A 72089-nucleotide genomic window follows, 5' to 3' on the forward strand; every position below is an offset into this window, starting at 1 on the left:
TTCCCTTCCAAGCTCTGCCATGCGCCCAAACAGTGGTTTACCCCAACATATGGGGTATCTGCGTACTCAGGACAAATTGCACAACATTTTTTGGGGACCAATTTCTTCTCTTACCCTTGGGAAAATAAAAAATTGGGGGCGAAAAGATCATTTTTGTGAAAAAATATGATTTTTTGTTTTTACGGCTCTGCATTATAAACTTCTGTGAAGCACTTGGTGGGTCAAAGTGCTCACCACACATCTAGATAAGTTCCTTAGGGGGTCTACTTTCCAAAATGGTGTCACTTGTAGGAGGTTTCAATGTTTAGGCACATCAGGGGCTCTCCAAACGCAACATGGCGTCCCATCTCAATTCCAGTCAATTTTGCATTGAAAAGTCAAATGGCGCTCCTTCACTTCCGAGCTCTGCCATGCGCCCAAACAGTGGTTTACCCCAACATATGGGGTATCTGCGTACTCAGGACAAATTGCACAACATTTTTTGGGGACCAATTTCTTCTCTTACCCTTGGGAAAATAAAAAATTGGGGGCGAAAAGATCATTTTTGTGAAAAAATATGATTTTTTATTTTTACGGCTCTGCATTATAAACTTCTGTGAAGCACTTGGTGGGTCAAAGTGCTCACCACACATCTAGATAAGTTCCTTAGGGGGTCTACTTTCCAAAATGGTGTCACTTGTAGGGGGTTTCAATGTTTAGGCACATCAGGGGCTCTCCAAACGCAACATGGCGTCCCATCTCAATTCCAGTCAATTTTGCATTGAAAAGTCAAATGGCGCTCCTTCCCTTCCAAGCTCTGCCATGCGCCCAAACAGTGGTTTACCCCAACATATGGGGTATCTGCGTACTCAGGACAAATTGCACAACATTTTTTGGGGACCAATTTCTTCTCTTACCCTTGGGAAAATAAAAAATTGGGGGCGAAAAGATCATTTTTGTGAAAAAATATGATTTTTTATTTTTACGGCTCTGCATTATAAACTTCTGTGAAGCACTTGGTGGGTCAAAGTGCTCACCACACATCTAGATAAGTTCCTTAGGGGGTCTACTTTCCAAAATGGTGTCACTTGTAGGGGGTTTCAATCTTTAGGCACATCAGGGGCTCTCCAAACGCAACATGGCGTCCCATCTCAATTCCAGTAAATTTTGCATTGAAAAGTCAAATGGCGCTCCTTCCCTTCCAAGCTCTGCCATGCGCCCAAACAATGGTTTACACCCACATATGGGGTATCAGCGTACTCAGGACAAATTGTACAACAACTTTTGCAGTCTATTTTCTCCTGTTACCCTTGGTAAAATAAAACAAATTGGAGCTGAAATAAATTTTGTGTGAAAAAAAATTAAATGTTCATTTTTATTTAAACATTCCAAAAATTCCTGTGAAACACCTGAAGGGTTAATAAACTTCTTGAATGTGGTTTTGAGCACCTTGAGGGGTGCAGTTTTTAGAATGGTGTCACACTTGGGTATTTTCTATCATACAGACCCCTCAAAATGACTTCAAATGAGATGTGGTCCCTAAAAAAAAATGGTGTTGTAAAAATGAGAAATTTCTGGTCAACTTTTAACCCTTATAACTCCCTAACAAAAAAAAATTTTGGTTCCAAAATTGTGCTGATGTAAAGTAGACATGTGGGAAATGTTACTTATTAAGTATTTTGCGTGACATATGTCTGTGATTTAAGGGCATAAAAATTCAAAGTTGGAAAATTGCAAAATTTTCAAAATTTTCGCCAAATTTCCGTTTTTTTCACAAATAAACGCAAGTTATATCGAAGAAATTTTACCACTATCATGAAGTACAATATGTCACGAGAAAACAATGTCAGAATCGCCAAGATCCGTTGAAGCGTTCCAGAGTTATAACCTCCTAAAGGGACAGTGGTCAGAATTGTAAAAATTGGCCCGGTCATTAACGTGCAAACCACCCTTGGGGGTGAAGGGGTTAAACATTCAGGAAAGGGTTGGGTGCATCAGTGTTGGTTTGCAAGCTGCTGCAGAGCAGAAGGTTTTGTGTATGCATATCTGATGGTGCGGTCACCCACAGCAATGGACTGGTACAGACTGAATCGGAAGTTCCAGCTACAAACCGGACGATAAAGTTTGGATATATTTTGTAAGTTGGCAATTACAGATATTTCAGTTGAACTTTCTTGGGTGACTGCCTCATTACCACATGAACGTGAAAGCCACTGCCTTACATATGGTGGAGAATGCAGGTAGTGTGAACTAAGGCATACCCCCAAAGAAAACTGCATGGCCATGATAAAGCCTGCAACGTTACAACTCAGGTCCACGGATAAGATGAACAACTCCAACAGCAGAAGATCCACTCTATAGCACAGCAGCAGCAGACTAACTGCTTGCTACTGGAGCGCCCCCAGATGCAGGGCCACGGGGGTACTCGATACCGGGCCTCTCTGTCTCAGTTCTGGGGTTGTCACGGTGGCTAGACCCGGTCCGTGACCCTGCTAAGGGGCGTCCAGTGAAAGGTGTAGGTGGTGGTGCGTGGTGCAATTCGCGGTGAATAATGAGGACACAGGGTTGCAGTCTCTTTACCTCTTTACTGAAGGCTTCAAGATCCTCAATCCAGAGTACGGTTAACAGGGCTGGCTGAGACCGGCCGGTCCGATGGCACCTCCAGAGTTCCCTTTGCAGGTGGAAATCTGTGCCTTCCTTCTAGCGCCTGTGTGTTGTAGTACTTCCCTGCTGAGCACCACGGGATAGTCCTCACTAGGGTTGAGCGACTTTCATTTTTTAAAGATCGAGTCGGGTTTTGTGAAACCCGACTTTGTCCAGAGTCGAGTCGAGTGCAGTCGGCCGATTATCGCTAAAAGTCGGGGTTCGACCGAAACACGAAACCCAATGCAAGTCAATGGGGAAGCATAGTCGGTAGTGAGTGGAGGCCAGGAAAACACCTACAGTGCCCATTTTAATGCCAAAAACATCCATTCTTGTTTCTGAAGCTTGTCAATCTTAATTAACTTTATAATAATAGTTGTTCAATGGAACTTGGGGGTCATTTGGCAAAAGTTGTGGGGGGGTAGGGCTGGTTCAAGGTTTTAGTGGGCCCAGGAATCGTGGACTACGTCACGGCGGTGGAGCAGGGAGAGGTAAGTATTTCAACGTTGCAAGTGCTGTGATCCTGAGCAAGCAGGGGGGCACACTTGTTCGCATTGGCACTGGCACAGGGCCCCTCAAAGTACAGCGGTGTGTTTGCACGGCGGGGCGCCTCCCACCAGCAGCGACACTTTTGCGTACTCTGAGGGGCCCTGTGCCAGTGACGTCGCCAACGAGTATGCCCCCCCCACCTGATGAAGGAACCTGCACTTTCATCTGCACCTTCCTCTTTGTCCCTGTGTAAGGTGGTATAACATGCGGGAAGGTGAACCTTACTTTCAGCAGGGTCAGATTCTGGCTGTGTAGAGTGCAAGGGGAATGGAGTGGTCTAGGTCAATGTACCAGCAGACTCATCTAGCAGTGGCTGGGCAATGGGCAGGATGAGGAGGAAACAGATATAGGGCCAAAGAATAAAGTAGGCTAAATGCAGTTCAAAATTGGTAACAGGACTAAACAGGCGGCATTGCTTTGTTCAGTGGAGTAGCAAACCCAGGAGCAGCAGACACTGTTTTAAGGGCCCAAACACACTAATAGGCAAAATGCAGTTTAATATCTGATACTTTAGGCCAAAAGCCTAAGACTGAAGCTCAGCTTTATTCAGTTGAGGGCAAACACCAGGGAGGGGCAGACACCGTTAGTAGGCCCTAACCACCACCAATTTTTAAAAACACAGCACTTAATGAGAGCCAGAAGGTTGAAGCTCAGCTTTATTCAGTTGAGGACAAACACCAGGGAGGGGCAGACACCGTTAGTAGGCCGTAACCAAAGTTGAAGGCCAAATGCAGTTTAATATCTGATACTATAGGCCGAAAGCCAGAAGGTGGAAGCTCAGCTTTATTCAGTTGAGGACAAACACCAGGGAGGGGCAGACACCGTTAGTAGGCCGTAACCAAAGTTGAAGGCCAAATGCAGTTTAATATCTGATACTATAGGCCGAAAGCCAGAAGGTGGAAGCTCAGCTTTATTCAGTTGAGGGCAAACACCAGGGAGGGGCAGACACCGTTAGTAGGCCCTAACCACCAATTTTTAAAAACACAGCACTTAATGAGAGCCAGAAGGTTGAAGCTCAGCTTTATTCAGTTGAGGACAAACACCAGGGAGGGGCAGACACCGTTAGTAGGCCGTAACCAAAGTTGAAGGCCAAATGCAGTTTAATTTCTGATACTATAGGCCGAAAGCCAGAAGGTGGAAGCTCCGATTTAGACAGTGGAGGACAATTTGAATTAGGGACTGCAGACAGACTTAGTAGGCTGTCCCCTGTGGACCATGCATCCACCACATTAACCCATTGCGCCTTAATGGACACGTAATCTTCCGTGGCCATGCCTACAGGTCCATGCGTCTGTTGTCAGGTGCACCTTTGTACTCACAGATTGCCAGAGTGCATGGACAATGCGGTCTTTTACATGCTGGTGGAGGGTTGGGATGGCTTTTCTCGCAAAAGAAGTGTCGACTGGTTAGCTTGTAGCGTGGTACAGCGTAGTCCATCATGGCCTTATTAATAGTAAATAAAATATATAACTAGGCTCTATGAACTTTTAAATAGGTTCCAGGGGTACACGGGCAGCATTGGTGTGGTCAGTGGAGGAGTATTGCAAGTAGGGGCCGCAGACAGGCTATCAAAGGCCTAAAATAACAAACAATAGGCAGGCATGGCAGTTTTAAATCGGTTACATGGATACACAGGCAGGCAGCATTGTGGTCAGTGGAGGAGTATTGCAAGTAGGGGCCACAGACAGGCTATCAAAGGCCTAAAATAACAAACAATAGGCAGGCATGGCAGTTTAAAATCGGTTACATGGATACACAGGCAGGCACTCCAGGCAGCATTGTGGTCAGTGGAGGAGTATTGCAAGTAGGGGCCGCAGACAGGCTATCAAAGGCCTAAAATAACAAACAATAGGCAGGCATGGCAGTTTAAAATCAGTTACATGGATACACAGGCAGGCACTCCAGGCAGCATTGTGGTCAGTGGAGGAGTATTGCAAGTAGGGGCCGCAGACAGGCTATCAAAGGCCTAAAATAACAAACAATAGGCAGGCATGGCAGTTTAAAATCGGTTACATGGATACACAGGCAGCATTGTGGTCAGTGGAGGAGTATTGCAAGTAGGGGCCGCAGACAGGCTATCAAAGGCCTAAAATAACAAACAATAGGCAGGCATGGCAGTTTAAAATCGGTTACATGGATACACAGGCAGGCACTCCAGGCAGCATTGTGGTCAGAGGAGGAGTATTGCAAGTAGGGGCCGCAGACAGGCTATCAAAGGCCTAAAATAACAAACAATAGGCAGGCATGGCAGTTTTAAATCGGTTACATGGATACACAGGCAGGCACTCCAGGCAGCATTGTGGTCAGTGGAGGAGTATTGCAAGTAGGGGCCGCAGACAGGCTATCAAAGGCCTAAAATAACAAACAATAGGCAGGCATGGCAGTTTAAAATCGGTTACATGGATACACAGGCAGGCACTCCAGGCAGCATTGTGGTCAGTGGAGGAGTATTGCAAGTAGGGGCCGCAGACAGGCTGTCAAAGGCCTAAAATAACAAACAATAGGCAGGCATGGCAGTTTAAAATCGGTTACATGGATACACAGGCAGGCACTCCAGGCAGCATTGTGGTCAGTGGAGGAGTATTGCAAGTAGGGGCCGCAGACAGGCTATCAAAGGCCTAAAATAACAAACAATAGGCAGGCATGGCAGTTTTAAATCGGTTACATGGATACACAGGCAGGCACTCCAGGCAGCATTGTGGTCAGTGGAGGAGTATTGCAAGTAGGGGCCGCAGACAGGCTATCAAAGGCCTAAAATAACAAACAATAGGCAGGCATGGCAGTTTAAAATCGGTTACATGGATACACAGGCAGGCAGCATTGTGGTCAGTGGAGGAGTATTGCAAGAAGTGTCTGACACAGTTAGTACTCCCAAAAAATAAATAGATGTTAATGTCTCGCAAAACAACTATAAATAAAAAAAAGGGTGGCATGCTTAGGTACAGGGGTGGGCTCATCTGCAGAGTTTATGACAAAGTAATTTGGCAGTAAATTAGTATTTACTGGTGTCAATATAGGACACTGACCCAGACTACTTTAACTATCATCATAGATGTCAACAAATTGGTATTGATTGTCAGTGCCAGGCATTGAATGATGTCAGCGCATAGACTAAACATTGGTGGAGCTGTGCGAGATAATTTGGCACGTGGTAGAGCACAGTTTGAGCTGGGGGGGGAACTCTCTTGTGGCCGGCGGTACCGCCCCAGGGCCCCTCATGTTACAACGGTGTGTCTGACGTTGGGTGCGCACCACCACCGCCAGAGACACTACATTGTACTATGAGGGACCCAGTGGCAGTGCCGTCGACCAAAAGCGAGCACACCCACCTCTTCTGACAAACAGCACTGTAACTAACGGGTGCTTGCGCCAAGTGTCGAGAGTGAGACAACGGCCCCGTGGGGGGAGTTTTCCCATTGGGGGATGTGTAAACATGTCGTATGCTGGTCAAACAGCTGCTGCAAATTAAGAGATTTTAACACTCAGTAAGACCAGTCCACAAGCAAGACCTTTTTATAGGAAAGCTAGGTGTCAGCCGGGAAAGGTGGGGCAAAATAATTTGAAATCCAGGAGTGGTTCATTTTAATGAAGGTGAGATCATCCACATTTTGGGTAGCCAGACAAGTCCTTTTTTCGGTTAATATTGAACCAGCAGCACTGAATACTCTTTCTGATAGGACACTTGCTGCTGGGCAAGCAAGCTCCTGCAACGCATATTCTGCCAATTCAGGCCAGGTGTCTAATTTGGATGCCCAGTAATCAAATGGGAATGACGGTTGAGGGAGAACATCAATAAGGGCTGAAAAATAGTTAGTAACCATACTGGACAAATGTTGTCTCCTGTCACTTTGAATAGATGCTGCAGTACCTGTCCTGTCTGCGGTCATTGCGAAATCACTCCACAACCTGGTCAGAAAACCCCTCTGTCCAACGCCACTTCTGATCTGTGCACCTCTAACACCTCTGCCCTGTAGCCCCCTGCAGCTCGTGTGAGAACCATCACCGGCTCTGTGTGCTGGGAATGCCTGAATCAAACGGTCTACAAGAGTAGCTTGTTTGGTTGCTAATATTTGTTCGAGGTTCTCATGTGGCATAATATTTTGCAATTTGCCTTTATAGCGAGGGTCAAGGATGCAGGCCAACCAGTAATCGTCATCGCTCATCATTTTAATAATGCGTGGGTCCTTTTTGAGGATACGTAAAGCATAATCCGCCATGTGGGCCAAAGTTCCAGTTGGCAAATCTGCGGTTGTGCTGGTTTGAGGGGCAGTTACAGGCAAATCTACGTCACTTGTCTCCCTTACAAAAACAGAACCCGGCCTTGCAACGCCACTAATTTCTGTTGGCTCAGGAGAAGCTTCCTCATTAAAAAAGTACTCATCCCCATCATCCTCCTCGTCCTCCTCCTCCTCTTCGCCCGCTACCGCGTCCTCTACACGGCCCTGACCAGACAATGACTGACTGTCATCAAGGCTTTCCTCTTCCTCGGCTTCCGCGGTGTGTCTGTTGTCGCCCAAACACTTCATTGCCAATACAGCCTGCTGACGCTTGTCACTAGCTGTCCCATAATGGCACACCTGGTGTGCAACAGTGGCAGCTGCGGATGGAGTGGATGTGCGACTGCGGTCTGTGGACGAGCTCTCGCTTCTGCAGGAGGAGGAGGAAGAGGAGGAGGGGGGGCGAACGCCTACAGCCAACTCTTTCCTTGACCGTGGGCTAGGCAGAACTGTCCCACTATTGCTGTCCCCTGTGGAGCCTGCATCTACCACATTCACCCAGTGTGCCGTGATGGACACGTAACGTCCCTGGCCATGCCTACTGGTCCATGCATCTGTTGTCAGGTGCACCTTTGTAGTCACAGACTGTCTGAGTGCATGGACGATGCGGTCTTTAACATGCTGTTGGAGGGCTGGGATGGCTTTTCTAGAAAAGAAGTGCCGACTGGGTAGCTCGTAGCGTGGTACAGCATAGTCTATCAGCGCTTTGAAAGCTTCGCTTTCAACTAACCGGTAGGGCATCATCTCTAATGAGATTAGTCTAGCAATGTGGGCGTTCAAACCCTGTGTACGCAGATGCGAGGATGAGTACTTCCTTTTCCTAACAAGAGTCTCATGTAGGGTGAGCTGGACTGGAGAGCTGGAGATCATGGAACTAGCGGTGGTGCCGTTGACATGGGTGAGTGAGAGAGGGTTGGAGATGGTATTCTTGCCGGTGCCCTACATGCAGTGTTTCCTACTACTAACCTGGTGATTCCCTGACTGCTTTGGCCTGGCGACGAAAGCTGCACAGATACTGCAGGTGGTGTGGGAAATGGTCGGCTTACAGGGAGGGAAGGGATGTAGCGTTGCTGACTAGCTTCATTGGCCGAGGGTGCTGCAACCTTTAGGGACGTTTGGTAGTTAGTCCAGGCTTGCAAATGCATGGTGGATAAATGTCTATGCATGCAACTTGTATTTAGACTTTTAAGATTCTGACCTCTGCTTAAGGTAGTTGAACATTTTTGACAGATGACTTTGCGCTGATCATTTGGATGTTGTTTAAAAAAATGCCAGACTACACTCTTTCTACTATCGGATACCTTTTCAGGCTTTGCAGACTGAGCTTCTTTAACCGGATGGCCACGCTGTCCTCCAACTGGTTTTGGTTTTGCCACGCGTTTTTGGCCAGATACGGGCCCGGTAGATGGAACCTGTTGTGATGTTGATGCCTGCTGTGGCTCCTCCTCCTCCGCTTCAGAACTACTGCCGCCTGCACCCTGTTTCCCCAATGGCTGCAAATCGGGGTCCACAACTGGGTCATCTATGACCTCCTCTTCTATGTTGTGTGCAACTTCGTCTGTGTCACCGTGTAAGCCGGTGGTATTGCGTTCGTGACGGAGCACCATAGTCTCCGCTGGTTTTGATTCTGCCTCAGTACACTGCGAGGGCAATGTTCTGGTCTGAGTCAAAGGAACAGCATAGTAATCTGGCTGTGGCTGTGCATCTGTGCACTCCATGTCCGATTCAACTTCTAATGGGCATAGCCTGTTAACTGTTTCACTGTGTAACCCAGGAACGGTATGTGTAAAGAGCTCCATGGAGTAACCTGTTGTGTCGACTGACGCATCCTTCACTGTTGTTTTTATTGAAGGACACAAGGAAGCGACTTGTTCCTGACCGGGAGCATCCACTGACGATGCACTGCTCTGACATTTGGCACTTTCCGAGGAGGAGGCGAAAGAGTTAGAGGCAGAGTCAGCAATGAAAGCCAATACTTGTTCCTCCTGCTCCGGCTTCAAAAGTGGTTTTCCTACTCCCAGAAAAGAGAGCGTTCGAGGCCTTGTGTAGCCAGACAACGAACCTGGCTCAACAACTCGAGACTTAGGTGCTGTACTGCTTTTACCACGACCACCTGATGCTCCACCACCACTACCATCATTACCAGCTGACAATGACCGCCCACGGCCACGACCTCTTCCACTAGACTTCCTCATTGTTTGCAAAACGTAACCAAAGTAACGCTATTTGTTACTGTAAAACAACTTATCAGGTGAACTCAAACTTCTGTAGGATTTATATATACCTTTATAGGTGCCTGACACTGAAAGGAAAATCAGGCCCAATGTTACACACTAGGTTTTCTGTGCCCCAATAATTTGAGACAGATGGCACACACAGGACCAGCACTCAAGCAGAAATGCCAATCTTAATCTCCCACAATTTTTTTTTTTTTCTGGGAGAATTTAAAAAAGGCCAAGTATTACACAGTGTTTTCGGTGCCACACAATGACAGACAGATGCCACACACAGCAATGGCACGGAGGCAGACTTGTCAATATTTATCTCCCACTAATTTTTTTTTTGGAAAAGGGAGAATTTAGCCAAAAAAAAAAAAGGGCCAAGTATTACACAGTGTTTTCAGTGGCACACAGTGAGAGACAGATACCACACACAGCAATGGCACGGAGGCAGACTTGCCAATATTTATCTCCCACTAATTTTTTTTTGGGAAAAGGGAGAATTTAGCAAAAAAAAAAAAAAATGGCCAAGTATTACACAGTGTTTTCGGTGGCACACAATGAGAGACAGATACCACACACAGCAATGGCACGGAGGCAGACTTGCCAATATTGATCTCCCACTAATTTTTTTTGGGGAAAAGGGAGAATTTAGCAAAAAAAAAAAAGGGCCAAGTATTACACAGTGTTTTCGGTGGCACACATTGAGAGACAGATACCACACACAGCAATGGCACGGAGGCAGACTTGCCAATATTTATCTCCCACTAATTTTTTTTGGGAAAAGGGAGAATTTAGCAAAAAAAAAAAAAAATGGCCAAGTATTACACAGTGTTTTCGGTGGCACACAATGAGAGACAGATACCACACACAGCAATGGCACGGAGGCAGACTTGCCAATATTTATCTCCCACTAATTTTTTTTTTGGAAAAGGGAGAATTTAGCAAAAAAAAAAAAAAGGGCCAAGTATTACACAGTGTTTTCGGTGGCACACAATGAGAGACAGATACCACACACAGCAATGGCACGGAGGCAGACTTGCCAATATTTATCTCCCACTAATTTTTTTTTGGGAAAAGGGAGAATTTAGCAAAAAAAAAAAAAAATGGCCAAGTATTACACAGTGTTTTCGGTGGCACACAATGAGAGAGATACCACACACAGCAATGGCACGGAGGCAGACTTGCCAATATTTATCTCCCACTAATTTTTTTTTTGGAAAAGGGAGAATTTAGCAAAAAAAAAAAAGGGCCAAGTATTACACAGTGTTTTCGGTGGCACACAATGAGAGACAGATACCACACACAGCAATGGCACGGAGGCAGACTTGCCAATATTTATCTCCCACTAATTTTTTTTTGGGAAAAGGGAGAATTTAGCAAAAAAAAAAAAAAATGGCCAAGTATTACACAGTGTTTTCGGTGGCACACAATGAGAGACAGATACCACACACAGCAATGGCACGGAGGCAGACTTGCCAATATTTATCTCCCTGCAGTTATCTCTGAAAAGTATGGCAGGCAGCTATAAAAAGGACTGCTGCACACAAAAGTGTGGACAAACACACAAGATAGCTGTGCAGAAAGGAAGGAAAAACAGGATTTGTGCTTTGAAAAAAGCAGTTGGTTTGCACAGCGGCGTACACACAGGCACAGCAACGCAGCTATCAGGGTCAGGGAGCCTTCTAGTGCAGCCCAATGAGCTACAGCGCTGAGGAAAAAAAAATGTAGCTTCCACTGTCCCTGCAATCAAAAGGTGGTGTTGGACAGTGGAAATCGCTACAGCACAAGCGGTTTGTAGCTTTATGTACTCTGCCTATCACTATCCCTGCTTCCGAAGAAGCTGCAGCAACCTCTCCCTACGCTCAGATCAGCAGCAGTAAGATGGCGGTCGGCGGGAACCCCTTTATAGCCCCTGTGACGCCGCAGAAAGCAAGCCAATCACTGCAATGCCCTTCTCTAAGATGGTGGGGACTGAGATCTATGTCATCACGCTGCCCACACTCTGCGTCCACTTTCATTGGCTGAGAAATGGCGCTTTTAGCGTCATTGAAACGCGATTTTGTCGCGAAAGTCGAGTACCGCATGGCAGACCCCACACAGGGATCGGCTCGGTTTCATGAGACGCCGACTTTGCCAAAAGTCGGCAACTTATGAAAATGAACGATCCGTTTCGCTCAACCCTAGTCCTCACAACTGTTGTGTCTGTTTCTGATGTTCTTTCCCTCAACTTATGTCTATTCTGATGTGCTTCTCCGTCCCCCAGATGATATGGATAGGACGCACCCGTATGACGGGTAGGCCTGGAGTTCTTCCGGAACCCTAGTGACGCCCCTCTCCCACAGTTGCCCCTTATGTCTGCTTAGGTGATTTAGGTGAGACAGCCAACCTATAATTAACTGTCCTGCCATTTGTTTGAAGTATTGCTTGGAGCCTAATACTTCCTCGGCGTTTCCGGCCACCGGCTACGCGCCTCAGTAGGATGTTGCCTCGATCTTACAGCACGACTCCTACTGGCTTTTATCTCCTTTTTGCTTTGATCTCGTTTCTCACTCTTCTCAATAAACCTCGCTTCTTGTCCTTTCTTGAGATACCGCCGCAATGTAGTGCAGGCGCGGTTCCTTAACGTTCTTTCCTGTTCGCTAGGCCTCTGTCAGGATCCCACCCCTGACAGGGACCCCCCTGAATCTTCCCCTGCAACACCCTCTGCCACAGGATGTTGCCTGGTTCCAACCCAGTCAGCTTCTGTCTAACTTTCTATCTAACCCCCAGTTTTACCAGATTGTGAGGAGTGGCCTAATACATAGCGCCCTTTGCTCCCCCTGGAGGCCAGACTATGAAGTGTATTGGTGTCTGTGATACCTGGTCAGATGAACTCCTTCAGTGCCATCAGACGTATCATAACTCCCCTTAGCGGCGGAGCATCAGTACTGCAATGACCAAGACTCTGGGGCGCTGCACTACAACAGCAGAATGTGGCTCACGCCCATCAGCAACCCTGGTCTGTATTGAGGCCTGATAGAAAGTCAGGTCAGCACTGAGGAAGATGAGTCCAGAGGATGACATGGAAGCCCTCCTCACAGTGTTTTTTAAAGAATAGTGGAGCTGGAGAGTTTGCTGAAGTCCCAGTGGGCTGAAGTGGTGGCCCTGTTCCTGAAGGGAGATGCCCAGAAAGCCTATTTTGACCTCACTATGGAGTACACCGAGGACTATTGGAAAGTTGAGATCCTTGCCTGGATGGGGATTAATACTTATGTATGGGTGCAGAGAGCATATCAGTGGTAGAGTTGAGTGAATATGTTTGGAATTGGTCTGCTAATCTGAATTTGCCATATTTGTGCCATATTGTTAGCCTATTCTTGCCGAATTTATATTTGATGATAAAATAAGTAAAAAATAAGGTGCTAGCAGTGCCAAGGGCCAGGACATATAGCTGCCAATTCCCCCCTTACTGCTGAACCGAGGGACTGCAGGTTTGCTCACTGGGTGTTGATATATGCTCAGACCATCTACAGTGTTGATGCCATCACTACAATAGTGAGCCCCATCTGTGCCAGGTGCACATCAAAGGATGCTGGGGAGAGGCTCTCTTGGACTCAATGTGGCACTGGCCCATGGGTCCATGATCTCTGGGCTAAAACCCACTTGTGGAAAAATTGGGGTAATTTGTATAAACATAGAACTTTGGGAGTATTTGAGGAGGTTACCCTTACACCCCGTGCAAAGAGGTTAAATATGTGGTGGAAATAGAAAAGACTCTTCCTTATGGGACTATTTTGGGAAGAGACTTGCCCCTGTCCTGGTACCTATGGGAGAGTAAAACTAACCTGGCCAGGGTAAAGGTCTGTCCGGGTGTGGAATCCGAAGATCCCAATACAGGAATTCCTGCCGTAGGGGTCACCCTCATAGGGAAAGAGTATAAACTCGATACATTTCCCCTAGAGGTGCTGGCAGGAGAGTTCAAGGAAACACCATCAATCCTGGAGGTCGAAGTATCCCAGGTGACTTTTGGGACAGCTCACCTCCAGAATCCCTCACTGGTCCTGTCATGGGAAAGGATGATAGAGATAATTGAGGTGTTTCAGTAACCTGGGGTAGAGGCATTTTTTCCTTTTACGGCAGTCAACCAGCAGTTGTTATATTGGGTTGACAAAATCAGGGACAAAGTAGTGGAACAGGTGGTAGTGCCGTGGGTGGTCACCTATGGGTTAAAAAGACGCTAGAGCATATTCTACAATAGTTCTTTTGCCCTGGTTCAGAGGTTTTGTAAGTCATACCCAGTGTGTCAGTTGACCACACCCACCGCAAGTGTCCATAGTCCATTGGATCCTCAGCCTCTTATAGAGGTACCTTTTGAGTGAATTGACATGAATCTGGTAGGGCCCATAGTAAAGTCAGTTTGTAGTTTGTTAGCAGGTGCGTAGAATGCAGTGACACACAGGAGGCAGAGCGAGGGTTAACAGGTTCTTTTATATCAAACAGTGATATTACAAGCAGGGGGTAAAGGGTGTAAACTTGCATAGGGGAAAGTCAAATGCAGAAGGTAAACACAGGTTAACTTATCAGTCTCTGTGCGGTGGAGGAAAGTGGCTGGAAGATCCCTCGGCAGTGCCGCAGGCGGCGCGAGATGTCTCCAATCCGGTCCCACAGAAGGATGATGCACTGTCTCCTTGCTATGACCGGGTCCTTCGGCATGTGGTCTCCTGATCTGGGAACACGATGGGGTAGAGATTATGGTCGGTGGCACAGTGAAAGAAGCAGAAAGTTCAGTAGGCAATGCCTCAGTAGAAGCACACAGTCCAGCGGACACAACCACTGGCATGGGCTGGTCCTTAGCAGGCTCCGCAAGGATGGGACTACGCGGTGTCTGCGCGATGGTGAGCGGAGCAAAGGTATGCACTATATCCTGGTCACTACCCGGTGCGGAAGTCTCTCTGGGCTGAGGGTAGGAAGTGTCGTCAGTCTCACTAGCAGGTAATATAGGTGCAGCTAGCTGGCATGGGTCCGTCGAGGAGTCAACTGTCTCACTGCTCAAAAGCTCGTTCACCGCCAAGTGTCCCGTCTTCCCGCTCAGACAGCTCTTTATGTCGGACCCGCCCCATCAGTCTGGTGTCCTGAACTGCTCCGGTTAGAAATCTCTTCCCCCTGCAACAATGGTGACAGCCCTGACAGTTTCGGCCCAGACACGTAAGAGAGACTGTTAGCTTGGCTCTCCTCCCTACACTCCTCCGCTCTTTTTCCTCGCCATTCCACGGGCGAGACTCTTCGAAGAATGTTGACTGTCTTTTCTTTTTCCTTTCTGATTGTTGCCAGACAGTGTTTTCTTGGTCATAGCGATTGGGGGCTTGCCAGCTGTTGTTCGTTTGGAGTGCCTCAGATCAGGAAACGCAGTGGAGCTCTTTTGTGGGGATGAATCTGGCTGTGATGGAAGATCCATGGATGAGTCTGTATCCTCTGGTTCCAATCTCTCAGAGCTTAATCCTTCGCCTCCTTCTTCATCCTCTTCTTCCACTGGTGTGTGGACCATCTCAGGAGCCTCGGGCTCCTCTTCTACTCGGACAGGGTTCTTAGACCGGCAGGGTCTGAGCATATTCCGGTAAAGAGTTCGAGTGGGGGCATCTTCCTTTCCTTCAAGAAGGACTTCGTAGACCGATCCCTCTAGATTAACTCTCCTCTTCACCTGATACGGATCTTTCTCCCTATGATTTTCCAGCTTGTCTCGAGGGTGCTTCTCCCATACCAAGACACAATCTCCAACTTGAAACTCTGTTGCTCAGGATGGGGTCTTCTCTGCATGTACCAGCTCCTGCTCATGTGATAACGCAAAAAATATTTTTTGCAGTAAAAAGCGTCTTTCAGTGTGTGACGGCTGCCAATCATAAAAATCCGCTAAAAAACCCGCTATAAATGTAAATCAAACCCCCCTTCATCACCCGCTTAGTTAGGGAAAAATTAAAAAATTTAAAAAATGTATTTATTTCCATTTTCCCATTAGGGTTAGGGCTAGGGTTAGGGTTAGGGCTAGGGTTAGGGCTAGGGTTAGGGTTAGCACTAGGGTTAGGGCTAGGGTTAGGGCTAGGGTTAGGGCTAGGGTTAGGGTTAGGGCTAGGGTTAGGGTTGGGGCTAGGGTTAAGGCTACAGTTAGGGTTGGGGATAAAGTTAGGGTTAGGGTTTGGATTACATTTACGGTTGGGAATAGGGTTGGGATTAGGGTTAGGGGTGTGTCTGGGTTAGAGGTGTGGCTAGGGTTACCGTTGGGATTAGGGTTATGGGTGTGTTTGGATTAGGGTTTCAGTTATAATTGGGGGATTTCCACTGTTTAGGCACATCAGGGGCTCTCCAAACGCGACATGGCGTCCGATCTCAATTCCAGCCAATTCCGCGTTGAAAAAGTAAAACAGTGCTCCTTCCCTTCCGAGCTCTCCCGTGCGCCCAAACAGGGGTTCACCCCAACATATGGGGTATCAGCGTACTCGGAACACATTTGAGAACAACTTTTGGGGCCCAATTTCTCCTGTTACCCTTGGGAAAACACAAAACTGGGGGCTAAAAAATAATTTTTGTGGAAAAAAAAATATTTTTTATTTGCACGGCTCTGCGTTATAAACTGTAGTGAAACACTTGGGGGTTCAAAGCTCTCACAACACATCTAGATGAGTTCCTTAGGGGGTCTACTTTCCAAAATGGTGTCACTTGTGGCTGGTTTCTACGGTTTAGGTACATTAGGGGCTCTGCAAACGCAATGTGACGCCTGCAGACCATTCCATCTAAGTCTGCATTCCAAATGGCGCTCCATCCCTTCTGAGCCCTCCCATGCGCCCAAACGGTGGTTCCCCCCCACATATGGGGTATCCGCTTACTCAGGAGAAATTGGACAACAACTTTTCGGGTCCAATTTCTCCTGTTACCCTCGGGAAAATACAAAACTGGGGGCTAAAATATAACTTTTGTGGTGACAAAATTTTTGTTTTATTTTTACGGCTCTGCATTATAAACTTCTGTGAAGCACTTGGTGGGTCAAAGTGCTCACCACACCTCTAGATAAGTTCCTTAGGGGGTCTACTTTCCAAAATGGTGTCACTTGTGGGGGGTTTCAATGTTTAGGCACATCAGTGGCTCTCCAAACGCAACATGGCGTCCCATCTCAATTCCTGTCAATTTTGCAGTGAAAAGTCAAACGGCGCTCCTTCCCTTCCGAGCTCTCCCATGCGCCCAAACAGTGGTTTACCCCCACATTTGGGGTATCAGCGTACTCAGGACAAATTGTACAACAACTTGTGGGGTCCAATTTCTTCTTTTACCCTTGGGAAAATAAAAAAATTGGGGGCGAAAAGATAATTTTTGTGAAAAAATATGATTTTTTATTTTTACGGTTCTGCATTATAAACTTCTGTGAAGCACTTGGTGTGTCAAAGTGCTCACCACACCTCTAGATAAGTTCCTTAGGGGTCTACTTTCCAAAATGGTGTCACTTGTGGGGGGTTTCAATGTTTAGGCACATCAGGAGCTCTCCAAACGCAACATGGCGTCCCATCTCAATTCCAGTCAATTTTGCATTGAAAAGTCAAATGGCGCTCCTTCGCTTCCGAGCTCTGTCATGCGCCCAAACAGTGGTTTACCCCCACATATGGGGTATCGGCGTACTCAGGACAAATTGTACAACATCTTTTGGGGTCCATTTTCTCCTGTTACCCTTGGTAAAATAAAGCAAATTGGAGCTGAAGTAAATTTTTTGTGAAAAAAAGTTAAATGTTCATTTTTATTTAAACATTCCAAAAATTCCTGTGAAACACCTGAAGGGTTAATAAACTTCTTGAATGTGGTTTTGAGCACCTTGAGTGGTGCAGTTTTTAGAATGGTGTCACACTTGGGTATTTTCTATCATATAGACCCCTCAAAATGACTTCAAATGAGATGTTGTGCCTAAAAAAAATGGTGTTGTAAAAATGAGAAATTGCTGGTCAACTTTTAACCCTTATAACTCCCTAAAAAAAAAAATTTTGGTTCCAAAATTGTGCTGATGTAAAGTAGACATGTGGGAAATGTTACTTATTAAGTATCTTGTGCGACATATCATTGTGATTTAATTGCATAAAAATTCAAAGTTGGAAAATTGCAAAATTTTCAAAATTTTCGCCAAATTTCTGTTTTTTTCACAAGTAAACGCAGGTAATATGAAAGCAATTTTATGACTATCATGAAGTACAATATGTCACGAGAAAACAGTGTCAGAATCACCAGGATCCGTTGAAGTGTTCCAGAGTTATAACCTCATAAAGGGACAGTGGTCAGAATTGTAAAAATTGGCCTGGTCATTAACGTGCAAACCACCCTCGGGGCTTAAGGGGTTAAAATATACAATGAATGATAAAAACAGAAACACATCAAAATGCTAGATTTTAGGTTCTTCAGTCACACAACCCCAACCAAATTGAAATAAAAAGTGAACAATATTTTCTGTATACCCCAAGATGGTATTACTGAAAACTACGGACCTGATCTGCATACAAAAAACAAACTCTTATACAGCTCAATGAGCAGCAAAAGCAAAAAGTTACATTTCTCAGAAAATGGCAACACAAACACATTTATTTTTCTAAATTTCAAAATTTTTTCACTACTAAAACATAAAAAAATCTTTACAAATCTTGTATCACAGTAATCGTACTGAAGAATCTTGTCTCCAGGTCACGTTTGCTGGACAATGAACTTCATAAGAAACAAAATACAAAAATCAATAGAATTAGTTTTTTTCACAATTTTGCAATACTTGTAATTATTTCCTGTTTTTTAGTACATGATACAGTAAAATAAATGGAGTCTAAATTAAATGGAGTTTTTTTTATAAAAACGAGCTCTCATATGACTATCGTAAAAAAAAAAAGAAAATAAAAGCTGGTCTTGAAGGTGGTTGGTCACCTTTGAAGACCATATTTTGTTAGATTTTTTTTACTTAATTTCATGTATTTTGGGCTAAAAAAGATCAATTTTTAAATTAGATATCGTACATTTTTTTGCACCATTTGACTTTTACTATCTGTTTGTCTCTTTTCACATTCAACCCTAATATGCTCTGTGCTCATAAATTAGCTCAGTAGTAGCTCAGAAAAAGAGAGCCAAAAGAGTTAAAGTGAACCTGTCAGCAGGATTGTGCTGAGTAACCTACAGACAGTGTCAGGTCGGCTCCGTTATTCTGATTAAAATGATACCTTGGTTGATGAAATCTGTCTTGTGGTTGTTGTTTAACCTTTATTTTCAGTTTTGAGTTAATGATTTCTTCATGCTTCGGGGCAGCCTGTGGGGGGGTCTTCAAGTGGTGCTCTGATTACATATGCATCTATATGGCTTATGACAGGTCACTGATCCCTCACTGACCTGTCCCCTATTTTGCATAATGAATATTATACATACAGTATATTGAAAAAAAAAATCACCTTAAGCAGGCAGGTGCACCTGTGCTGTAGCATGATCACATGTATAATGTGCATGTAATTATTTTATTTGATGTTATAAATAAATTTATTAAAAAAAAAATCTGTCTTAAAATGGCTCTGGCCGCAACTGCGTAGTAGCAGCAGTGACTGAGTCATACAGATGAATACCTAAGCAGAGCACCACATGCAGACCCCCCCCCCCCACAGGCCACCCCGGAGCACGAGCAAATCATTAACTCAAAACTGAAAAAAAAATTAAACAACCACAAGATGGATTTCATCAACCAAGGTATCATTTTAATCAATATAACGGCGTCGACCTGACACTGTCTGTAGGTTACTGTGCACAATCCTGCTGACAGGTTCCCTTTAAGGGACATTTGCAATGCAAGTTTATCTTACCATGTAAAGAGTCTGCCAAATACCCGATGAATGAGTAAAATGCTTGTTCATCAGGTGGAATGATCTTTTGTGGAGACAGAGTAAAAGATCATCATTCTGTTTAGTGCAGAAGATCATCATTCTGTTTAGTGCAGTGTAAACAGGACTCACACTGCTGTAAATCATAGCAGCCTAAGCAATTTAGTATATATTGATTATTGAACATCGTTTGCTTTGGTCTGTCTGTGTAAACAGGCAGACAGTCAACCACTGATATCGCTCGTATTGTGCTGCTGGCCAATCCATGTAAGGCTATGCGCACATGTTGTGGATTTTGCTGCGGATCTGCAGCAGATTTGGCGCTGCGGATCGGCAGCTGTTTTCCATGCATTGTACAGTACCATGTAAACCTATGGAAAACAAAATCCACAGTGCACATGCTGCGGAAAAAAACGAGCGGAAACGTAGCTGTGTTTTTTCTGCAGCATGTCAATTCTTTGTGCGGATGCCGCATCGGGTTTTACTTGCTCCTCAATAGGAATCTGCAGGTGTAAAACCGCAGGTGGAATCCACACAAAAACAGTGGTAAATCCACGGGTAATTCGCAGTGCAGTTTACCTGCGGATTTTGCAAAAACAGTGTGGAAAAATACGCACACCAGTCCGCCACGTGTGCTTATAGCCTATACAAATCTTTACAAACTCTCCTGCAGACCATCATAGTGAGCTGACTGACAGTTTCTCAGTTAAAGGGACTCTGTCAGCACAGAATGACAATTCAAACCAAGTACAAGCCCTCGGTGCATCATGACATAACCAATCATTCAACTCTACTCCTTTCCACCTGCTTGTTTTCCCTGTATCACCAACTCCCTCTTTTTGATTGACAGTTCTGGCTTGATACAGCCAGAGAAGGTTGAAGGTAAATAAAAAAGATGCAGGTGGGAAGGTGTAGTTAAATGATTTGCCATCACCGAGTGCCTATACTTGGTTTTAACCCATTTGCGACATGCGCCGTGCTAGTACTGCTCTGCGGGAGGTGCATTTGTGCCCAGAGTAGTACTCAGGGGCGGGCTGGGCCGGGTGGCAGAAATGCATATGCCCCCTCGGCCGGTGTCTAAGCAGCTGCACAGGGCCGCTGGAGGACTGGCAGTGACTGTAATAAATAGTGCACCTGTAGTGCGTGATGGTGTCATCCCGCCAGCAGCCCTGACATGCAGGCTGCAGGGGTATGTGATGAGCAAGCTCCTATGCGCCACTGCCACTCTGAGGGAGAGAGCCAGCAGCCAAGATGAAAGGTCAGCATACCGGCATACCGGCCTGTGTGTGCACGGAGCTCCGGCTTCTCCTGCTCTTATCTGCTATCCCGGCAGAGAAGGAGAGACGGGGGAGGTGCTGGGACAGTGCAGAGCTGTGAGCAGGAGAAACTGAAGAGCTGCACATGGACATCAGCTGCCCCTGCACCACAGAGGAGAGTGTTTGATGTGTGTATGAGGTAACTGGTGTGATGTGTGTATGAGGTAACTGGTGTGTGTGTGTGTGAGCTGTGTGTGTGTGTGAGCTGTGTTTGTGAGCTGTGTTATGGTTTCCAATGGCAAGGAAACATCAGAAGCATAGAATAAATGGACAAGCTCTCGGGTGATGGAAACTAGAGCTGACCGCGATGCTAAACCTACACACCACACTAGAAGTAGCCAGGGGGCATTCCTGCGTTGTCTCTAGATGCCGCGCGCCAGCCGGAGAACTAACTACCCCTGGTAGAAGAAAACACAGTCCTGGCTTGCCTCCAGAGAATGTCCCCACAGGAGATAGCAGCCCCCCACATATAATAACGGTGAGAGCAGATGAAAAGACACACGTAGTATGAAAGCAGATTTAGCACAGAGAGGCCCGCTAACTAAATAGCAGAAAGATACAACAGAGGACTTCGCGGTCAGCTGCAAAACCCTTCAAAACACCATCCTGAAATTACCTTAACTCATGTGACAACTCATGCCACTGGAGTGGTAATTTCAGCCCAACAAGAGCTTCCAGCTGCAGAGATTCACATATGTGCAAACTGGACAAAACATACAAAAATAGACTTAAGGACTAAAGTGTCCAACTTAGCTGAGCAGAAAACAGGGAGCAGGAACATGCAACAGAATCACTCTGGATACATTGATGGCCAGCATTAGAATGACTGAGGAGCAAGGTTAAATAGGATACTCCCACATCCTGATAGGAACAGGTGAACTGAGAAGGCAAAGCTTGCAGGACACCAGTACCACAAGAGACCACTGGGGGAGCCCACGAACCGAATCACAACAGAGCTGTGTGTGTGTGAGCGGTTTGTGTGAGAGCTGTGTGTGAGAGCTGTGTCTTGTGTGAGCTGCATGTGTGTGAGCTGCATGCGTGTGTGTGAGCTGCATGCATGTGCGTGTGAGCTGCGTGTGTGTGAGCTGCGTGTGTGTGTGAGCTGCGTGTGTGAGCTGTGTGTGTGTGAGCTGCGTGTGTGTGTGAGCTGTGTGTGTGAGCTGTGCGTGTGTGTGAGCTGCGTGCATGTGTGTAAGCTGCATGCGTGTGTGTGAGCTGCGTGCGTGTGTGTGAGCTGCGTGCGTGTGTGTGAGCTGCATGCAGGTGTGAGCTGCGTGTGTGTGTGAGCTGTGTGTGTGTGAGCCGTGTGTGTGAGCTTTGTGTGAGCTGTGTGTGTGTGAGCTGCGTGTGTGAGCTGCGTGTGTGAGCTGCGTGTGTGTGAGCTGCATGCAGGTGTGAGCTGCGTGTGTGTGTGAGCTGTGTGTGTGTGAGCCGTGTGTGTGAGCTTTGTGTGAGCTGTGTGTGTGTGAGCTGCGTGTGTGAGCTGCGTGTGTGAGCTGCGTGTGTGTGAGCTGCGTGTGTGTGAGCTGCGTGTGTGTGAGCTGCGTGCGTGTGTGTAAGCTGCGTGCGTGTGTGTGAGCTGCGTGTGTGTGTGAGCTGCGTGTGTGTGAGCTGTGTGTGTGAGCTGCGTGCGTGTGTGTGAGCTGCATGTGTGTGTCATTATACAGTGGGGCCATGCGTGTGCCTGTCATTATACAGTGGGCTGTGCGTGTGTGTGTCATTATACAGTGGGGTTGTGCGTGTGCCTGTCATTATACAGTGGGGCTGTGCGTGTGCCTGTCATTATACAGTGGGGCTGTGTGTGTCATTATACAGTGGGGCTGTGCATGTGTGTGTCATTATACAGTGGGGCTGTACATGTGCGTCATACAGTGGGGCTGTGTGGGTATGTCATTATACAGTGGGGCTGTGCGTGTGTGTGAGCTGCGTGTGTGTGTGAGCTGCGTGCATGTGTGTGTCATTATACAATGGGGCCGTGCGTGTGCCTGTCATTATACAGTGGGGCTGTGCGTGTGCCTGTCATTATACAGTGGGGCTGTGTGTGTGTGTTGTTATACAGTGGGGTTGTGCGTGTGTGTGTGTCATTATACAGTGGGGCTGTACGTGTGTGTCATTATACAGTGGGGCTGTGCGTGTGCCTGTCATTAAACAGTGGGGCTGTGCGTGTGCCTGTCATTATACAGTGGGGCTGTGTGTGTCATTATACAGTAGGGCTGTGCGTATGTGTCATTATACAGTGGGGCTGTGCGTGTGCCTGTCATTATACAGTGGGGCTTGGCGTGTGTGTCATTATACAGTGGGGCTGTGGTGCGTGTGTGTCATTATACAGTGGGGCTGTGTGTGTATGTCATTATACAGTGGGGCTGTGCATGTGTGTGTGTCATTATACAGTGGGGTTGTGCGTATGTGTGTGTGTGTGTGTCATTATACAGTGGGGCTGTACGTGTGTGTCATTATGCAGTGGGGCTGTGCGTGTGTCATTATACAGTGGGGAAGTGTGTGCCTGTCATTATATAGTGGGGTTGTGCGTGTGTGTCATTATACAGTTGGGCTGTGGGTGTGTGTATGTCATTATACAGTGAGGCTGTGTGTTTGTCATTATACAGTGGGGCTGTGCATGTGCCTGTCATTATACAGTGGGGCTGACATGTGCCTGTCATTATACAGTGGGGCTGTGTGTGGGTCATTATACAGTGGGGCTGTACGTGTGTGTGTCATTATACAGTGGGGCTGTGCGTGTATGTGTGTCATTATACAGTGGGGCTGTGCGTCGTGTGTCTGTCATTATACAGTGGGGCTGTGCGTGTGTGTGTGTCATTGGTGCATTCACTCTGTGTCATTCTTTGGACTGCAGACTTGTGCTTCTCACATTGCTGGCATGCGATCACATGCCAACTAGACTTGCATGGCCTAATGCAACTGTATTGAACAAGGCCCAAAACAGTCTAGTCGAAATGTGGCTGGGAATATACACTCACCGGCCACTTTATTAGGTACACCATGCTAGTAACGGGTTGGACCCCCTTTTGCCTTCAGAACTGCCTCAATTCTTCGTGGCATAGATTCAACAAGGTGCTGGAAGCATTCCTCAGAGATTTTGGTCCATATTGACATGATGGCATCACACAGTTGCTGCAGATTTGTCGGCTGCACATCCCAAAGATGCTCCATACAAGGCAGGATGGATCCATGCTTTCACGTTGTTTACGCCAAATTCTGACCCTACCATCCGAATGTCGCAGCAGAAATCGAGACTCATCAGACCAAGCAACGTTTTTCCAATCTTCTACTGTCCAATTTCGATGAGCTTGTACAAATTGTAGCCTCAGTTTCCTGTTCTTAGCTGAAAGGAGTGGTACCCGGTGTGGTCTTCTGCTGCTGTAGCCCATCTGCCTCAAAGTTCGACGCACTGTGCGTTCAGAGATGCTCTTAGGCCTACCTTGGTTGTAACGGGTGGCGATTTGAGTCACTGTTGCCTTTCTATCAGCTCGAACCAGTCTGCCCATTCTCCTCTGACCTCTGGCATCAACAAGGCATTTCCGCCCACAGAACTGCCGCTCACTGGATTTTTTTTCTTTTTCGGACCATTCTCGTCATCTAGAGATGGTTGTGCGTGAAAATCCCAGTAGATCAGCAGTTTCTGAAATACTCAGACCAGCCCTTCTGGCACCAACAACCATGCCACGTTCAAAGGCACTCAAATCACCTTTCTTCCCCATACTGATGCTCGGTTTGAACTGCAGGAGATTGTCTTGACCATGTCTAATGCCTAAATGCACTGAGTTGCCGCCATGTGATTGGCTGATTAGAAATTAAGTGTTAACAAGAAGTTGGACAGGTGTACCTAATAAAGTGGCCGGTGAGTGTATATATCGCATGCTTGCAGTCACAAGACCACCTGTTGCCGGCACCAGAGAATCTTCACAGCGCACAGTGCGCACGATATGAGGATTCACACATAGTGTCTGTAGACATGTAGCATAAGATCCGACAACCCCTTTAAGGATGAGCCGCTACTCATGGGCCACTGCTGTGTGCTTGCCCCCCAGGCCAAAATTTGCCAGTCAGCCCCTGGTAGTACTAGTACGGCTCCGCGATCACCGCAGGTGTCACACACAGCTGACACCCTGCAGCAATGCCCACGATCGGTGCTAACACCTCTGATGCCGCTGTCAGTAGTGACAGCGGCATAGAGAAGCATCGCTTCTCCCTGCACGCTTCCATTGGGACATTGTGATGCGATCACGATGTCCTGATGGTCTCCATGGAGACCCCTGGCACTAAGATGGTTGCACGTTCTTTCCAGGTCCTGCAGGGAAGGTGGCTTGCGAGCGCCTGCTGAAAGCAGGCGCCAGCATGCTTCCTTCCCTGCCTGTCAGATCCTGATCTGACACTCTGCTGTGCAAAGTCTCAAATCTGCGATTTGACATTATATAGTGATGTGCCATACTGGGAGAATGTAATATAGTTAAAAAAAAGAATTATAATGTGTAAAAATATTACTCAAGATTTCCAAGCATGCTCGGGTGTTCTCAGAGTATTTTGGGCATGCTCGGAAATTATGTTTGAGTCGTCGCAGCTGCATGATTTGCAGCTGCTAGACAGCCTGAATACATGTGGGGATTCCCTAACAAGCAGGCAATCCCTGCGTGTGTTCAGGTTGTCTAAAGGCCCCGTCACACATAGCGATTTACCAACGATCACGACCAGCGATACGACCTGGCCGTGATCGTTGGTAAGTCGCTGTGTGGTCGCTGGGGAGCTGTCACACAGACAGCTCTCTCCAGCGACCAACGATCAGGGGAACGACTTCGGCATCGTTGAAACTGTCTTCAACGATGCCGAAGTCCCCCTGCAGCACCCGGGTAACCAGGGTAAACATCGGGTTACTAAGCGCAGGGCCGCGCTTAGTAACCCGATGTTTACCCTGGTTACCAAAAAAAACAAACAGTACATACTCACCATCTGATGTCCGTCAGGTCCCTTGCCGTCTGCTTCCCGCTCTGACTGAGTGCCGCCGTACAGTGAGAGCAGAGCGCAGCGGTGACGTCACTGCTGTGCTGTACTTTCACTTTCACTTTGCGGCGCTCAGTCAGTGTGGGAAGCAGACGGCAAGGGACCTGACGGACATCAGATGGTGAGTATGTACTGTTTTTTTTTTTTTACATTTACGCTGGTAACCAGGGTAAACATCGGGTTACTAAGCGCGGCCCTGCGCTTAGTAACCCGACGTTTACCCTGGTTACCAGTGAAGACATCGCTGGATCGGTGTCACACACACCGATTCAGCGATGTCAGCGGGACCTCAACGACCAAAAAACGGCCCAGGCCATTCCGACATGACCAGCGATCTCACAGCAGGGGCCTGGTCGCTGGTACGTGTCACACATAGCGAGATCGCTACTGAGGTCGCTGTTGCGTCACAAAACTTGTGACTCAGCAGCGATCTCGCTAGCGATCTCGCTATGTGAGACGGGGCCTTAACAGTTGCAAATCATGCAGCTGTGGTGACTCAAACATAATTTCTGAGCACGCCCAAAATACTCGGCAAACACCTGAGCATACTCAGAAATATCAAGTAACGAGCACACTTGCTCATCACTAATAAAAGCCCGGTAATCTGGTATCGCTGTAATCGCACCGACCCGAAGAATAAAGTCACCTAATCACTTATACCTCACGAGGAGCGGCATAAAAAATAAATAAAACCAGTTCTTCACATGTTGTTGATTTTTTTCATTCTGCCTCTCAAAGATCTCAGTAAGGCTGGGCGCACATTTATCATGCGCTCTGCGCTGAGTGCTTACACTGGGGTTTCTGTGTAAATCTCTGAAATACATGATTCAGACAGAACCTTTGGTGGAAGATTCCCTATAATGAGGCAGATGGAGGCACTGTGGGCGCCATAGGACCTGTGATCCGGCGGTGTCCATCTTTTTAGGATTGCATAAAAGTGCTGTCGGCCACAGTTTTGTGCACTTCTGAAAAAAAGGAAACCGCAGAACAGAGGCTAGACGGAGTCCAGAGTAACTCTGCTGCCTCACTATAGTGAATGGATCCATCGGGGGTTTCATCTGAATCACGTCACTCAGAGATTTAGATGGAAACTGCACAGTAAGTGCTCAGCGCAGAGTGCCGGATAACTGTGATCCCAGACATTCTGTAAAATGTTCCCAATAAAAGCTTCCACTCAATCCACAAAAAAAGCAAATTCCCACTCAGATCTGTCATCTGTTAACAGAAATATAGGGGGCTTCCACGTTACTGGTAGCACATAGGCTCTGGAAAAGTGAAATGGCTCCTCACCCGCCAAAAGAAATTCAGCAAATTCTCTGCTGCCAAATCCAAATACCCCCCTCCCTTCTGAGACCCAGTGTGCCTAAACAACATTTAGCGCCCACATATTTGACATTTCTGTAGTGATGAGAGCCCACCTAATTTACAGGTGTGTGTCTCCAGAAGCATGAGCTGGGCATAATGTACTGGTCACTATAGCGTACTGGTCACTACATTGGCAGTGTGTAATTTTCACTCAGCAACATCCACTGCTGCCTGTTTTTGGAAAACATCCATGGCTTTAAAATCCTCACTACTAGGGTTGAGCGAAACGGGTCGGCAATTTTCAGAAGTCGCCGACTTTTGGCAAAGTCGGGTTTCATGAAACCCGACCCGACCCCTGTGTGGGATCGGCCATGAAGTCGGCGATCTTCTGAATCTGGAATCGGAATTCCGATACCGATTCCCGATATGTTTAAGATATCAGGAATTGGTATCGGAATTCAGATTTAAGTGTAAAATAAAGAATTAAAATAAAAAATATCCCCATACTTACCATCTGATGCGCCCTGGTACTAAGCGGGAACCTTCCTTCCTTAGAATCAGCCTTCCAGGACCTAGCGGTGACGTCGCGGGGACGTCGCGGCTTGTGATTGGTCGCGCGGCCGCCCATGTGACCGCTCGCGCGACCAATCAAAAGCCGCGACGTCACCGTGACGTCACCGAAGGTCCTGGAAGGGCTGATTCTTAGGAAGGAAGGCTGCCGGAAAGAAGCCGAGGGTGAGTATATTCCTATTAGGTATATACTCACCCTCGGACACGCCCTGCTTCTTTCCGGCAGCCTTCCTTCCTAAGAATCAGCCCTTCCAGGACCTTCGGTGACGTCACGGTGACGTCGCGGCTTTTGATTGGTCGCGCGAGCGGTCACAAGGGCGGCCGCGCGACCAATCACAAGCCGCGACATCACCGTGACATCACCGAAGGTCCTGGAAGGGCTGATTCTTAGGAAGGAAGGCTGCCGGAAAGAAGCCGAGGGTGAGTATATTCCTATTAGGTATATACTCACCCTCGGACACGCCCTGCTTCTTTCCGGCAGCCTTCCTTCCTAAGAATCAGCCCTTCCAGGACCTTCGGTGACGTCACGGTGACGTCGCGGCTTTTGATTGGTCGCGCGAGCGGTCACATGGGCGGCCGCGCGACCAATCACAAGCCGCGACGTCCCCGCGACGTCACCGCTAGGTCCTGGAAGGCTGATTCTAAGGAAGGAAGGTTCCCGCTTAGTACCAGGGCGCATCAGATGGTAAGTATGGCGATATTTTTTATTTTAATTCTTTATTTTACACTTAAATATGGATCCCAGGGCCTGAAGGAGAGTTTCCGCTCCTTCAGACCCTGGGAACCATTGGAAACCCAATGCACTGCATTGGGTTTCGAGTTTCGGCCGACCCCGACCCCGACTTTTTTATAGGATCGGCCGATTTCACTCGACCCGACTTTTGAAAAAGTCGCGTTTCGTGAAACCCGACCCGATCCTATAAATGTAAAGGTCGCTCAACCCTACTCACTACATCTGTAGATAAATTCCCAAAGGGTTATAATTTCCAAAATGGGGTCACTTGAGGGGGGATTCTGCTTTTCTTGCACTTAGGGGCTCTTTATATGCAATCCACAAACTTGTCTAGGAAAATCTGCATTCCAGGAGGCAAATAGCGCTCTGTCCCTCCCGAGTCACTCCGTATGGCAAAGTAGTGCTGTACAGCCACATATGGGGTATTGTCACATTCAACAGAAACTGCTGTTCTGACACCTCAGGAGCTCTGTCAATGTGACATGGCACCCTCAAACAAGTGCAGCAAAATCTGCACTGTAATATGGCGCTACTTTCCTTCTAAGCTTTGCACTGTGCCTCAAAAGTAGTTTTCAACCACATATGGGGTATCAGTGAACACAGGAGAAATTGCACAACAAACCTTGAGGTTCATTTTCTCCTTTTGCCCTTGTGAAATTACAAAATTTGTAGCTAAAAAAGATTTTTGTGGGAAAAATGCCATAATTTTTTTATTTTTACGGTTTAATGTTATAAACTTCTGTGAAGCACCTGGGGGATCAAGGTGCTCAATACACATCTAGATAAGTTGCCAAAGGGGCATAGTTTCCAAAATCGTGTCACTTATGAGTGGTTTCCACTGTTTAGGCACATATGGGGCTCTTCAAATGTGACATTGCGTCCGCTAACAATGGTCAACACAAAAAAATCGTCAGCAAAGGTAATATGTCTGTTTTATGGAGTTTGATGTGCTGATTCCAAAAATATGCTTAGTTTTGCTCTATCACATAAAGTTTCTGAGATAAAAGTATTTTAGTTATTACGTTATTTCTGCATTGTCAATGTATGGGACTTTTCTTATGTTATTCCCATTTCTTTGCTTGTCTTACTTAATTGTGAATTTTCTTACAGGGACAACATCAGTAAAGTTTTATGGGAATGAGTATTGACAGTGCAGTCAACCAATGACTGCTTCTCGGAAGGTCACATGTTATAGGGAGGAGCTACCGTAACTGTTATGATACGGTAAGATTTGAGTCAGTCAGAAAAGGATGGTGATGGCAGCAAGGACTGGTTTGTGAGACTGACAGGAGACAGGCCTCTACAGGGATCTGAGTCCTGCCACAGGGAGATAGAAGAGAAGGCAGCGGACAGCCGCCATTGTGAGAGGATTTTCACTGCATTTCTGGGAGGGCAAGTCACTTCAGAGGGAAGAAAACTGCTCAGCCACTGAGGTATAACTGAGTGAGGGTCTCCACAGAGATAGAACCTGAAAGCAGCCAATATCACACTGAGAAACTGCCTGTCTGCAAATTTTCATCTGTAAGGAATAGGCTGACCTGTTTACCTCAAAACTGTATATAGTTATCTACCAGATTATTTTCAGTGAAATCAGTTCTAAATACAAACTGCCTTTGTCATCTCTGGGAAATATCTACATATAGTCGGTCTGCCCATCACATATTTTTTTCTCACCACCATTGAACTGAACTTACTCAACTGTTTGATCAGATTTAAAGGAGAAAAATGCCCCGACAGTATACCAATCATCCAAACAGATTCTGCTATGTGTGTGGTTCTTTTAAACCAAAAGGCCAAGTACGTTCAATCACTCATGATATTAAAAAGATGTACCAGATGTACTTTAAGTTTCCACTTGGTTATCGAGACAAAAGCTGGGCCCCTCAAGTGATATGCTCAAGTTGTTCAAATGGTCTTCGTGACCGGTTAAATGTGAGGAAAGTGGCTATGCCGTTTGCTGTTCCCATGATTTGAAGAGAATCCAAAAATCATAGTGGTTACTGCTACTTTTGCTTTATCAAACTGAAGGGCACCAGGCGGCACGGTGGCGCAGTGGTTACCGCTATCATAAAGTACAATATGTCTTGATGCAGGCAGGTTCAGTTGGCAGCGACTACGCTGCAGCATGATCACATGTATAATATGCATTTAATTATTTTATTTGCTGATATAAATGTAATCAGAAGATAAAAGAAATCTGTCTCAAAATGGCGCTGGCTAAGGCCTCTTTCACACTTCAGTTGTTTGGCGTCAGTCTACAACCGTCATTTTCCTCAAAAAACGGATCCGTTTTTTTTTCGACGGATCCGTTTTTTTCCCCATAGACTTGCATTAGCGACGGATTGTGACGGATGGCCGTCCGTTCCATCCGTCATGCGACGGATCCGTCAAAATTTAGCGGACATCATCTAGACATTGACGGTCATTGCAATGTTTTTTGTCTCCGTTGAAATGACGGATCGCGACGGATCCGTTGCGTCCGTCATTCCATAGAATGGCCACCTATGGGCGACGGATCTGTCGCGAACGTTATTTCAACGGATCCGTCGCCCCAATCCGTTTTTTCAATTTTTTTCAATTGCGCATGCTCCAAAAAGTATATACAACCCCCGAGTAACGGATCCGTCAAAAAAACGGATCCGTTACATCCGTTTTTTCAACAATTGTGACGGATCCGTCGATCCGTCACTTTGTCGGAAGTGACTGACGCCAAACGACTGAAGTGTGAAAGAAGCCTAAGCTTGCGCAGTAGCATCTATCGGCGATCCGATAGATCAGGGGTCTCAAACTGCATTCCTCGAGGGCCGCAAACCATACGTGTTTTCAAGATTCCCTTAGCATTGCACAAGGTGCGGTAATCATTATGTGTGTAGGTGATTAAATTATCACCTGTGCAGTGCAAGGAAATCCTGAAAACATGACGTGTTTGCAGCCCTTGAGGAATGCAGTATGAGACCTCTGCAATAGATGCTACTGTATCTGGTGCCGCCGGCGCGATCTTGCTAGAGAAAAAAAATTGTCGCCATTAAGATGGCGCCGGCGGCAGTACCTGCGCCGTAGCATTTGTTAGTGATCCAATAGTAGCTACTTTGCAGGCGCCGCCGGCGCCATCTTGCTAGAGAAAAAAAATAGTCCCCAACAGATCGTCCAGAGATGCTACTGTGGAAACGCTGCCAGCGCCATCTTAGTGGCGACAATTTGTTTTTCTCTTGGAGGAGGCAATTTCTTTTTCTCTAGCAAGATGGCACCTCCGGCACCTATGCAGTAGCTTCTCTAGGATCGCTAATAGCAGCTGCTGCGCCGATTTTTTATTATGAATTTATTTACAGCATCAAATAAAACAATTAAGTGCACATTATACATGCGATCATGCTGCAGCACAGGTTCCACCGCTGGTGGCTGCCTGCTGAAAGTGATTTTATTAAAAAAAATATGTAATATTCATTATGTAAAATAGGAGGCAGGTTACTGAAGGATCAGTTAATATAATTGAAAAACTTGGCACTCAACTCTTATGGATGGTCCATAACGAGCGGCGGACACCGAGTTAGACCAGGCACCAGGCTCCACTGCTAAAAATAACGACACAAACTCAACATAGGGAACAAGGTGGGTCTTCCACGGCATACAGTACCTATCTGATTTATAGACTGTACAATATACTATACATGGACACATCGGTCGCTTACCCTATTTATGTATGTACCACAAGGAGTACGTCGGGTGCCCCATGGCTTGTAATGCCTCTCTGATTTAAAGATCACAGCTCTTTCTATAAAAAAACCCAAATGGCTACTTGGCTCTGCGAAGCCAGCATTTGCTTCATAGGAGATAATTTTAAAGAGACAGGGTATCAGTGTCACACACCCTTTAACTAACACGCCGTTCCATTACAGCAGTCGGTACACTGATGAAGGTCACCGTTTGACTGAAATGTGTGGATTTTGTACTACATGTTTGACTGCATTAAATTTACTCTACATCCACAAGAGTTGAGTGCCAAGTTTTTCAATTATATTATTAGGTTTGAGCACCACACCAGTAGTGCCACGTCACACCACTACTGAGGGATCAGTAACCTGTCATAAGCTATCAGTATGAATAGCTAAGCAGAGCACCACATGGAGACCTGGAGCACAAGACTTTCATTAACTGAAAACTGAAAATAAGGATTGAACAACAACCACATGACGGATTTCATCAACCAAGGTATCATATTAATCAGTATAACGGCGGCGCCGACCTGACACTGTGTGTAGGTTACTGTGCACAATCCCACTGACAGGCTCCCTCTAATAATCATTCTGTGCTGCCAGAGTCCCCTTAAATCTCCAGCCAGCAATAGACATTGCTGGAGAAGGCAAATGGTGTACAATTTTTCATGAAATCCAAGTGCTAAAATTATTTTTAGCCCAAAATCCATGCATTTAAGGAAGAAAAAAATGCCAACAAAGGTGGGCAGCCTGAGATATTTACTGTCTGACACTAGCCTAGTCCTTGTTTCACATGTTGCATCAGTAGTGTGTAATAGAGTGCAGGGTTGCGTATGTCACCACGGAACAGACAGACCAACTGTTGAAGGGGATTTATTAACAGGGGTAAAATTCTCCTCGCAGGGAGTAAACGGGGTTAATAGTCAAGTAAAACAGTAAACAGTTAAGCGGAATCAAAGGGTTAACGAGTGTTCTTGTAACTTATCAGCCCAGGGAGGTCCTGACTGGAGGGTCCTTTTCCCAATGTGGATAGAGTCACCAGCAGGGCTTGGGATCCTGAAGTCTCTTCTGTGTCTCCTGGAAGGTCCGGGGTTAAGTCTCTCTGCAATCTGTTCTTCACAAAGTGAAAGTGAAACCAGGAAATAGCACAGTCTCGTCGCTTCTGCAAGAGCCTCTATGCACCAGGCTGACAGTCTCCCTGTATTAACGCTGTCACACACACTCTGGGTAGTTACTTATCACACTCAGGGATTCTTTGCTTGTCACTGAGGTCACCAGGGATTCTTTGCTTGTCACTGCGGTCACCAGGGCTGCACAGTCACTGTCTCTGATTCTGGAGGCTTCCAAATCTACACCCTCACATCCAGCCGTCACTCTGGTGGGTATCTCAGCCTCAGTGCCCTCACGGGGAGCACTCTGTCATGGGGAGCGCGGCGCTGCAGCCTGCTTTCTCTCTGGCACGCTGTCCCCTCTCTCGCGCGCTCTCTCTCCCGCACTTTTCTGACCACTCCCCTCTCTTTTCCCAGCAGTCAACCTGTCCCCTCTGTCCAGGGCAGAAAGTCTTCCCCCCAACAACCCAGCTGTCTGGCTAAGTGGTTCCAGGCAAGGAGCAGGGAAAGCAACCTCCTTACATTCCCCCTCTCTTAAAGCTCGCCATTCCACGGGCGAGGACTCTTCGTGCTTCTCTTTGTTCTTCGGAGGGGAGTCAGATACCTGCGATTCTCGCATCTCCTTCTGCCTTTCTTCTTGTAGATACTCCAAGACTAAATGGTTTAGGAGCTGCTCATCAGTCAGGTTGAGATATGCTTTCTCTGCGTCATCAACAACTGCTGTCTTCTTCTTTTTCTTCTTCTTCTTCTTAGCTTTGCCGCTAGCAGATGTCTGCGTAGATGATTCATCCTCCTCCTTGTCGTTATCGGAAACTTTAGGGACTTCTTGTTCAGGCTCCTCAGTTTGGGGGCTTAGTACACGCAATTCTTCTTCATAGCTCCCCCTCTCTTTGACAGGAGCATTCTTGTCAAACCTTGAGTCAGATGAATTAAGACCATGCAGGCCGGACTCTGCGGGCATCACTTCCCAGGTATTCTCAGCCACACGCCCTGTCTCACACAGCTGCTCCATTTCCCTTGTCCGATCAGGAACTGGTGAGCTGACAGCCAGCACATTCTTCACCTCAGGGGACGACATCAGTGGTTCCTCCTCCTCATCGGCTCGGACATTGAAAACGAGTGTCGCAGGAACACTTGGCACTTTCTCTCCTTCTTCAGGAACTCGTGCTGGACAGGGTAGTAAAGCACTTTGGTGGTCTTCTCGAGAGAACGTCACTTTCTTCCTGCCGGTCTGAGTCTCACCAGAGATGCTTGACACCTTCTCCACCTCTCCTTGGCGTCCGACATTGTGGTACTGTCTTGTCCTAGGTGGAACTCTTCTCTTCCTGCCGTACCATTCCCTCCAGGGGCGACATTCCCTCCAGTTAGCAGGACCCTCAGAGGGGTGAGCGGATCTCTGCCACCGCTCTTCTCGGGTAGGGCAATTTCTGGACATGTGTCCCACCTTTCTGCACGTCCAGCACTCACGTCTGCGTCTTTCTGGAGGGCGCTTCAGTTTGGATCGTCGACCTCGGCAGGGGACATCTCTCATCTGCGGTTGCTCTTCATCCCAGGATACGGAGTTACACTCTGGGGCCGCCACCGAAGCCTTCTTTATGTGGCGCACCTCTCCTATATCTCTTTCTGGCGGCTTCCGCACGTTACCTCGGGATATGCCGCTGGTCCCCAAAACAGCAGTAAGGGCTTTCCCCAGACTCTCAATCTCCTCCCAGATTCTTCTTATCTTCAGCTGGGAATCCCGGGTCCACATTGCCTCCTCTTCATTTTGACTGGATGCTCCGCAGTTGTAGCATCTAGGCAGTTTTCTTCGCCGAACGGCACTAGTCTCACTTTGGAGGGCGGTTTCTGCAGCAGGGATCTTCTTATATTCAGCCACCTCCTCACGGACTCGCTTAAGCTCCTTCTTCAAGTCTTCTACCCATTGAGGGGCTGTTACCTCCCTGCTCCATACCTTTCCCACTGGCACTACCACCCCTTGCTCTTGCTCGCGTGTGCGTGCCTCACTCCCGACCTCAGAGAAAGTCATATCTAGCTTTACACGCATGCGCTCTCGCAGGGCCTGTTTCATCAATACATCTCGCAAGCCTGTCACCAGTTGGTCTCGCAGTACAACGTCAATTGACCCCACACCTATGCCGTCCTTCCGTATAATGGCAGTATGAAGCTCCTGCAGTGCATTCATATATTGCGTCACGGTCTCCCCCTCTCTTTGTACCCGGCGGAACAGTCGCATGCGCAGCTCCCCTATGTCAGTGGGGTCCCCATGCGTCTCCTCAAGTATACGTAATACTTTGTCCAGGGTATCTCTCGCCTGGGGGGGTCTTAGCATAACAGAGTCCCATGCATCCCCCTCTAGGGCCATCACAGCTATTTCCGCCTGCAGTGCCGGTGTCATAGGATGTATCCGCATCATCCCTCGGATGCGCTCCGTCCAACCCCACAACATGACATTACTCCCTGAAAATTTTGGTAGGTTAGCTAACATGGCTCCCAGGGAGATGCTAGACCTGGGGCCTCCCTCAACTGCTTGGTCTGCCCCTTCCGTGCTACCGTGTGACATCCTGCCGACTACGCCAAGTGTAATAGAGTGCAGGGTTGCGTATGTCACCACGGAACAGACAGACCAACTGTTGAAGGGGATTTATTAACAGGGGTAAAATTCTCCTCGCAGGGAGTAAACGGGGTTAATAGTCAAGTAAAACAGTAAACAGTTAAGCGGAATCAAAAGGTTAACGAGTGTTCTTGTAACTTATCAGCCCAGGGAGGTCCTGACTGGAGGGTCCTTTTCCCAATGTGGATACAGTCACCAGCAGGGCTTGGGATCCTGAAGTCTCTTCTGTGTCTCCTGGAAGGTCCGGGGTTAAGTCTCTCTGCAATCTGTTCTTCACAAAGTGAAAGTGAAACCAGGAAATAGCACAGTCTCGTCGCTTCTGCAAGAGCCTCTATGCACCAGGCTGACAGTCTCCCTGTATTAACGCTGTCACACACACTCTGGGTAGTTACTTATCACACTCAGGGATTCTTTGCTTGTCACTGCGGTCACCAGGGATTCTTTGCTTGTCACTGCGGTCACCAGGGCTGCACAGTCACTGTCTCTGATTCTGGAGGCTTCCAAATCTACACCCTCACATCCAGCCGTCACTCTGGTGGGTATCTCAGCCTCAGTGCCCTCACGGGGAGCACTCTGTCATGGGGAGCGCGGCGCTGCAGCCTGCTTTCTCTCTGGCACGCTGTCCCCTCTCTCGCACGCTCTCTCTCCCGCACTTTTCTGACCACTCCCCTCTCTTTTCCCAGCAGTCAACCTGTCCCCTCTGTCCAGGGCAGAAAGTCTTCCCCCCAACAACCCAGCTGTCTGGCTAAGTGGTTCCAGGCAAGGAGCAGGGAAAGCAACCTTCTTACAAGTGTATTATATTTGCAGTTACTTTCAGAAATTGTGGCAAAACTGCTGCAGTATTAAAGCAATGATCATACATCAGAAAATCTTGCCTGGACCTTCTGAACCTAATCTTTAACATGTGGTAAAACACATTTTAAAAGCATGGGCTGCTCAAATTCGAAAGGGGAAATCCAGACAAAACATTAACAGTTTGCTTCTTTTCATTGCTAAGATTTTTGTCACAAAAATCTGACATAATATTCTTAGCAAGCCATTTTTAATGTCTATTTGCTTAGATTGCCAGATTTCCAGCAAGAGAATTATCTGATCTGTACCACAGGTTCAGTATTTGGTCATCATTGTTTATAGCCCTTTCATTCAAGAGATCAATGGCAGAGTGTCAGAAAAGATCATCTGTGTCACTAATGTAATCTTAAGTGTGTCTAAGACCTGTCAAATGCTATTTATATCGGAATTCACATTTAACAGATTGACTGATGGATGATTTTATCCAGGATTTTACCATCCAACACAGAGGCCAAGGTCTCTTGGAATTTTTTTTTCTGTAAGTCTATTGGCTATTTCTTTTTAGGTTTGATTAAAGGGGTAGTTCTAAGTTCATGGTATCCCCCTGTCTATAGGGAATAACTTCCCGATCGCTGGTGGTCCAACTGCTAGGACCCCCATTGATCCCAAGGACCGGAGATTGGAAGAATGGTGTGGACGGAGGTCTATCATGCGCACTGCTGCTCAATTCATTCTTAATTGGACTTTCAGAGATAGCAGAGCACAGCGAATGGGTGGTCTTTGGCACTGCCATAAGAATGAATTGAGTGGTAGTGCATGTGATCGACAACTGCTCTATTTCCATGTGACTCTTTAGAACCCCAGTTCTCGGAATCGGTGGGATTCCAGCAGTCAGACCCCATTGTGATAGGGAAGTTATCCCATATTCCATGGATACGGGAATAACTTTCAAATTGAGAACACCCCTTTAATAGGTGACCACCACTAACAATAGTTTTCTTTATATAGGTAAGTTTATTGATCTATTGTTAACTAATATTCATAAAATGTATTTTATTTATTAGGAATATTCATTAAAGATTGCTTTCTTCACTTATTTTAATTATATTAGCTGTAAAATATTGAACCGTTTAGGTTCAACACACCCTCTAATTAATACACACTGTAGTACTGGATATTTTATAAGCTGAAAGCTATCTTACCTCAAGGGGATATTAGTTTTCTGTATATAATAACAGGAAAACTGTATCCTGACATTAAGGTCTGAATGAGCATCGTGGAACAAAAAGGCCATAAATTAACATCAATTATGCATTAAAGTTCCAATTAACCTGGCTGACACTGATATACTTTAACAAGGTACAATTAGATAAAAGAAGCAACTCTCTAATTACTTGGGACAGGACCTTTTGACCTGTTCTGTACTTTTATCCCAGCACCAAGGTAATGAGGAAGGAAGTGAGAGAAGCAAGGAACGGTGAGTATGGTAGGAGTTCAGTACACAGTCCCCTGGAAAGTCCTTTACCATTGTCACCACATTCATTTTTTATGTGTGTCACCTTTTAATGCTTGAAAGTGAAATGCTCTGTATTTTACCCATGTGTCTGCACAGTGAGAGTTACGTCTGGCTCTATATATAAAGATTTGCACTCTTGATATTGGGATGAATATGTTGTGCGAGTGCAGATAGTTATAAAGCTAACACAAAACATAAAATATTACAGTCAATAAAACAAATAGCCATGGTCAGATCCAGTGGAAAGTAAAATAATAAAAAAACACATTATTTTATAGATAGCCAGCAAAAAACAGAAAATAATGAATTTAATATTATTAACTACATACAGCTACACAATAGGGAACAAATGAGAACAGGAACTCGTGTCGTTAATTGGCTATATAATGGCCATTATATAGGATCTATATAGTTCCTCATACAGTGCTTCCCAACCTGAGTTTTCAGGAAATCTATGACTACCCAGAACACAGGAGCAGTGCCCCTATCACTTCTACTTTAAACAGCATGATGTCACCTGGCTCAATGATGCCTTATAAATGCTCTGCCACAAATTAAAGCATAAAAGTAAAATTATAAAATATTTTTCCCACACCTACACAAAGCTTCTTTGAAGTGGAATAACATTTGGAATTCCACATCGGTAGAGACATTTTCTGGGGTTGCCCTGTAGTAATAAGGTTAGATATCACTGCTCTAGCGGCGTCGGCAATTAAAGAGAATCTGTCAGTACGATTTTGTAATGTGAAGGTTGCTGCTGTAATACTGATTTATATTTATACTTTTGGTGAAGAAATCTGCTTTGTTTTTATGCTTTATTCACCATTTGAAGTTTTCAGCTAATTAGATTTCAGTGCACAGGGGCCGGACTGTACACGGGTTCTTCTCCTCCCTGTCTGTGATTCCCCAGCCCCTCTGCTGTCTCTGGTCTATGAATGACAGTTAACTACTGAGGTCTCACACAGAGGAGGTCGCTCATTCAAAGCCCGGAGAGAGCAGAGGATCTAGTGGGAGATTAGAGACAGAAGAGGAGAAGACCCCGGGCACTGTCCGGCCCCTGTGCACCCAAATCTAATTAGTTGCAAACTTCAAATGATGATGATTAAAAAAGAACAACAAAGTGGATTTCTTCACCAAATATAGTTGTCGATGTCCTCTGTATATTCCACTCCTCTAGGAAATTCTTAGCACTTAAAGTGCAATGTGGAAAGATGGAGCTTAATAGCTACTTGTTGTGTGTGACATCTAACCAGTGATTGTTATAGCATATGTAGATTGCATTCATCATGACATCATGAGAAGTGTATATATTTGTGATATCATTAGCAAGACAATCCATGAAAAGCTTTTCCATAGTTACTTAAAGAAACCCAGCCATGATTTTTTTGCCTAAACCTATGTATGTAGTGTATGGTCAATGTGTTTTTATACTCACCCACTGCCATCTTCTCCGGGATCTAGCACCATTTTGCTTCTCTTCTGAGTAACGTCACTTTAGACTTTTTTTCAATGTAAGCCAGTAGAGGGTCAGAACAAGGCTGCATAGACTTGCATTGTATTAGAGACTTCCAGCTCACATATAGAGCATAGAGTTAGCCGGCTAGTAACAACGATGCTCATCAGAGCCGCCATGTCTCTGCACTCAGCGAGACCCCACGATGCTGGTGAGCATTGACGTCACTGCCTGTGTATAGTAGTCACTTTACTGGTATTCAAAGATGTCGGAGACGTTGGGGAACGTGAACTACATTGGACCTGTGTGGTAATATTTTGGGTGATAAATTTGTGAACTATAGAGTGTCTATTGTCTATATTTCTGTCTTTTAATATTTTTCAAGTATCCATTTCTGGACTACTTCAGATTCGGTGGAATACTGCGGACCTGCGTGGAATTTTTACAATTATTTTTTTTTTTTAAATTGGTAAACCAAGGATAGTAGCCTTTATTCAAATAAAGTGTTTTTTTCTGAGTATTTTTATTTTTGTGTTCTTGTTTCTATTTTTTATTATCAGGTTAGTAATGGGGGTGTCGAATCAAGTTGTAAAACAAAAAATATATCAGTTTAGAACAGCTAGATGACTTAGAATATAACAGAAGATCACATACGCTTATATAAACAATATTTTATTTCAGGGTTGAATTTACCCTATAAATTTCGGCCAGACTCGAACATAAATTAAGTTTGGTTACTAATGAACCAGATAACTCAACTTACTTAAATCTAAGAAAATTTTAAATTTCACTCATTACATTTTGTATAGTAATTATTTTGGAAATTATTATTAATAGCGAATCTCCTTTCCAAGGAGCTGTGTAGGCATGTTGTTTTTCAATCAATTAATTAATTAATTAATTAGGTTAAGCTAATTGTATCTCATGGATATTTTTCAAGCTATCTAACCATATTTATCTATCTATCTATCTATCTATCTATCTATCTATCTATCTATCTATCTATCTATCTATCTATCTACATTTTTGCATATTTAATAACATACAAAAGAGAGAAAAATGCATGCTGTAAAAATGCATATAAAAATGCAAGGAAAAACGCAAGGATTCATGCAGAAATTCATCTGCGTAAAAGCCTGAACAAACACTGATTGTGGGAATAAACCCTTAGGCTACCGTCACACTAGCAGTATTTGGTCAGTATTTTACATCAGTATTTGTAAGCCAAAACCAGGAGTGGAGCAATTAGAGGAAAAGTATAATAGAAACATATTCACCACTTCTGCATTTATCACCCACTCCTGGTTTTGGCTTATAAATACTGATGTAAAATACTGACCAAATGCTGCTAGTGTGACGGCAGCCTTACCGCACGCCTTACGTATTTTAAATAAAGTATATAATATATGCCTGCGAACTTTCTGGTATTAATAGGAAAAAGACAATATGTAGCCCTGAAATGGACTTTTGTTTTTAGGTTGCAGCTCAGTATATCTATAGAAGGACTGTAAGGCAATAAACCCTGCCTATATTCTTCTAATCAAAAATAGGGTTGAGCGAAACGGGTCGGCCATTTTCAGAAGTCGCCGACTTTTGGCAAAGTCGGGTTTCATGAAACCCGACCCGACCCCTGTGTGGGGTCGGCCATGAGGTCGGCGATCTTCTGAATCTGGTATCGGAATTCCGATACCGAGTTCCGATATGTTTGCAATATCGGAAATTGGTATCGGAATCCATATTTAAGTGTAAAATAAAGAATCAAAATAAAAAATATTGATATACTCACCCTCGGACGCGCCCTGGTACTAACTGTCAGCCTTCCTTCCTAAGAATGAGCGAGTGAATGACCTGCGGTGACGTCGCGGCTTTTGATTGGTCTATTGAGCGGTCACATGGGCGGCTGCGACCAATCACAAGCCGTGACGTCATCTAAGGCCCTTCACGCGCTCATTCTTAAGAAGGAAGGCTGCCGGAAAGAAGCAGGGCGCGTCCGAGGGTGAGTATATACCTAATAGGAATATACTCACCCTCGGCTTCTTTCCGGCAGCCTTCCTTCCTAAGAATGAGCACGTGAAGGGCCTTAGATAACGTCACGGCTTGTGATTGGTCGCGTGAGCGGTCACATGGGCGGCCGCGACCAATCACAAGCCGTGACGTCATCTAAGGCCCTTCACGCGCTCATTCTTAAGAAGGAAGGCTGCCGGAAAGAAGCAGGGCGCGTCCGAGGGTGAGTATATACCTAATAGGAGTATACTCACCCTCGGCTTCTTTCCGGCAGCCTTCCTTCCTAAGAATGAGCGCGTGAAGGGCCTTAGATGACGTCACGGCTTGTGATTGGTCGCGACCGCCCATGTGACCGCTCACGCGACCAATCACAAGCCGCGATGTCATCTAAGGACTTTCAAGCGCTCATTCTTATGAACGGAAGCTGGCGGTTAGTACCAGGGCGCGTCCGAGGGTGAGTATATCAATATTTTTTATTTTGATTCTTTATTTTACACTTAAATATGGATCCCAGGGCCTGAAGGAGAGTTTCCTCTCCTTCAGACCCTGGGAACCATAGTATCCCATTGCACTGCATTGGGTTTCGTGTTTCGGCCGACCCCGACCCCGACTTTTTTATAGGATCGGCCGATTTCACTCGACCCGACTTTTGAGAAAGTCGGGTTTTGTGAAACCCGACCCGATCCTATAAAAATAAAAGTCGCTCAACCCTAATCAAAAACCAATCAGGTAACAACAGTTTTACTAGAGAAAGGACAATATGCGGCACTGAAAAGGACTTTTGCTTTAATGGTGCAGCAGCAGTATACATGTACTGGAATAGCAATTAAGCACTGCCTATATGCCTTTTCTAATCTAAGCTCTCCTTCCTAGATCAACTCTCCCTGAACTGCTTCCAGAGGAGAGTGTGTCGAGCATCGCATCACCAGTTCTTATATAAGACCGGATGACGCAATGCAGCCAGCTAATCACAGCAATGCCAGTAGCCAACATGGCTACGGCATTATTGTGTATTGAAGGCAATCCCCACATGTTTATTAGCTATCTAACAGCCACGAAACATGCAGGGCGGGGACTCGAGCATGGCGTTTGAGCACCCGTGAGACTCGATAGAGTAACGACAATACACGAGCCCCCTGATGCTTGATCGAGTATCAAACAGTGGCGAGCATGCTGGCTCATCACTACTTGTGTCCCCTGGGAACAAAATAATCATGCTTTGAAATTTCAACTGCCTGATCTTTTCTCCGCTCACTTGAAACCCCATGCCCATCAAATGGTCATCTTGTGCCTACAAAATCAGTGGTTTTGGCTAACTATCATCAAATTTGTATGGTTGTCTTTTACTTACAGGACCCCCGTGCTGCCTACTGGGATGCATATGTAGAATAGCAGGGATGCGGAATGCAGTGATGAGCAGGAGGCAGAACAAGAGTTAAATGATTTATTACAATATTACAAGGGATACTCCACGCAGGGAGAGAGTTATGAGGGGAGTATAACTGGGTATTGTGTCAGGGTAAGAACATGTGGTTATGAAACAGGTAAACTTATCAGTCGTAAGTGATGCTTGACGTCTCTGGCCTGTTCCTGGGGGAAGGTGATGCACTGTCTCCAGACAGCAGCGACATATCCTGGTTCTCCGAGGCGAGGTTCTGGGTTACAGGGACGACGAATGCGAAGTGAAGCAGTCTCTAACAACGCCGGAAGGTGTCTTAGTCCAGTTGTGGTGACGGGGATGAAGCTACCCGGTCCAAGGTGCTTCGCCTGGTCAGATTTAGGCTGTGCACTCGCGGCAGTCAGCGGGACAATACAGGTCAGACCCTCAGTCTCAGGGGTAAGCGGGCACACAAATTTACAACTCTCATGGTCAGTCTGTGCAAGGGCTGAGGAACTGCAGTGCAGGCCTATACTATCGCGTGCACCCATGGAGAGTGAGCCAACCTTCTCATGGTGCACGCTCTGTCTTCCCTCCAAGTCTGCTGCTTTCCCGCGCACCGTCCGTTTTATCCCTGACATGCCCCCTACAGTGGAGTGCAAAGTTCTGTCCTGATCAGAAAGCTTTCCCCCCAGCAACAATGGTGACAGCCCCGATAGTTCCAGAACCGACACGAGAGAAGCATCACCGGCCCGGTCCATCTTCCTACACATACATACAGTGTCCATCCCTGCTTTGAATATCTCTGTACAACTTTGTTCTTCAGTAAAGTAAAAAGTAGTTATAAACCCGTAATAAAAGCTTTCATAAAGTTGCTGAGGAGTCAATATTGTCAAGACATGATAATATTTGTTCAAGGCTGCCTCCCACATGGTACAGAAATCCTTGTTCTGGCTGCATAGAGCAGGTCACAGTGAGATTTTCCAACCAGTGGAATGCATATGACCTTGGAATACTGTGCCAGCAATGATGAATGTAATTCAAGTATTCTTTGTGTCTTTGAAGAAGTCTTTAGCAACCAACAGGAACTGTAGCTCTGCCTTGTATTAATACATCTGCCGGCACTGAACCTTGTCTATTGTGTGTACAAATGTGAATACTTGTCTGCTGCTCCCAGCTCATGTATCTTCCAGTATAATAGAATCATATTCTTAATCCAGTGTCTTCTACTGCAGGGAAGAGGTAAAATTGACTTTTAAGCTACGTTCCCATGATGAGCTTTTGGTGCGCTATTGATGCTACGTGTTTTTGCTGCGTCAAAAATATAGCGTCTTACAGTTCCAGCAAAGTGGATGGGATTTATAGAGATCTCATGTCCTCTGTGTTTCTTTTTAGGCTGTGTGCACACGTAGCATATTTTTCGCGTTTTTTTTGCGGTTTTTCGCTATAAAAACGCTATAAAACCGCGAAAAAACCGCTTGCATTAAGCATCCTATGTAATAGAATGCATTCCGCATTTTTTGTGCACATGCTGCATTTTTTTCCTGAGCGGAAACGCATTCCAGAAAAAAACGCAGCATGTTCATTAAAATTGCGGAATCGCGGCGATTCTGCACCCATAGGAATGCATTGATCTGCTTACTTCCCGCACGGGGCTGTGCACACCATGCGGGAAGCAAGCAGATCATGTGCGGTTGGTACCCAGGGTGGAGGAGAGGAGACTCTCCTCCACGGACTGGGCACCATATAATTGGTAAAAAATAAAGAATTAAAATAAAAAATAGTCCTATACTCACCCTCTGATGGCCCCCGAAGTGTTCCCGCCTCTCCGGTGCATGATCTCTCTTCCGTTCCTATAGATGGTGTGGTTCAGGACCTGTGATGACGTCACTGTCTTGTGATTGGTCGCGTGACCGCTCATGTGACTCACGCGACCAATCACAAGACAGTGACGTCATCGCAGGCCCTTCACTGCACTCCAGCTATAGGAACGGACGCCGCTGAGGTCTGCAGGTGAGTATAACCATGTTTTTTTATTTTTTTAATTATTTTTAAACATTCGATCTTTTACTATAGATGCTGCATAAGCTGCATCTATAGTAAAAAGTTGGTCACACTTGTCAAACACTATGTTTGACAAGTGTGACCAACCTGTCAGTCAGTTTTCCAAGCGATGCTACAGATCGCTTGGAAAACTCTAGCATTCTGCAAGCTAATTACGCTTGCAAAACGCTAGTTTTCTGCGGGTATATGCATGGTAATTCTGCATGTGATATACCCGCGGCAGGAGGCGCAGAATTGCCGCGGAAATTTCCGCGGCAATTCTGCAACGTGTGAACTTAGCCTTAATGCTGCGTAAACTGATCTGCAGTTCATATTATAAAGCCGCAGCGTGTCACTTTCTCTTGCGGGTACGCTGACTTTTCTGGGCGGATTTTCGTCAAAGACTTATATTAGATGTGGAAAATCCACAGCAAAAGACCGCACACGTGTTTTTAGTACGTTTCTGAAGCGGAAATGCATTAAAAACGCATGTTATCCGCACCTAAGTATATAAACAAAGTTTTATCAAGGCAAAAAAAACAAACAGGAAGAATCAAGAACAAAGAAGCTTTATTTAAAGCAAAACACGACAAACAAATAACGTATAACGCAGCGTCAAAAGCAGGATAAAAACGCATGTTAAAAAAATGCACACAAAAACATAATGAAAAAATGAAATTAACCTAATTTAAATAATATTTGCAGAAATCATCAAAAATGCACCAAAAACTGATCTTCAGAATGTAGCTTTAGGAGCAATGTCCATAGACTCATATGGTTCTGTATTGGTTAATTAAGTTAATCTTTTCATAGATTGGACTTTTACAAACCCTGCAATACCAAATACATTTTGTTATTTATTTGAAATATTGTTATTTTTAATGGGTTAATGGTGGAAAAGGAAGGTGATTCGAATTTTTGTTCATAATTTTAACTTTTATAATTTTTACTTTATTTTTTTAGTACGAAAACCGCTAAAGTGCTATATTGCATTATAAATCTCACAATAAAGCATATATTGAGGCAAGCAAATCAATTCTATTTTGATTTCTTTAAGCATACTTGCAGAGGGGCAGCACATGGTGGCTCAGTGGTTAGCACCTTTGCTTTGTAGCTCAGTGGTCCTGGGTTGAAATTCCTCTAAGGACAACAATCTGCAAGGAGTTTGTATGTTCTCCCCGTGTTTGTGTGCACATATATTGAAGATTTTAGAAGAATCAAACATTAAGCGACCAGGAATCCATTATCCTCCAGTGCTGTCATATTCCAGAACTGCACTCTCCATGCAGTGCCCAGAAGGACAAGATGTTCAGTGCTCAGAAATATGTCCAAGTTAAGGAAGGCTAAGGCTATGTGCATACATTGCGCAATCTGCCCAGATTTTTACATGAAGATTCCTAAAAATCCGCAGGTAAAACGCCCTGCGTTTTACCTGCAGATTTACTGCAGATTTATCGCGGGATTACCTCACTTTTTTGTGCGGTTTTCAACAGCGGTTTTACATCTGCGGATTCCTATTATGGAGCAGGTGTTAAACGCTGCGGAATCAGCACAAAGAATTGACATGCTGCAGAAAATTCAACGCAGCGTTTCTGCACGGTATTTTCCGCAGCATGTGCACTGCGGGTTGTTCTTTCCATACGTTTACATGGTACTGTACAATGCATGGAAAACTGCTGCAGATCCGCAGCATCACATCCGCTGCGGATCCGCAGCAAAATCCGCAACGTGTGCACATAACCTAAAACCCAACCACCGCTGAACAAGACAGAGGTTGAACCGCGAAGTCCTTTAAAGTTGCTGTGGGACTCTCTGTAGCTACCTGGACTAATTTCCTTCCAGTCTTTTCATCTATTTTTGAGAGGTGTTCATTTCTAGGCAATGTCACTGTTGTGGTAAATTTAAGACACTTCTTAAAACAGTTTTCGATGCCACAGTGGGATGTGAAGTTTAGGCACCCCTCTTCAAAATTGCTATTATTGTGAACAGTTAAGCAAGTTGAAGATGAAATGATCTCTAAAAAGCCTAACATTAAGGGGGATCTATCACCCCAAAATTTGCCTATAAGCTGCGGCCACCGGCATCAGGGGTTATCTACAGCATTCTGGAATGTTGTAGATAAGCCCCGATGTCACCTGAAAGATAAGAAAAACAGGTTATATTATACTCCCCCAGGGGCGATCTCTATGCCGTCCGGTCCGATGGGCGCCGTGGTCTGGGTACAGCGCCTCTCATCTTTATACGATGACATCCTCTTCTTTGCTTCCTGCCGTGGCTCCTGCGCAGGCATACTTTGTCTGCCCTGTTGAGGGCAGAGCAAAGTACTGCAGTGCGCAGGCATCGGGCCTCTCTGACTTTTCTTGGCGCCTGCGCACTGCAGTACTTTGTTCTGCCCTCAACAGGGCAGACAAAGTATGCCCGCGCAGGTGCTGCGGCAGGAAGAAAAGAAGAGGATGTCATCGTATAAAGATGGGAGGCGCTGGACCCGGACTGCGACGCCCATCAGACCGGACGGCATTAAGACCGCCCCTGGGGGAGTATAATATAACCTGTTTTTCTTATCTTTCAGTTGACATCAGGGGCTTATCTACAGCATTACAGAATGCTGTAGATAAGCTCCTGATGGCAGTGGCCGCAGCTTATAGGCAAATTTTGGGGTGACAGATTTCCTTTAAAGATGACACATTTATTTTTTAATTTAGGAGAAAAAAATATTTTCATCTTTTACAAATATTTAAAAATTACAAAAATGAAAATGGTCCGATGCAAAAGTTTGGGCACCTTTGGAGATTTGTGTGCTCAGATAACTTTGACCAAGGTTTCAGAACTTAATTAGCCTGTTAGGGTTATTGCTTGTTCACTATCATCATTAGGAAAGGCCAGGCGATTTAAATTTCTCAGCTTTATAAAAAACAAACTTCCTCTAAACTATTGCCAAAAAACAGCAGCCAAAGGTTCTTCTAAGCAGCTGCCCAGCACTCTGAAAATGAAAATGGTAGAGGCACACAAAGCAGGAGAATGTTATAAGAAGATAGCAATACAGGAAAGATATACGTATATCTTTGTACTGTGTTAGCCAGTAGATAGAAAAATACTAGACCTGAGTAGTCTCGAAAGCTTGCAATTTGTTACCATCTTTTCAGTTAGCCATTAAAAGGTATCAACCACTGAGAACTCTCAATTCTAAATATTTTTCTAAGAAGATAGCAAAGCGTTTTCAAGTTGCCCTTCCATTAGTTTGAAATGTAATTATGAAATGGCAGTTAACAGAAACAGTGGAAGTCAAGATAAGGTCTGGGAGATCAAGCAAAATTTCAGCGAGAGCTGCTCATAGGATTGTTAGAGAGGCAAATCAGAACCCCCACTTGACTGCAAAAGCCCTTCAGAAATATTTAGCAGACTCTGGAGTTATGGTACATTATTCTAGTGTTCAGAGACACCTGCACAAATATGGCCTTCATGAAAGATCCATCAAAGAAATCCTCTCCTCCATCCTCACCATAAAATTCAGCATCAAAAGTTGTAAAACTTCTAAACAAGCCTAATGCATTTTGGAAACAAGTTCTGTGTACGATGAGGCTAAAATAGAACTCTTTGGTCACATTGAACAACAAACGTATGTGTGGAGAAAAAAGGGACCATAATTTCATAAAAAAAAATCTGGCCAGCCATTAAGCATGGGGATGGATCAATCATGAAGAATGGATTTAATGACATTTCAACAAATTCTTGATCCAAACATAACACCATCTGTAAAAAAGCTAAAGTTGAAAGAAGGATGGCTTCTACAAATGGATAATGATCCCAAACACATGTCAAAAGCCACAACAGACTACCTCAAAAGGTGCAAGCTGAAGGTTTTACAATGGCCCTCACACAGGGTTGCCAACCTCCTAAAAATGTTTTCTGTATAACTGGACTCAAAGTCATGAACAGCCTAAAATTTTTATGGACATTTGACATGCCCCCTAAAGACGACACTCTCTTAAGACCACACCCCAAAATGACCAGAATAGGAGCCAGAGGAGATAATTTAAATTACATTTAAGGACAGAAGTGGCACTGTGTATTGATATCTATCTATCTATCTATCTATCTATCTGCACTCTATTACACAGTCTGTGCCCCCTATGCACCCCTTTTATTACACAGTCTCTGCTCCCTATGCACCCCTTTATTACACTTGCTTCCTCAGCTCTGTAGCAGCTCTTTGCCAATCACCAATGCAGCGCTCTTTTTCTTGTCCTGCTCATTCACTGACATTTTGGCGTATTCTTCTCCCAGGGAAACCACCAAAGTGTCCTGCACCCTCTAGCTCCTCCCATCTGCCTCTGGTCACATGGCCGTGATGTCATGTCAGGTCCTTCAGGCTCCACTAGTGATCAGCATTTCCAGGCTTTTGGGGCAGAGCCGCACTCTCTTGTCCTTTCATTTGTGTTTATTTATGTCGCAGTACCACTAGCCGAGAACAATGAGCAGTGAGTTCGACGGATGGGTCATGTCCTGTTTGTACAGCACATGGCAGTCTTTTTAGCACATGCAAAGTACAAATTTCGGGGGTGGGTGAAAAATTCACGGACACTGCTTTTTTTTTGCTTGACGCTACGGACGGCAGAGAAAAACTTCCATTTTTTTCTGATTGTCTGTAAATTTATGGACAGTTGGTAACTATACCCTCACAGTCCCCTGATCTGAACATCATTCAAAGTCTGTGGCTAGACCTAAAAATAACAGTGCATTCAAGATAACCCAGGAATCTCACAGAACTGGAAGAATTTTCCAAGAAAAAATGGATGAAAATCCCTCAAGCAGGAACTGAAAGACTCTTTTCTGGCTATAAAAAGCGTATACAAGCTGTGATACTTTCAACAGGGGGTGCTACTAGGTACTATCCATGCAGGGTGCCTAGACTTTTGCATTAGCCCATTTTCCTTGTTGTAATTTTTAAAATATAAAAAATGAAACTATATGTGTTTTCTTTCCTAAAATACAAAGGAAATGTGTCATCTTTAACTTTAGGCCTTTTAGAGATCATTTCATCTTTAACTTGCATAAAACTGTTCACAATAACAATAATTTTGACCAGAGGTGCCCAAACTTTTATATGCCACTGTAAAGTCTTATTTTCTGTCTTGATTAGCTTGTGGATAGCCCCTATTGGATTTGCAATGGTTGAACACAATTTTGATCAACATAACAACAGAGGGGCTTTTATTTGCTGATTATTTTAGTATGGCAGGGACATATTGTGACTATCGGGAACAGGCGTTACCCTTTAGAGTCAATATTTCTTCATTACAATAGCCACTTTAACCTCCAAAAACGTTGCCCTATCTTGACATATCTTTTGATGTATCAAAATACCTTTCTTTCCTCCTAAACTTACTAACTAACTGTATTTATGTGATAAATGACATTCTGGAGCATTCATAGACAAGGTACTAATGTCAATCAGTGCTCTTTATGCTTTTTTTTTTAAGTTGTAACAACCTACGAAAATGATTTTAATTCTGGATGAATCCTACTTCCACTCTGAGGGTTTTAAATGATTGCAAATAAAATATTGTTGATGGTCCTATATTTGTACAGAGAGGCTGTCATCTCATCATGGTTTGATTCAATTATTATTGTGTATAAGTTGTTGACAAAGATTTTGGGTTCATCTGCTTCCCTGAAAGAATTCAAGCAGTGTCAGATATGTCTCATTTAGAAATATGAGGCTAACACCATGGAAACTAGACAGTATATTTCACCGAGGCTAAAAATAACATTGCTTTCAATCAGCCTGGTCTCTTTTATACCTTTAAAAAACTGTTTTTTAACTTCCTCTGTCTAGGTAACTTTTTTCCTTGTTGGTTGGATCACCTTATCCCAGTTGTATGGCTTTTATCACCAACTATTAGCACTTCAAGGAAAGTGGACTTGAGTGAATGCTGAGGAGGCACTTTTCTTGTCACATTGCTGTATGTGCATAGCAAAATTCTACAAATGGGTTACAAGGTTGTGCAATGCATTGAAAATTGAAATACATGTGGGTCTGGAACAAAGTGCTCATTACTGCGTGGCAGCAACCATTAATATTATTTTACTCGAATAAAGAGAAGAATTTTATTTTAGGAATTATCTTTTAATTCCTTCAGTCAGTATAATAAAATAGTGATAGAATATGTTTCTTGCATAGCAGAAACAAATCTGAATTTGGTCTCCGTTGGCTGTTCTGGTATGAATAATTTTAGTTTATTACTAAAAAACATACAGCAATGTCATGCTTTAACTTGTTCTATAAGAAGAGGAAAAAAATACTAAAGAAAATGTATTTATAAAGAGATTACTAATTTTGTTAAAGGGAACCTGTCACCCCCAAAATGGCTGGTCAGGTAAGCTCACCGTCATCAGGGGCTTATCTACAGCATTCTGGAATGCTGTAGATAAGCCGCCGATGTTACCTGAAAGAGGAGAAAAAGACGTTAGATTCTACTCACCCAGGGGCGGTCCTGCTCCGATGGGCGTCCCAGGTCCGATACAGCGCCTCCCATCCTCATTCCATGATGTCCTCTTCTGGTCTTCACGCCATGGCTCCGCGGAAAGGTGAGAGAGGCCCGGCGCCTGCGCATTGCAGTACTTTGCTCTGCCCTCAACAGGGCAGACAAAGTACGCCTGCGCCAGAGCCGCGGTGTGAAGACCAGAAGAGGACGTCATGGAATGAAGATAGGAGGCGCCGGAGCAGACCTGAGACACCCTTTTGACCGAACCGCAGCGGGACCGCCCCTGGGTGAGTATAATTTAACCTCTTTTTCTCCTCTTTCAGGTAACATCGGGGGCTTATCTACAGCATTACAGAATGCTGTAGATAGGCCCCTGATGACGGTGAGCTTACCTCACCATCGATTTTGGGGGTGACAGGTTCCCTTTAAGGGAGATAATGGCTATAGATCTATAATCTTATTATAATTATACTGACAGAATTCTATCCTTGAATATTAGCAGGACAGGTGTACAGGTGTACAGTAGGAAGCTCAAGAGGTACTGAGAAAAGAAGAGACTGCTCACACCGCTGCATAATTGTCTTTCTGATCTAATACAGGAGATACTGTACCAGGGGCGCTCAGGTAAGAAGAGACTGTTCAAACTGCTGCCCAAACCGAGTTTCTATTCTAATATTGGAGATTCCAGGGGCGCTCAGGTAAAAAGAGGATGCTCACACTTCTTTCTACCCTGTTGTTCTGATCTAATACTTGAAAAACCAGATCAGATAAGAAAAGTCTGCTAGCACTGCTGTCCACCTTGTCTATTTCATCTATGTTAGAGATACCAGAGGTGCTCAGGTAAGAAGAGCTTGCTCGCACTGCTGCCCACCTTGTCTATTTCATCTAATATTAGAGATATCAGAGGTGCTCAGGTAAGAAGAGACTGCTTACACTGTAGTCCACCTTGTATATTTCATCTAATATTAGAGATATCAGAGGTGCTCAGGTAAGAAGAGCTTGCTCGCACTGCTGCCCACCTTGTCTATTTAATCTAATATTAGATATATCAGAGGTACTCAGGTAAGAAGAGACTGCTTACACTGTTGTCCACCTTGTCTATTTCATCTAATATTAGAGATACCAGAGGTGCTCAGGTAAGAAGAGACTGCTTACACTGCTGCCCACCATGTCTATTTAATCTAATATTAGAGATATCAGAGGTGCTCAGGTAAGAAGAGACTGCCTACACTGTTGTCCACCTTGTCTATTTCATCCAATATTAGAGATACCAGAGGTGCTCAGGTAAGAAGAGCTTGCTCGCACTGCTGTTCCCCTTGTCTACTTCATCTAATGTTAGAGATACCAGAAGTGCTCTGGTAAGAAGAGCTTGCCGCACTGCTGCCCACCTTCTCTATTTCATGTAATATTAGAAATATCAGATGTGCTCAGGTAAGAAGAGACTGCTCGCACTGTTGTCCACCTTGTCTATTTCATTTAATATAAGAGATACCAGAGGTGCTCAGGTAAGGAAAGTCTGCTCGCACTGTCCACCTTGTCTAGTTAATATATACATATATATATATATATATATATATATATATATATATACATATATATATATATATATATATATATATATATATACAGTGGGGCAAAAAAGTATTTAGTCATTCAGCAATAGTGCAAGTTCCACTGTTACATCCACCGCTACGCTCCAGCGTCGCCGTTCTCACCGCTCCAGCGCTGCGCTCCTGCGTCCTCGCTCCACCGCTGCTACGTCCCGGTCTGCACGCTCCTCTGCAGGTGTTCTTTCTCTGCGCAGGCGCTCTAGCTTCCCTCTAGGACGCAGACCCAGCGTCTCTGCTACCTCCTCCTGAAGTCACATGTTCTTTTCCATCCAATCCCGTTCCTGCTCCTCCTATAAAAGGTAGTTCTTCCTGCTTCCTGGTGCCTGATTGTTTTAGCACATTTGCTATTACGTTTGGCCCTTCGTATTCCCTGCTCAGTGCCTGCACTCTGTGCCTTACCGTGCTACCTTCCGGTTCTCTCTGGTTCACTCCGTTTCCTCCTTGTTGTTACCTGCAGTCCCTGTTCTTCTTTTCCTGTAGTTTACCTATGGTCTTTGTTTTGTTTTCCTTCCCTCAGCTCCGCTCCGTTCCTGCCTCCCGGCCCTCCAGGCTCTCTAGCTGCTTCCCGTATTCTTCCCCAGTATCCTGCCTTCGTTTATCTCTCTTCCTGGAGCCGTCCCTACTGGTATCTCACCGTGGGTAAGTGACCTCTGGGCTTGCTCCTTGCGGTCCCTGTATAGGGGTCGTTATCTCCTAGGTCGCTCGCCCAGGGGTAGGGCTCCCCATGGTCCAGAGGGTCCACTCTTGTCTCTCCTAGTTTGCTATATCCACCACTTAAAAAGATGAGAGGCGTCTGTAATTTACATCATAGGTAGACCTCACCTATGGGAGACAAACGGAGAAATAAAAATCCAGAAAATCACATTGTCTGTTTTTTTATCATTTTATTTGCATATTATGGTGGAAAATAAGTATTTGGTCAGAAACAAACAATCAAGATTTCTGGCTCTCACAGACCTGTAACTTCTTCTTTAAGAGTCTCCTCTTTCCTCCACTCATTACCTGTAGTAATGGCACCTGTTTAAACTTGTTATCAGTATAAAAAGACACCTGTGCACACCCTCAAACAGTCTGACTCCAAACTCCACTATGGTGAAGACCAAAGAGCTGTCAAAGGACACCAGAAACAAAATTGTAGCCCTGCACCAGGCTGGGAAGACTGAATCTGCAATAGCCAACCAGCTTGGAGTGAAGAAATCAACAGTGGGAGCAATAATTAGAAAATGGAAGACATTCAAGACCACTGATAATCTCCCTCGATCTGGGGCTCCACGCAAAATCCCACCCCGTGGGGTCAGAATGATCACAAGAACGGTGAGCAAAAATCCCAGAACCACGCGGGGGGACCTAGTGAATGAACTGCAGAGAGCTGGGACCAATGTAACAAGGCCTACCATAAGTAACACACTACGCCACCATGGACTCAGATCCTGCAGTGCCAGACGTGTCCCACTGCTTAAGCCAGTACATGTCCGGGCCTGTCTGAAGTTTGCTAGAGAGCATTTGGATGATCCAGAGGAGTTTTGGGAGAATGTCCTATGGTCTGATGAAACCAAACTGGAACTGTTTGGTAGAAACACAACTTGTCGTGTTTGGAGGAAAAAGAATACTGAGTTGCATCCATCAAACACCATACCTACTGTAAAGCATGGTGGTGGAAACATCATGCTTTGGGGCTGTTTCTCTGCAAAGGGGCCAGGACGACTGATCCGGGTACATGAAAGAATGAATGGGGCCATGTATCGTGAGATTTTGAGTGCAAACCTCCTTCCATCAGCAAGGGCATTGAAGATGAAACATGGCTGGGTCTTTCAACATGACAATGATCAAAAGCACACCGCCAGGGCAACGAAGGAGTGGCTTCGTAAGAAGCATTTCAAGGTCCTGGAGTGGCCTAGCCAGTCTCCAGATCTCAACCCTATAGAAAACCTTTGGAGGGAGTTGAAAGTCCGTGTTGCCAAGCGAAAAGCCAAAAACATCACTGCTCTAGAGGAGATCTGCATGGAGGAATGGGCCAACATACCAACAACAGTGTGTGGCAACCTTGTGAAGACTTACAGAAAACGTTTGACCTCTGTCATTGCCAACAAAGGATATATTACAAAGTATTGAGATGAAATTTTGTTTCTGACCAAATACTTATTTTCCACCATAATATGCAAATAAAATGATAAAAAAACAGACAATTTGATTTTCTGGATTTTTATTTCTCAGTTTGTCTCCCATAGTTGAGGTCTACCTATGATGTAAATTACAGACGCCTCTCATCTTTTTAAGTGGTGGAACTTGCACTATTGCTGAATGACTAAATACTTTTTTGCCCCACTGTATATATATATACAGTATATATACAGTATATATACAAAAAGTTATTAAAGTGAAGCAAACAGAAACCATTCACTTACACTATTAACAACTATACAATAATTTATTAACAGTCTACACAGTGTTTTACTTGTTGGAATAGTAATTTGAACCTTAGCGCTGTTCTCCAATATTATTAGCTTCAACGACATTAAGTTACAGAGAAATGGTAGCCATACGTGATCATAAGTTAAGAAGCACGGTGGCTCAGTGGTAATATCTTTTGCTCTGCAGAGCTGGGGTTGCATCATTTCAAAGATAGGTAATCGCTCAGCCAAGTTTTCTGATTTATGTTGATTGTGGTACGAGCAGCATGAATCTAGTGACAGGTTCCCTTTTAAAATGCATAAACTTAAAATTTAATATAATACTGTTTGGGAAATTTGGCACTAAATAATATACTATTCTTTGCACTGTTAATCTTTAGTTTCATGGAGTAGATATACATGGAAAAATTCCTGTTACTTCTCTAGAGTGACTCTACAATTGAAAGTATCTTCAGTTTTGTGACTCATATTGCATTTGGTACCAATATAAACTGGAGTTGGACTAGTCGGATGTCCAAAAAGTTTGTAAACATATTATGCATTAATATGGAAGATTTTAAAATCCAGCACTATGTAGCTGGAAAACATTCATTTTTTCCAAGGCGTAATGAAGTTTGGTTTTGTACTATGCTTCAAATGACTTCACCGACCAAGTTGTCCTTTGCCTCTCAAATGTTGAGTGTTCATCACTTTTTACTGCTGCTCCAGGAGATGTTTCAAGTGGTCATTCAAGCTTTCAGTCCACGTTCTTATTGATTTCATCTGAAAGCTTTTGCTGAGCCCTTGGTGACATTCACTATTACAGGCAGGGTCTTAGGTTTCAGCAGAACCTAATCTCTCAAACTACAGCATCTATCATTTCAGGTGACCCAGACCAAAGAGCAGCATGCACGCCCGTGTACTCTGACACTCAGTGGGGGGTATCAGCTGCCAATTAGTACTCCTCATCCATTGCATTAAGCCTGACTAGGTTGAGGTTGTCCAGCACTCCAAACATGCTGTCAAATAGAGGAGACACAGGGGATGACAGGAGCTCCACAGAAACCTTCACTTGGCTCTGACTCAAGTTCAAGCTTGAATAACAAATGCAGGAACAAAAACACACAGCCATTCTTATGAAAACACAGTTGGAATGAGCTTAATGTTAAAGGTGTCAAGTTGTTGTTTTTTTCATGTCATGTAAGCAAATTGTTTATGGATGGCTATAGAGATCTGCTGACAGGAAAGTGATGGAGGATCACCAGGAAGGCTGATACTGGGATTCCTGAGATGGCCTTGTGAGGGTAAAGTATGTTAGAAACAGCGTGGCTCCAGCTAATGTCTGCTTCCTCATGCTCCACTGAGAGAGGTTCCATAATTGCAATTATGTGCTGCAAGACAAGAGGCAGAGGATTTAATAATGTTAGCTATAGACAATAAAATACTGCAGTATGGTATGTGGCATAATAATGCAACAGAAAGGCCAGATCTACAAATGTTTGTGTACATAATTATTATTAATATTATTATTATTATTTATTTATTTATTTAGCACCATTAATTCCATGGTGCTACACATGAGAAAAGGGGTTACATACAGGGTTATAGATATTGTTAACAGAAAATAAATTTACAATGACAGACTGGTACAGAGGGGAGAGGACCCTGTCCTTGCGGACTTACATTCTAAGGGATAATGGGGAAGAGACAGGAGGTCGGGGGTGCTGCAGCACTGATTGGTGAGGTGGCAGCTCAGTGGTTGGAGGCAGCAGCTTGGTGGTTGGAGGCGGCAGCTCGGGTGGTTGGTGAGGCGGCAGCTTGGTGGTTGGAGGCGGCAGCTCGGGTCGTTGGTGAGGCGGTAGCTCGGGTGGTTGGTGAGGCAACAGAATGGTTATTGCAGGCTGTAGGCTTTCCTGAAGAGATGGGTTTTCAGGTTCCGTCTGAAGGATCCGAGAGTGGTGGATAATCGGACATGTTGAGGCGTGGAATTCCAGAGGATGGGGGATATTCGGGAGAAATCTTGGAGGCGGTTGTGTGAGGAATTAATAAGTGTGGAGGAGAGTAGAAGGTCTTGGTTGGATCGAAGATTACGTGAGGGAAGATAGTGGGAGATCAGTTCAGAGATATAGGGAGGGGACAGGTTGTAGATGGCTTTGTAGATCAGTGTTAGTAGTTTGAACTGGATTCGTTGAGGAATTAGGAGCCAGTGGAGGGATTTGAAGAGGGGAGAAGCAGCGGAGTAGCGAGGAGAAAGGTGGATGAGCCGAGCAGCAGAGTTGAGGACAGACTGGAGTGGTGCAATGGAGTTAACGGGGAGGCCACAGAGGAGGGTGTTGCAGTAATCGAGGCGGGAGATGATGAGGGCATGCACAAGAGTTTTCGTAGATTGTGGGCTGAGAAAGGGACGGATTCTGACAATATTTTTGAGCTGGAGGCGACATGAGGTGGCAAGATGGTATGTCTACTACAATAATGTAATAATAGTAAACATCAGTGTATTTTCCCTGTTCAGTATATTAGCACAGGCATATTTTTCTACTTTACCGTTTATTCAACATGAAGGAACTAATATCTCCAGAGTTACAACTCCTGGCCTGTTTCTTCACACTTAGGCTGAAGACATCTCTACAAGAGATTATAAAGAGATCTAATGAGACATACCGCCTTGGACCTTCACTGTGTTCCTTTGGCTGAATGCCATAAAGTGCAGCATATCCCAAGAGGACTCTTCCAGGAGAACTTCGAGTACTGTGCCAAATTTGAGAGCATTCTAAATAAATGTTCAATGGACATTATTCTGTTAACTATTGATTTTTTGCAGAAGGAGATTACTGAACTTAGTTCCCATATTTCTACTACTGAGCAACAACTTACTAATACCATTCTGACATTAAGAAGAAAGCTAAGTTCTTATGTGACACTGACAACTATCTTAGTATCCAGGTCTACAGATGGCGTTTCTCAAGCTCATTCAGAAGTTATAGATTTCCTCGATGCGGTTACAGCTCTACACCAACAAACTCCGACAGCGAATATGGCTCACACAGAACCTCTCATTTTTTAAATCAACAACGAGCACGACCATACAAAGGAAGACAAGGAAGGGGAGGAAACACCAGGGCAGACACCAGTCAAATGACGACACGCTCACAGATAGGACCCCTGATACCATATACAACATCTCGTCCTATTGTTTTCCCCCTCCCCCAAAATGGCATTATTACAAAGAGGCTTGTCCTTCTGCCCTACCCTCACCTTTAATATCTTCCAACTAGAGCACGAACTACATCGATTCTTCCGTTCATTAAGACTTAAAAGAACACTTCACTGGGAAGAATACGGATTTGGATACCGATCAAGGACTCTCACCTACAGAGACATTTTCTTTAAAAAGTTTACATTTACATGTCTCTAGTAACTTTCATCCACTTTGTACCAGCATAGATCATCTTAAGTGTATCCAAGCCATATTAGATATCACTAAATCTCATTCTTACCCAAATGTTTTCTTATTTGAAGTTCAATTCTTTTTTTAGTAGAGAGGTACAGCAATGGGATCGCAAGTAGCTCCTCCATATGCACATGTATATACGGCAGAATATGAAAATACATTTGTCTATTTTCATCCTCATTTTCAACAAAATGTAATTTATTGGAAACAATATATAGATTATGTTTTGGTCACCTGTCAAAGCGATAGTGAAACACTTCTTCACTCTTTTCAGGACCTTAATACCTACCATATTTTTTTGGACTATAAGATGCAGTTTTTCTATTCAAAATTTTGGAGGAAAGTGTGGGGTGCGTCTTACAGTCAAAATGTACCATATATACAGTATGTCCCCTGTGGCTGTGGATGGGAGAGGAGTGGCAGCGGCAGAGGAGCAAGACACAGGAGGCAGGAGCCGGCGGCTGCAGCTAACACTGTGCCCGCTGTTAAAGTAAATTAATATTTACTGCCCATAGTACTTACGTCACGGCTTGCTGTGATTGGTCCGCGTCCCGGCAATATGGCCGCCCTGACCAATCACAAGCCGTGACGTCACGGGAGGCTGGACACGCGCTCATTTTAAAATGGGCGCGTGTCCAGCCTCCCGTGACGTCACGGCTTGTGATTGGTTGCGCCGCGGTCAACCAATCACAAGCCGGGAGGCTGGACGCGCTCATTTTAAAATGGGCGCGTGTCCAGCCTCCCGTGACGTCACGGCTTGTGATTGGTTGCGCCGCGGTCAACCAATCACAAGCCGGGAGGCTGGACGCGCTCATTTTAAAATGGGCGCGTGTCCAGCCTCCCGTGACGTCACGGCTTGTGATTGGTTGCGCCGCGGTCAACCAATCACAAGCCGGGAGGCTGGACGCGCTCATTTTAAAATGGGCGCGTGTCCAGCCTCCCGTGACGTCACGGCTTGTGATTGGTCAGGGCGGCCATATTGCCGGGACGCGGACCAATCACAGCAAGCCGTGACGTAATTTCGTCACGGCTTGCTGTGATTGGTCCGCGTCCCGGCAACGTGGCCGACCTGACCAATCACAAGCCGGGAATTCACGTAACCAAGTAATAGCGCGAATTTTAAACAAACAACGCTGCCGGTTCCCTCGCTGAAGTCCCGGCTGCGTCGGAGAGGTGAGTATAGCGATATTTTTTATTTTAATTCTCTCTTTTACACATTTTAACATTAATGTTGTTGCGATACCCGATACCCGATACCACAAGAGTATCGGAATCCCGGTATCGGAATTCCGATACAGCAAGTATCGGCCGATACCCGATACTTGCAGCATCGGAATGCTCAACACTAATCATGGAACTTGTAGTATTAGAGCACAATAACTCAGGAGAAAGGAAGTTGTCGATTAACCCCATGAGAGCTGGATCCAGCACTGAAGATGTGCTGCTACAGCATGATAAAAGGTAATATTGCTAAAATAAAGACAGTGGATGTTTTCAGTGGCACATAATAGCAAGATTTATGAAAAATAAATTTTTTTTATTGTAGTGGACAACTTCTTTAATTCTATTCCTCCCATTCTGTAGATGTAATTTTCACTTTTATTGCCTAGATGTAGAATTTTCTATTTTTCCCAGTTAAATACCATTCTATTAGTTGCTGCCCATTGTTCATGCTTACCGAGATCCTTCTAAATACTTTCTCCGTAGTGTTGGCTATCCCTCCTAGCTTTGCATTGTCTGCAAATTTGCTTACATGCTGCAGACAGCTGTCGGCATCAGAATAGGATGCCGCTGTGAGGGAGCAGAAAAAAGATGCGTAGATTTTTTTGTGTGCAGCATGATGGGGGTCATATATACCAGGATGCACCCTCTTGGGTGTCAGGTCCGAGCATTCCTACATGAACACTTTCAAGTTGAATGGCCACAAAGGTCTCCAGATCTGACCCCCTTAGGGTACTGTCTCACAGTGGCACTTTTGTCGCTGCGACGGTACGATCCGTGACGTTCCAGCGATATCCATACGATATCGCTGTGTCTGACACGCAGCAGCGATCAGGGACCCTGCTGAGAATCGTACGTCGTAGCAGATTGTTTGGAACTTTCTTTCGTCGCTGGATCTCCCGCTGTCATCGTTGGATCGGTGTGTGTGACTTTACGGCGGCACTCAGTCAGAGCGGGAAGCAGACTGCGACGGACCCTGACGGACACCGGAATGTGAGTATGCACGTTTTTTTTTTTTTTACTTTTACGATGGTAACCAGGGTAAACATCGGGTTACTAAGCGCGGCCCTGCGCTTAGTAACCCAATGTTTACCCTGGTTACCCGGGGCCCTCGGCATCGTTGGTCGCTGGAGAGCTGTCTGTGTGACAGCTCCCCAGCGACCACACAACGACTTTCCAACGATCACGGCCAGGTCGTATCGCTGGTCGTGATCGTTGGAAAGTTGCAGAGTGTGACAGTACCCTTAGACTTTTTATCTTTGGGGTCATCTGAAGGCAATTGTCTATGCTGTGAAGATACAAGATGTGCAGCATCTGAAACAATGGATACTGGAAGCCTGTGCTAGCATTTCTTCTGAGGTTTCTATCAGTGTGTCAAGAGTGGGAGAAGAGGGTTGCATTGACAATCCAACACACTGGAAAGCACTTTGAAAACATTTTATAAGTGGTCATAAACTTGTAAATAACTCATGAAATAATAAAATTATGTTAAAACCAAGCATACTATTGTTTTTCTTGTGAAATTCTCAAAAAGTTTGATGTGTCACATGACTCTCTTGCCACTGAAAAAAATAAAGTTGGATCTAAAATGGCCGACTTCAAAATGACCACCATGGTCACCACCCAAATTGAAAAGTTTTCCCCCTCCCATATATTAATGTGCCACAAACAGGAAGTTGATATCACCAACCATTCCCATTTTATTTAGGTATATCCATATACAGTGCCTTGTGAAAGTATTCGGCCCCCTGGAACTTTTCAACCTTTTTGTACATCGAGAGACTGAAATTCTTGCCCATTCTTCCTTGGCAAACAGCTCAAGCTCAGTGAGGTTTAATGGAGATTGTTTGTGAACAGCAGTTTTCAGCTCTTTCCACAAATTCTCGATTGGATTGAGGTCTGGACTTTGACTTGGCCATTCTAACACTTGGATACGTTTATTTGGAAACCATTCCATTGTAGATTTTGCTTTATGTTTGGGATCATTGTCTTGTTGGAAGACAAATCTCCATCCCAGTCTCTGGTCTTTTACAGACTCTAACAGGTTTTCTTCAAGAATGGTCCTGTATTTGGCTCCATCCATCTTCCCATCAATTTGAACCATCTTCCCTGTCCCTGCTGAAGAAAAGCAGGCACAAACCATGATGCTGCCACCACCATGTTTGACAGTGGGGATGTTGTGTTCAGGGTGATGAGCTGTGTTGCCTCGTTGTCTTGTTTGGCATTGTTGCCAAAAAGTTCGATTTTGGTTTCATCTGACCAGAGCACCTTCTTCCACATGTTTGGTGTGTCTCCCAGGTGGCTTGTTGCAAACTTTAAACGACACTTTTTATGGATATCTTTGAGAAATGGCTTTCTTCTTGCCACTCTTCCATAATGGCCAGATTTGTGCAGTGTGTAACTGATTGTTGTCCTATGGACAGACTGTCCCACCTCAGCTGTAGATCTCTGCATTTCATCCAGAGTGATCATGGGCCTCTTGGCTGCATCTCTGATCAGTCTTCTTCTTGTTTGAGATAAAAGTTTAGCGGGACGGCCGGGTCTTGGTAGATTTGCAGTGGTATGATACTCCTTCCATTTCAATATGATCGCTTGCACAGTGCTCCTTGGGATGTTTAAAGTTTTGGAAATCATTTTGTATCCAAATCCAGCTTTAAACTTCTCCACGACAGTATCACGGACCTGCCTGTTGTGTTCCTTGGTCTTCCTGATGCTCTCTGTGCTTCAAATAGAGCCCTGGGAGAATCACAGAGCAGGTGCATTTATACGGAGACTTGATTACACACAGGTGATTATATTGATTTTATTTATCATCATTAGGCATTTAGGACAACATTGGATCATTCAGAGATCCACAATGAACTTCTGGATTGAGTTTGTTGCACTGAAAGTAAAGGGGCTGAATAATATTGCACGCCCCACCTTTCAGTTTTGAATTTCCACAAAAATTTAAAAGAACCAATACATTTCGTTCAACTTCACAATTGTGTTCCACTTGTTGATTCTTCACCAAAAATTTAGATTTGGTATCTTTATGTTTGAAGCATGATATGTGGGAAAAGGTTGAAAAGTTCCAGGGGGCCGAATACTTTCGCAAGGCAATGTAAATATCTCACCCTGTAGTTTTTATTGTATAAAAGCGCCAAAGCATAAAAAAATATAAATGAGGTTTTGCTATAATTATACTAACCCAAAGAATAAAACTGCCTTATCAATTTTACCACACGTGGAACGGTATAAACGCCCCCTCCCCAAAAAGAAATTCATGAATTGCTGGTTTTTGTTCATCTGCCTCCCAAAAATCAGAATAAAAAGTGATCAAAAATGTCATGTGCCCAAAAATGGTACCAATAAAAACATCAACTCGTCCCGCAAAAAAGAAGACCTCACATGACTCTGTGTGTGCCGAAACATGTAAAAATTATAGCTCTCAAAATATGGTGATGCAAAAACTATTTTTTGCAATAAAAAGCATCTTTTAGTGTGTGACAGCAGCCAAACATAACAACCCGCTATAACGCTTCTTTCACACATCCTGATATTTCCAGTACCGGAGAGGTCAGCATCCGTTTGTGTAATACTTGCGGCACACCTGTGACATGCATGTGCCGCATCAGTACCACAAGTATGGTGCACCAGGGAAGAAGCATTACAGTAAGCGCTGTTCCCCGGTGTCGGCTGCTGAACACGACTCTCCTCATTCTCCCCTGCTCTGTCGGTGATCGGCATAAGCAGGGGAGTATGATTCTCCCGTGTTTGTGCCGATCGCCGGCAGAGCAGGGGAGAATGATGAGAGCCATGTTCAGCACACGGCGCCGGGGAACAGCACTTACTGTAAAGCTTCTTCCCTGGCGCCGATGCGTGTCACATGGATGACATCCATGTGTGTTATGCGCATTCACATGTGCTGGATGTTTTGTGGCCCATGCTGACATTAAAAAACAGACACATCAGCGTGTGTTGCCCACGGACAAACAGTCTGTGGAAACACACTGACATGTGCATAGACCCATTCACATGAATAGGCAAATAGAGCTCCATTCCTCCCGAGTCTCTCCGCATGGCTGCCCAATGGTATAAAATTCTGTGACACACCCATGGTGTCAATATGATCACTGCACCCCTAGATGAATTAATTGAGAAATGTAATTTATAAAATGGGGTCACTCATGGGGGTTCTGCTGTTTTGGCACCTCATGGGCTCTCCCAGTGGGTCATGGCACCTGCAAATCATAACAGTAAAATCTGATGCCCGCAGACAATTCCATCAAAGTCTGCATTCCAAAATGTCACTACTTCCCTTCCGAGCCCCCACGTGTGCCCATACAGTAGTTTTCTCCCACATATGGGGTATCAGCATTCTTAGGACAAATTGGACAACAACTTCTGGGGTCCAATTTCTCCTGTTACCCTTGGGAAAATAACAAATTGGGGACTAAAAGATCATGTTTGTGGAAAAAATATGATTTTTTAATTTTCATGCCCGGGCGTTATAAACTTTAGTGAAACATCTGGGGGTTCAAAGTTCTCACCACACATCTAGATAAGTTCCTTGGGGGGTCTAGTTTCCAAAATGTGGTCACTTGTGGGGGGTTTCCACTGTTTAGGCACATCAGGGGCTCTCCAAACGCGACATGGTGGCCTATCTCAATTCCAGCCAATTTTGCGTTGAAAAAGTCAAACGGCGCTCCTTCCCTTCTGAGCTCTGCCATGTGCCCAAACAGTGGTTTACCCCCACATATGGGGTATCAGCATACTCAGGACAAATTACACAACAACTTCTGTGGTCCAATTTCTCCTGTTACCCTTGGAAAAATAAAAAAATTGGGGGCAAAAAGATCATTTTTATTATTTTTTTATTTTTACGGCTCTACGTTATAAATGTCTGTGAAGCACTTAGGGGTTCAAAATGCTCACCACACACCTAGATAAATTCCTTAGGGGGTCTAGTTTCCATAATGGTGTCACTTGTGGGGGTTCCACTGTATAGGCACATCAGGGGCTTTCCGAATGCAACATGGTGTCCGATCTTAATTCCAGACAATTTTGCGTTGAAAAAGCTAAACGGCGTTCCTTCCCTTCTGAGCTCTGCCGTGCGCACAAAAAGTGGTTTACCCCACATATGGGGTATCAGCTTACTCAGGAAAAATTGCATAATGACTTTTGAGGTCCAATTTCTCCTGTTACCCTTGGTCAAACAAAAAAAAATGGTTCTGAATAAAAAAAATTTGTGAAAAAAGTTAACTGTTCATTTTTTTTAAAAAACATTCCAAAGCACCTGAAGTTGAAGGGTTAACAAACTTCATGAATGTGGTTTTCAGCACCTTGAGGGTTGCAGTTTTTAGATTGGTTTCAATTTTGGGTATTTTCTATCACATAGACCCTTCAAAGCGACTTCAAATGTGATGTGGTCCCTAAAAAAATGTTGTAAAAATGAGAAATCGCTGGTCAACTTTTAACCCTTATAACTTCCTAACAAAAAAAAAAAATGGTTCCAAAATTGTGCTGATGTAAAGTAAACATGTGGGAAATGTTACTTATTAAGTATTTTAGAAACTGAATAGGTGAACATACTGAACATATTTTCATACCACATCTTTATATAAGTGGTCATTCTCTAACCAGGTGGACTATAATATATTCTTCTAGTTATTCTCCAATCCTAGTCCTGGAGACCTCAGTTAGATCATTATGTAGCCCTCTAGACCAGAAATTCCCCCAGTAGGGAGTCTCATTTCTTTAAATCCAGCTCTGAGGGAGGTTACTGTTTGACAATCTCTGTACAGTGCTGCAGAATATAGTGGAACTATTTAAGGAGCCAAAAAAATGATCAGAACCAAAAAGGATAACTTAAAGAAGCATTCTCACTTTTGGAAGTTATCCCATCTTCATTTGATAGGGGGTATCTTCCTGATTGCTGGCTGTTTGACCACTGGGACCCCCCACCTATCCCAAGAACTGGGGCTGTGAAGAGCCCCATGTGAATGGAACGGTGGTTGATTATGTGCACTGTATAAACTTATAGGCTGTCAGCTCCCCCAGTGTTGGGTAAAGGTGTGCTCATAATGGCGCTGTTATAATGATTTAATATGTACAATTAATGAAGAAATCCACAGCCTGTTTGTTTTAAAATCATCATTAGATGTTTTGCTGTCTATGCATTGGGAAGGGACTGTGTGGCTGGACAGTGGGGAGAGTCTTCTGCTCTGCCACGACCCCTCCGCTGCATTTGGTGTCTTCATCTTCTTTCTTCTTCAAATTTAATGCCTGTGCCATCCTAGCCTGCAAGCAGTGCATGTACAGTTGGCATCTGTCAGTCTTCACGAACATGGCATCAGAGACGGCGCAAGCGCAGATTAAGATCTCGGTTCCATGACGGGATGAGATCTTGATATGCATGCATTGCCACCTGCACCATTTTATGGAAGTCACTCTGCACATGTGGAGCGCCACATCAGGGCAAGGGGGTACTCAGTACCGGGTCCTGTACTTTACAGGGGGATGTCACAATGGCTGACCCAGTCCGTGGCCCGGGGACGTCGTATGAAAGGGAAAGGTCTTTAAAAGGGATAAAGTTTATGTTCGTGGCACCACCTGTGGTATTCGGTCAGGGTGACCGACGCTGCTTTAAGGCGTCTGCTGGGGTGATGTTATGGCAGCTAGATGGTATACCTTCCCACAGGTGAAGTATATCCCCAGGGCTTCCCAGTAAGAAGATGGTGGTATGGTGAGAGGCGCAGAGAAGAACGAGGACACAAGGTTGCAGTCTCTTTACCTTTACTGAAGACTTCAGGATCCACAGTCCAGAGCACCAGATCACAGGGCAGGCAGGGTCCAGCCAGTTCAGAGGCAAGTCCAGAGTCCCCTTATCCAGGTGGAAATCAATAGCCTTCCCTTGCGCTGTAGTGGTGTAGTCCCTTACTGCTTAAGCTTCAAATAAGGGTCACATAGATGTGATGTCTCTCTCTCTCTGTCCCCCGAAGTCGGATATGACAAAACCCGTATGACTGGTGGCTTGAGGCTGTTTATAGGTGCAGCGCCCCAGAGTCCTGGTTGCTGCAGTAATATTATTCCTCCACCAGGAGGAGTGATATTACGTCTGAAGGCAATAAAGGAGATCTTCTGTCCAGGTATCACAACGACACACCACACACTTCACACTCCAGTCCACCAGGGGGAGCAAAGGTTCTATCTATTAGGCCACTCATCACAGATAGGTAAAACTGGTGGGTTGGTTAGGAAGTTAGACAGAAGCTGACTGGGCTTCGCACAGTCAGTCAGATCCCGACGGAGCTTGGCAGAAGCTGGCTGGAGTGGGTTCCAGCCAGATCCAGACTGCGGTCTGAGGAGGACGATGGTCCACGGAGCTGCGCCTGCCCCACGTGCGGCAGCATCCAAAGAAAGAGACATTGAAAGGAAGCGTGTTGTAGTGATTGAGAAACGAAGGCATAGCAACAAGTGGATACCAGAGAGGATAGTGGCTGAGAGAAGCGGCATCCTTCTGGTGCGCGTTCTGGTAGACAGAATACCGAGGGAGTAAAGTGCTCTAAGCCATTACTTCTGAGACTGGCAGGACAGTCAATTCAAAGTTGGCTGCCCGACCTTAATACCTAAGAAGACAGGTGGCAACTTGTGGGGGTCGGGGCATCTCTAGGGTCCCTATAAACAAGCCTCAGGCCATCAGTCATACGGGTTTTTGTTCTATCCGACCACGGGGAACAGAGAGAGAAGAGTAATAACAGTGAGGACCTTATTAGAGCTTATGCAAGTGGGGACCTACTGTGTTACTGTGTGCGTAGGAAGGCTATTGCATTCCACCTGGACAAGGGGACTCTGGATTTGCCTTCAGACCGGCCGGACTCTGCCTACCCTGTGATCCGGTGCCCTGGACTGAGGACACTGAAGCCTTCAGTAAATGGTAAAGAGACTGCAACCTTGTTTCCTCGTTATTCACTGCGCCTCACATCATCCAACATCCACCATCTACACTCTGGGAAGCCCTGGGGATACACTTCACCTGTGGAAAGGTATACCATCTAGCTGCCATTACATCACCCCAGCGGACCCCTGTTGTGATTCAGTTCGTGGGCTCCCCCGGTGGTCTCTTGTGGTACTGGTGTCCTGCAAGCTTTGCCTTCAGTTCACCTGTTCCTATCAGGATGTGGGAGTATCCTATTTAACCTTGCTCCTCAGTCATTCTAATGCTGGCCATCAATGTATCCAGAGTGATTCTGTTGCATGTTCCTGCTCCCAGTTTTCTGCTCAGCTAAGTTGGACACTTTAGTCCTTTAGTCTATTTTTGTATGTTTTGTCCAGTTTGCACTTATGTGAATCTCTGCAGCTGGAAGCTCTTGTTGGGCTGAAATTACCACTCCAGTGGCATGAGTTGTCACCTGAGTTAAGGTAATTTCAGGATGGTGTTTTGAAGGGTTTTGCAGCTGACCGCGAAGTCCTCTGTTGTATCTTTCTGCTATTTAGTTAGCGGGCCTCTCTGTGCTAAATCTGCTTTCATACTACGTGTGTCTTTTCATCTGCTCTCACCGTTATTATATGTGGGGGGCTGCTATCTCCTGTGGGGACATTCTCTGGAGGCAAGCCAGGACTGTGTTTTCTTCTACCAGGGGTAGTTAGTTCTCCGGCTGGCGCGCGGCATCTAGAGACAACGCAGGAATGCCCCCTGGCTACTTCTAGTGTGGTGTGTAGGTTTAGCATCGCGGTCAGCTCTAGTTTCCACCACCCGAGAGCTTGTCTGTTTATTCTATGCTTCTGATGTTTCCTTGCCATTGGAAACCATAACAGTACTGTTGTGATTCGGTTCGTGGGCTCCCCCGGTGGTCTCTTGTGGTACTGGTGTCCTGCAAGCTTTGCCTTCAGTTCACCTGTTCCTATCAGGATGTGGGAGTATCCTATTTAACCTTGCTCCTCAGTCATTCTAATGCTGGCCATCAATGTATCCAGAGTGATTCTGTTGCATGTTCCTGCTCCCAGTTTTCTGCTCAGCTAAGTTGGACACTTTAGTCCTTTAGTCTATTTTGTATGTTTTGTCCAGTTTGCACTTATGTGAATCTCATGCCACTGGAGTGGTAATTTCAGCCCAACAAGAGCTTCCAGCTGCAGAGATTCACATAAGTGCAAACTGGACAAAACATACAAAATAGACTAAAGGACTAAAGTGTCCAACTTAGCTGAGCAGAAAACTGGGAGCAGGAACATGCAACAGAATCACTCTGGATACATTGATGGCCAGCATTAGAATGACTGAGGAGCAAGGTTAAATAGGATACTCCCACATCCTGATAGGAACAGGTGAACTGAAGGCAAAGCTTGCAGGACACCAGTACCACAAGAGACCACCGGGGGAGCCCACGAACCGAATCACAACAGACCCCTAAGCAGCGTCGGTCACCCTGACCGAATACCACAGGTGGCTTCACGAACATTATCCCTTTAAAGACCTTTCCCTTTTAATACGGACACCCCTAGGGCCACGGACCAGGTCAGCCACCGTGACATCCCCACTGAGAACCGAAGGACCCGGTGCCGAGTACCCCATGGCCCTACTGGGGGCGATCCAACTTGGCGTCATGAACAGGATCTACTTAAGCCTGAGAATCGGGTCATGTGCGCCTAAGAACTGTGCCAGAACTGTATTTGAACTGTGATTTGCTTAAAGACTGTGTATTGCCATTTACTGCCAAAATTCCCACCAAAATTGCCACCATTATAGCGCCACGAGGAGCGCAGGAGAAGAAGAAGGGCGTGCCATCGTGGGCGGGTCCAGCAGAGTGGCACGAAAAATATGTCCGCCCCCTGCCAAGACTATGATGTAAGGAAGGAGGAGGTGCCGAAAACCAACATGGCGGAGGGAGGTGAGCGGACCCCGGAGCATGGGATGGAGCACGAGGACTCTCCCAGCCAGGGCCTGCAAGAACTGCACCCTTCACCGACGATGAATCCGGACCTCCTGCGGAAAGAAGAGGAAGAACGCACCTGTCAGCTCATGTGCCAGGAGCTGGAAGCTGTGGCCGGGTGGAAGAAGACCTTCATCGGGAGCCTCACCAGACATCTGTCGGCAGCCTCGTCTGGTCCGGAGCAAGAAAGAAGTTCCAGCGCTCCGAAGCCAGAAAGCAAGGCCCTGCCGGAAAGCGAGATGCTGCAAACAGAGATGACAACGCCACAGCACAAGACCCTGCAACCACCGTTCCAGACCCCAGCACAGACGGAGCAGATCGGCACCGGAGGGCCGCATCTGAAGCAGGTATGAATAACGACCCTGCCCTGATGACGACACCACTCCAACGACTGCTCGTGCCACCGCTACTGACTCCATTCCAGTGACTGATCTCGCAGCAGCCGCTACCTTTGCTGCAGCAAGTGCCCATACTCAGACTTCCATCGCTGCATATGATATGACAATTCACGAGAGACAGACCAATGGAGTTAACTCTTAAAGGGATCCCCTGTTTAAAGGGATCCTATGGTTTTTTTGCACAAGCTTTGCCATTGCCTTTAAAGAACATTTGGATCATGGACTGTGCATGATCACAAACTGCTCCTGTATATAGTTTTCACCTTCTTAAAGGTGCTCTCTACTGGTTTTACAAGAAAGCTTTGCGAAGAAACTGTTCCTGATGACAGCGTGAAAGTTCTTGCTGCTTTACCGTTAATAACTGACTTGCATTTTGATTGTTTGCACTACCTCAGAAAAGACTGGAGATTTCCTCTTAAAGGGGATGTTTAGTTGTTGCACTTTCTCCAAGAGTAATAATGTTGCCTTAAGTAGTTAGATAGTAATAATGTTTTACATAGTGATAGTATGTAGCCAAGAGTAGAAATGTTTAATGATGTACTTTGAATAAAATTGAAGTTAAAGTAAATGTTAGGTTTTACAGGAATAAGCTGAAGAAAAATGCAGTGAGCCCATAGGGGTAGACAGATAGTCCTGCATATGTAGAAGGAGTGAGAATAGCATATTGGTTTGCACTTTGAAGTTTTATAGTATGCCCTTAGAGGGTACTCGCACTTAAAGAAAGAAAGACGCAGTTTGTACTTGCACTTAATAGATAGTACACCCGTATGGGTGATGGTCGTTCATAGTTAGTTAGTTAATAATTATTATTTACTTAATTTAAAGTCATGCGCACAATGTAAATATGTTATTGTTTGTAACGTTCAAGTGTCCTCACCTCTCATAAAGGGAATCACTGTTAAGTTAATTTGTTTTATAGCATTCAAAAATTTTGCATGTCTTTTGCTAAAACGTATTGTTGTTTTCTTTTCCCAGCCCGGGAGTGCTGGATTTAATGGGGGGGGGGAGTGCAGCGCCCCAGAGTCCTGGTTGCTGCAGTAATATTATTCCTCCACCAGGGGGAGTGATATTACGTCTGAAGACAATAAAGGAGATCTTCTGTCCAGGTATCACAACTACACACCACACACTTCACACTCCAGTCCACCAGGGGGAGCAAAGGTTTTATCTATTAGGCCACTCATCACAGATAGGTAAAACTGGTGGGTTGGTTAAGAAGTTAGACAGAAGATGACTGGGCTTTGCACAGACAGTTAGATCCTGACGGAGTTTAGCAGAAGCTGGCTGGAGTGGGTTCCAGCCAGATCCAGACTGCGGTCTGAAGAGGACGATGGTCCACGGAGCTGCGCCTGCCCCACGTGCGGCAGCATCCAAAGAAAGAGACATTGAAAGGAAGCGTGTTGTAGTGAGTGAGAAACGAAGGCATAGCAACAAGTGGATACCAGAGAGGATAGTGGCTGAGAGAAGCGGCATCCTTCTGGTGCGCGTTCCGGTAGACAGAATACCGAGGAAGTAAAGTGCTCTAAGCCATTACTTCTGAGAC

Source organism: Ranitomeya variabilis, chromosome 2 (assembly GCF_051348905.1).
Source record: "Ranitomeya variabilis isolate aRanVar5 chromosome 2, aRanVar5.hap1, whole genome shotgun sequence".
In the NCBI taxonomy this organism is placed as follows: Eukaryota; Metazoa; Chordata; class Amphibia; order Anura; family Dendrobatidae; genus Ranitomeya; species Ranitomeya variabilis.